At 46.2% G+C, this 72089-nt stretch overlaps 1 protein-coding gene across 1 annotated transcript; it reads right to left on the bottom strand.

The window, feature by feature from the left end:
- Positions 1 to 28065: 28065 nt before the first annotated feature.
- On the bottom strand, positions 28066 to 57529 carry SCNN1G (sodium channel epithelial 1 subunit gamma). Its single transcript, XM_038763734.1, has 13 exons — positions 57410 to 57529; positions 53118 to 53486; positions 49519 to 49831; positions 47219 to 47412; positions 46219 to 46322; positions 44839 to 45002; positions 37617 to 37715; positions 36227 to 36344; positions 34333 to 34411; positions 34189 to 34246; positions 32535 to 32596; positions 31479 to 31554; positions 28066 to 29488 (listed from the first exon to the last, which is right to left on the bottom strand). The coding sequence occupies exons 2-13, from the start codon at positions 53432 to 53434 to the stop codon at positions 29099 to 29101; spliced, it is 1974 nt and encodes a 657-aa protein (XP_038619662.1). The 5' UTR covers positions 53435 to 53486; positions 57410 to 57529; the 3' UTR covers positions 28066 to 29098.
- Positions 57530 to 72089: the final 14560 nt, after the last annotated feature.

Raw genomic sequence — 72089 nt, 5'->3', positions numbered from 1 at the left:
TTCCACTGAGCCATGGTGCTTCTCTATCTCTTTGTTGGACTCTCTGTCCCTTTGCCTCTATGCCTGTCCTTCTTTCTTTCTTTTCCCAGTCTCAGCCCTGTATTTTCTGCCTTGTTTTCCTGCCATTTTTGTCCTACTTCCCGGGGGCCCCATGCCCTGGTCAGCCTGCCCCATTCCCTTGGAGCTTCTGAAAATTAGGTCCCCTTCAGATAGATATGATTGCCATTATGCAACAGGAGCCATCGAAAAGAGTCTGGTTCCTTGAGAACTTTCAGAAGAAAAGCAGAAATGACAGGTTCCCAAGTAAAAGTCCTCATCTCCCCACCCCATTTTTAATCCATCAATCAATCAAGTAATTTTCCCTCCCCACTGAATCACCTAATCACTTAGGTGAGTATTCTAGACTGTAAACTCGTTGTGGGCAGGGAACATGTCTATTTATTGTTATATTGTACTCTCCCAAGCACTTAGTACAGTGCTCTGCATACAGTAAGCACTCTAAAAATACAATTGAATGAATGAATGAATTTAAGACTGTATCCACTAAGCATATAAGCATTCACCCCTACCCCTACAGTACTTATGTGTCTCTCCTTATTCTCAGTTGCTTCCCCTAGTTGTAATCTATTTTAATGTCTGTCTCTGCCCCTGAAGTGTAAGATCCTTGAAGCCAGGAATTGTGTCTATTAATTCTGTTGCACTCTCCCAAGAGTTTAGTACAATGCTTTGCACACAGTAAATGCTCCATAAATGTCATTGATCGATGATTTATGGTTTCTGTGTTGCTCAAGCCATCCAGACTTTTTGAACCTTTAGGCCTTTCCTGAGCTTAAGCATCTCTAATGATAAAATCACGGAAGCCCAAATGTCTCTTCCACTAGAGATGGTATATTTTTCCCACTTTGTGAAACAAGGATGAAATTTTTATCAGATTCTTAACTTAGTTCTAGTTTATGGTGTTAAACCACATTAATTAGCTCAAGAGGGCAGGATTTCTCCCACGGCTCTTTGAGTTAACTGGGCTTGCATGATCGGACATGTTATCAAATTAGCTGGGGAACTGCAGATGCTTTGAATGGTGTGCTATTTGCATAAATCATTATTTGAATAAATGTTGATTTAATGAGGTTTTACTGTACAAGCAGTTTCTGTGACCCAATTGATTCCTGAAAACTGTGATTAGTCAGAACCAGTTCTCTCATCAGAATAATATTAAAAATGGAAGGATTGCTCCTGAGCCAAAATGACCCCAAATTAGGCAGTCAGTCAATTATTGATGAGTACTACAGCTTCATTAATGAGACTATTTATTTTATTGTCAATTTATTTTATTTTGTCTTTTATTTTGTCTATTTTATTTTATTAATATGTTTGGTTTTGTTCTCCGTCTCCCCCTTCTAGACTGTGAGTCCACTGTTGGGTAGGGACCGTCTCTATATCTTGCCAACTTGTACTTCCCAAGCGCTTAGTACAGTGCTCTGTACACAGTAAGCACTCAATAAATACGATTGGTTGATTGATTGATTGATTACATGATAGGATAACTGACTGGCGAAGCAGTGTTGACTAGTGGAAAGGGCACAGTTCTGGGAGTCAGAAGACCTTGGTTTTAATCAATGAATCACTGGTATTTATTGAGCACTTACTTTGCCACTTGCAGCTGTAGACCTGTAGACTGTAAGCTCTTTGTGGGCAGATATGGCAGCATGGCTCAGTGGAAAGAGCACGGGCTTGGGAGTCAGAGGTCAAGGGTTCTAATCCCGGATCCGCCACTTGTCAGCTATGTGACTTTGGGGAAGTCACTTAACTTCTCTGAGTCTCAGTTACCTCATCTGCAAAATGGGGATTAAGACTGTGAGCCCCACATGGGTCAACCTGATCACCTTGTATTATCCCCCCAGCACTTAGAACAGTACTTTGCACATAGTAAGCACTTAACAAATGACATTATTATATCACATATACAAACTCTTTTATATTGTACTTTTCCAAGCTCTTAATACAGTCTTCTACACACAGTGAGTGCTCAATAAATACCATTGATTGATTGATTTGTGTATGACCTTGGGCAAGTCACTCAAATTCCCTGGGTTTATTTTACCCACATTCCTTGAGAGGCCTGGAACTCCCTTGCCTTTCATATCTGACAGTCCACCACTTTCCCCACCTTCAAAATCCTCCTAAGGAATCAATCATTTAGTGGTATTTATTGAGTGCCTTCTATGTGCAGAGCACTGTACTAAGCAATGGGGAGAGTACAATACAACAGAGTTGGTAGATGCATTCCCTGCTATCAACTTCACATCTCCTCCAAGAGGCCTTCCTACTCTAAACCTTTTATTTTCCCAATCCACCCTCCCCTCTGTTGTCTATGCACTTGACTGTGTTCCCCTTAATCACTTTGATACTCTGCTAATTCCCCTACCCCTAATCTCTTTTAATGTCTGTTCCTGTAGACTGTAAGCTCCCTGTGGGTGGGGCTCACCACATAAAAGCTTTTAAAATGGTTTCTCCATTTTCCAGCAGCTTGCTTGCATCCCTCCTGCCACAACAATAATAGTAATTGTGGCATTTGTTAGGTATTTACTATGTGCCAGACACGGTACTAAGCACTGATGTGGAGCAAAGCAAATCAGGTTGGACACTATCCTGGCCTGCAGAGCTCCTGCTATAAAGCATCTAGTGTGGAAAAGGTGAAGCAGGGTGTCAACTAGAGAATGTTGTAAGGGTCATTTATCATAACTCGAAACATCTTGAGAGGAGGACAGCCTGTATCTGTTCCTGTTTGTAGGTGGCCCACAATTCCTCCTGATTTAAAGGTATTCTCAGGGTACTGACTCAGAGTAACTAGAGATACAGAACATGAAACAAAAATGAAATGGGTCTTTATCTCTTTCTCTATCTCTCTCTTTTTCTCTCTGAAACAATAACGTTTCTATGCTGAAGTAATTAAAAGTGTTTTCCTTCGTGGCTTCTCATTTTTTCCTGATGAAGTCCTGACGATACAATTTCCTCATATTTGCCTTTGATTTATTTTCATCTGTAGGTTAAACTCTCCATGAAATGATTTATTTTGCTGGGTTTCTTCATTCCTTCCCAGCCTGGGGATTGAGCTCTGTCCAGTTTGCAGATAATTATTTGATTGGCCTCAAGCCTCTTGGGAGCTATTATTGGTGTGCTGAAGAGGGAAGTTACTAGATCTGAACAGTCAACTGTCCCAGTGCCAGTCAGAGCTAGATCCTGCAGGCCAAAATCAGAGCTACGCCAGTCTGTTTCTCTTTGTGACCAGATTTCTACTGATGAGGAACTGAGGTAACTATTCAGATAAGTGAGGCCAAAGTGGGCGGGTTTTGGCCCAAACTCTCTGGATAATTGCCTCAAATCTTCTCTTTGATGATACAAACTAGTGTTTAGTACCTATGCGACACTAGACAATAAGCTTGTGCCATAGCCTCAACATTAGGGTGGCATTCCAGTATACCAGGCACCACACTCCCCTCCCCCCTACCCCCAACTCATCCTTTACCCCTAGGTCTTGGGCAGCTGAAAGCAGGACTGTCCACTAGAAAATCGGGCTAATGCCTCCCTTATTTATTACTCACTTAGTCCTGTTTACTTTGGCTTATAAGGCCAGATAACAGGCTGGGAATATGTCTGTTTATTGTTATACTCTCCCAAGTGCTCGTGCAATGTTCTGCCCACAGTAAGCACTCAATAAATATGATAATAATGACAATAATATTTATTAAATATTTACTGTATGCCAAGCACTGTACTAAGTGCCGAGGTAGCTACAAGATAATCAGGTCTCACAGGGGACTCACAGCCCAAGTAGGAGGGGGAAAAGGCCGTTTCGCAGTTTGAGGAAACTGAGCCACAGAAAAGTGAAGTGACTTGCTCAAGTTCATCCAGCAGACAAGTGGCAGAGCTGGGATTAGAGCCTAGGTCCTCTGACCCAGTCCTGGGCTCTTTCCACTTTGCCATGCTGCTTCTCATAAAAGGCAGTTTATGAACCTGGCTTTTTCAAGACTGCTGCAATTCATTTGGTTGGGTCTCACTGTTGACAGAGAATGTACATACAATCTGGCTTCTACCTGAAAGAATTATGTGGTGTGGGGGATCCTGTGAAAATGGGGCAGACATCTTTGTTTTCTTGTAGTTGTCCCAGGGCTGCAGTGAATGCTGGAGAAGCAGGACTTTGCCAGCACACTGCTTTAGTCCCCAGTTATTCCCTGGGAGCTGTAGGAATTTCCTAAGAGCCCTTGATAGAAACAGAGCCGAGGCTTCTTACACCTGGCATTTCAAGAGGAGGATCTCTGAAGTTTATACCTTCTTGGTCCACTGCCCGTGACCTCAAGCCTCCTTCGCAAGATCCAAACGGTCTCCCTGGCCCTCCCTCCACACATGCTTCTCCTCAGAGACCCCCATCCAGGGAAATGGCACAGGATGAGAGATGACTTTGCAAAGTATCTGGGGGGTTTGTGGGGGAAGTTTTGAGGAGGTGTATGGGATGTGGCTTAAATTTTATAAACATATCTATATTTTAGTTTCTAGCATTTTGTGGAGAAATTGAGGCTGGGCAGGGCAGCAGGGGCGGCAGATGGGAAAAAAAAATCACCCAGATGTATTAAACAAAGGAAGAAGAGGAACAAGACAGTCAAGTAGAGAGCAAGCAATAACTTTGACCAACTACAGTGTAAAACCAACAAAGCCCCAAGGTAGCATGTCCAACTTTGCATTTCCTACCTAGCTCCACCAAACTTGCCACTGTGGCAGCAGAGTGACATCCCCACTCGTTGCTCCTCCTTTCCTCCATTTTCCTCCCAGTCTTCCTCTTGTCTCCCTCAAACGCAGGACTTTGACCCACTGAAGTTGTATCCCAGTGATGAAATGTGGTATCTAAGTGGATTCTGGAGACTTTCCTCTCTGCATGTCTTTGAGATTGGAGATGCCATTAGCAATTTTGTCAGAAATTCATGGAAGGCTTGCCAATCTGTCCTCCGGGAGGTTGGGCTGGGTAGGATAGGCAAATACTCCACTGAACCTGTCATTTTTATGGCAGGAAATCTGAAAGATGTATTTCTACATAGAATCCAGGGCTGTGGGTGGTGTTTCCCTGGCTCTCTAGACTAAATGACCTGGGCAGGAACAATCTCTAGGAGAAACTTCTTGAACTTTGTAAGCATTAGCCTACTTACATGAGCAGAGTTACATGCTAAGTCCCCCTTAAAACCAGTTAGTAAGAATGATAATAATATTTGTGATATTGCCAAGTGCTTATGATGTGCCAAGCACTGTACTGAACTCTGGGGATAGATTGAAGATGATAAATCAATCAGTGGTATATACTGAGCACTTACTGTTTGCAGAGCACTGTACAAAGAGCTTGGGAGAGTACAAATCAACAGAGTTGGTAGACACGTTCCCTGCCTACCACGAGCTTATAGTCTAAAGTCAACACTCCTTGTGGGTAGGAAACGTGCCTACCAAATCTGTTATACCATACTCTCCCAAGTACTTAGTAATAATAATGATAATAATGACATTTATTAAGTGCTTACTATGTGCAAAGCACTGTTCTAAGCACTGGGGAGGTTACAAGGTGATCAGGTTGTCCCACGGTGGGCTCACACTCTTAATCCCCATTTTACAGATGAGGTAACTGAGGCACAGTGAAGTTAAGTGACTTGCTCAAAGGCACACAGCTGACAAGTGACAGAGTCTGGATTTGAACCCATGACCTCTGACTCCAAAGCCCGTGCTCTTTCCACTGAGCCATGCTGCTTCTAAGCACTCCAGTAAGCACTCAATGACAGCAACCAAGTGCTTAGTACAGTGCTCTGCACACAGTAAGCACTCAATAAATACAATTGAATGAATGAATGAATAAAAATGGGGCTCGCAGTGCAAATGGGGCTTAGAATGAATCCATTAATCAATTTCCAAGTATTTTCAAGTAAGGAATCTTGCACTCAACAGCCATAACATTTATCTTGTGCCTGCCAGTCACTGCTTTCAAGGAGCTCACAGGCCAAAAGGGGAGACTCCGTCTCTTCTGTTGATTGATTGAGTTATCTGGTCCATCCCTACGACTACAGGAAGGACAACGCTGACATCACTCTCGGAGCCTATCCTATTTTTAAGACTCTAAGGAAGGAGTGTCCCATGACCTCTGTCAGTTGTCCTTCCAAGAGTCTCAAAGCCTCCACCCTGATGATCGATAAGGCTGAAATTTGTACTTGTTCCAATCTACATGTTCTCTTCCCTGTTACTGTCTTTGACCTACTCTCATGGGACCTGAGCGTGACGTGATGGTACTGGGCTTGAGGGGTCAGATTTATTGCTCGACTTAAAAATTGAAAACCACAGCAAGGATCCAAATGAAAAAGCCCTCAGTCAGTGGGTGGAGGCAGGCCTAGAGTGGCCAAAATGGACATACACCTTCCAGATCAGACAACATCAAACACGGGTCCTGAGGAAGAACACAGCTAAAAGGAATCACTCGTCAGGAGACACCTTCCTCACCTTCTGTGTGGGTGGAAAACTGGGATTTCTAGGAAGTGGACCAAAGTATCCTTTCTGATTCTCAGTCAGTCAGTCAGTTGGCCAATTGTATTTATTGAGTGCTTGCTGTGTGCAGAGCACTGTACTAAGAACTTGGGAGAGTACAATATAACCATTAACAGACACAGTCCTTGCCCACAACAAACCTACAGTCTAGAGGGGGAGACAGACATTAATATAAATAATAAATAAATTAATAAATTACAGTTATGTATGTAAGTGCTATGGGGCTGGGAGGGGGATGAATAAAGGGAGATGTACAGGGGAGTGGGAGAAGAGGAAAGTCAGGGAAGGCCTCTTGGAGGAGATGTGCCTTCAATAAGTGAAGTGGGGGAGAGTAATTGTCTATCAGATTTGAGGAGGGAGGGGATATGAAGAAGGAGTGATGCCTTTCACTGGACAGAAAAAATTTGCTGTTGGAAGCCGTCTGGCCTAGTGGAAGGAGCACAGGGCTGGGAGTCATAAGGACTTGTTTTCTAATCCAGGCTCTGCCACTTGTCTGCTGTGTGACCTTGGGAAAGTCACTTCATTTCTCTGTTCCTCAGTTACCTCATCTGTAAAATGGGGATTAATACTGTGAGACACATGTGGGACATGGACTGTGTCCAACCTGGTTAGCTTGTATCTACCCCAGGGCTTAGTGAAGTTCCTGGCACATTGCAAGTGTTTAATGAATACTACTAAAAAACCCCCCAAAACAACCTATCTAAGGTTGTCAGGTCGGCCAACTTTGCCTGTTGGAGTCTTGCCCTCCAGTGCTTAGAACAGTGCTTTGCACATAGTAAGTGCTTAATAATGCCATAAAAAAACCTATGCAATTGTTATTTTGGCCCATTTTGACTGTAGCTAGTCTAGCAGTTTGGGGAAGCAGATTAAGTGGAAGTTTCATTATTCTTTTTCTTAATGGTATTTGTTAAGTGCTAATTATGTGTCAAGCACTGTTCTAAGTCACTAGGGTAGATACAAGTTAATCAGGTCAGACAGAATCCCTGCCCCACTGGGCTCACACTCTAAGTAGGAAGAAAGAATGTAAAATCCTCATTTTACAGTTGAGGAAACTGAGGCACAGAGAAATTAAGTGACTGGCCTAAGGTCACACAGAAAACAGGTGGCAGAACCATGATTAGAACCCAGGTGCTCTGACTTGCAGACCGGTGCTTTTTCCATTAAGCCACGTGGCTTCTCATGGGCTTTTTGCTGTAACAGGTCCTGTGTTAGAAGCTCCCAACCCCAATGGAAGGCTGTAGTTTGAGTCAGCCGTGGCTTCCCTGAGCTCAGCATTCCTGGTGTTCCTGCCTGGTGGCCAGATAGAGGTATGATTAGACTTCTGGGACTTGGGGAGTTAAATTAAATTAACCCTAGACTCACGGCTGTTGTTCCACCACCAAATATGCCTAAGATGCTGGCTCAAAAGTAATAGAGGCTTATTTGCAAATCATTTTTGTGACACTTGTTGGTATCACATCGTATTGTTCCTTTAGCACAGACTTACTCAATGTACCTCAGTTTCACCTATCAAGGCACCCATCACTTGACCTTATCCTCCCTATGGAGAAGCAGTGTGGCCCAGTGGAAAGAGCACTGGCTTTGGAGTCAGAGGTCATGGGTTCAAACACTGGCTCTGCCAATTTTCAGCTGTGTGACTTTGGGCAAGTCACTTAATTTCTCTGGGCCTCAGTTACCTCATCTGTAAAATGGGGATTAAGACTGTGAGCCCCCCATGGGACAACCTGATCACCTTGTAACCCCCCCAGCGCTTAGAGCAGTGCTTTGCACATAGTGCTTAATAAATGCTATTATTATTATTATTATTATTATTATTATTATTATTATTATTATTCTGGCCTGGAACTCCTTTCTCCTCTGTATGCTACAGGCCACCATTCTCTCCACCTTCAAAGCCTTATTAAGATCGCATCCCCAAAAAGCCTTTCCAATAATAATAATAATGGTATTTGTTAAGCACTTACTATGTGCAAAGCACTGTTCTAAGCGCTGGGCGGATACAAGGTGATCAGGTTGTCCCACGTGGGGCTCACAATCTTAATCCCCATTTTACAGATGAGGTAACTGAGGCACAGAGAAGTTAAGTGACTTGTCCAAAGTCACACAGCCGGTAAGGGGAGAGCCAGGATTAGAACTCATGACCTCTGTCTCCCAAGCCCATGCTCTGTCCACTGAGCCAGGCTGCTTCTCTAATTGTCATATTTTGCCCTACTCACTCTCCTTTCCACATCACCTGTGAACTAGGATCTATACCCTTTAAGCAGTTGATAGTCACCCCACCTTCATCCCCATGGCACTTATATGCATATCCTTAATTAATTTATTTTAATGTCTGTCTCCCCCTCTAGATCATAAGCTCCTTGTGGACAGGGAATGTGCTCTGCCTCATAACACTATTGTATTATACACTCCCAAGCTTTTAGTAATAATGATAATAATATCATCATGGTATTTGTTAAGTATTTTCTATGTGCCAGGCACTGTTCTAAGTACTGAGGACCTGTACTGAGAGCAGTGTTATGCATACAGTGAGCATTCAGTAAATACTACTGATAGATAGATCACGGTGCATGGAAATCTTCATAGTCCCCTTCCTTTCCCTACAAGGCCCTTTTTCTCCCTGGATCTTGCTTCTTTCCTCTGGACCTCCCTCCAGTCTCTCTCTGCTCCCAGGTATAATGGTTCAGCCTGGAAAACCTCCTCTCTGGGATCCACATTGGTGCCCCCAGCCAGCCCGGAAGCAAGGTGGCTCAATGGAAACATCACAGGTCTGGAAGTCAGAAGATGTAGGATCTAATCCTGGCTCCACCACTTGTCTGTGGTGTGACCTTGGGTAAGTCACTTCACTTCTCTGTTCCTCAGTTACCTCATCTGTAAAATGGGGATTGAAACTGAGTCCCACATGGTACAGGGATTATGTCCAACCCCATTTGCTTGTATCCACCCCAGTGCTTAGTACAGTGGTTGGCATATTCATTCATTTAATTGTATTTATTGAATGCTTATTGTGTGCAGAGCACTGTACTAAGCACTTAATAATAGGCACTTAACAAATACCATAATAGAAGCATGGCTCAGTGGAAGCAGCGTGGATCAGTGGAAAGAGCACGGGCTTTGGAGTCAGAGATCATGGGTTTAAATCCCGGCTCCGCCAACTGTCAGCTGTGTGACTTTGGGCAAGTCACTTAACTTCTCTGTGCCTCAGTTATCTCATCTGTAAAATGGGGATTAAGACTATGAGCCCCCTGTGGGACAACCTGATCACCTTATAACCTCCCCAGGGCTTAGAACAGTGCTTTGCGCATAATAAGTGCTTAACAAATACCATTATTATTATTATTATTATAATTAATTAATCAATTATAATAATTATTATTATGCAGCAGGACTGCTTAGATCTGAAGTTCCAAACATCACGACTTCAACCCCTCTCCCCTCCCTCTCTGTCCCCCAACCTTGAGTTCCAGTGCGAGGACCCAGGAGGGCTAAGTCACCAGCCCAGAATTGTTCCCCAGGAACTCCTGGCTAAGAAGAGAAACCAGATGGTGGAGGGGCAGGAAAGTCAGTCAGTCAGTCAATTGTATTTATGGAGCACTTACTACTACTACTACTAATGATAATAATAATGATAATGGCACTTATTAAGTGCTTACTATGTGCAAAGCACTGTTCTAAGCGCTGGGGATGTTACAAGGTGATCAGGTTGTCCCCCGGGGGCTCACAATTTTAATACCCATTTTACAGATGAGGTAACTGAGGCACAGAGAAGTTAAGTGACTTGCCCAAAGTCAAACAACTGACAATTGGCTGAGCCAGGATTTGAACCCACGAACTCTGACTCCAAAGCCTGGGCTCTTTCCCACTGAGCCACACTGCTCAGTGTAGAGCACTCTACTAAGAGCTTGGGAGGGTACAGTATTAACAATAAACAGATACAATCCCTGCCCACAAAAAAACTTATAGTCTAGAGGAGGAGAAAGACATGAATATAAATAAATAAATTACGGATATGTAGGTAAGTGCTGTGGGGCTTGGAGGGGGGATGAATAAAGGGAATAAGTCAGGGTATCGCAGAAGGGAGTAGGAGAAGAGGAAAGAAGGGCTTAGTAACAGAAGGCCTTTTGGAGGATATTAATTCATTCAATCATATTGAGCACTTACTGTGTGCAGAGCACTGTACTAAGCACTTGGGAAGTACAAGTTGGCAACATATAGAGATGGTCCCTACCCAACAACGGGCTCACAGTCTAGAAGGAGGAGACAGACAACAAAACAAAACATGTAGACAGGTGTCAAAACTGTCAGAATAAATAGAATTATAGCTGTATGCACATCATTAATAAAATAGAGAAGTAAATATAATAATAATAATAATACTTTTGGTGTTAAGCATTTACTATGTGCCAAGTACTGTTCTATGTGCTGGGGGAGATACAAGGTAATCAGGTTGTCCCACATGGGGCTCACAGTCTTAATCCCCGTTTTCCAGATGAGGTAACTGAGGCACAGAAAAGTTAAGTGACTTGCCAAAAGTCACACAGCTGACAAGTGGCGAAGCCAGAATTAGAACCCATGACCTCTGACTCCCAAGCCCGGGCTCCATCTGCTAAGCCACGCTGCTTTTCTATGTACAAGTAAAATAAACAGAATAATAAATATGTACAAATATATACAAGTGCTGTGGGAAGGGGAAGGAGGTAGGGCAGGGGGGCGGTGAGGGGAGGGGAGGAGGAGAGGAAAAAGGGGGCTCAGTCTGGGAAGGCCTCCTGGAGGAGGTGAGCTCTCAGTAGGTCTTTGAAGGGAGGAAGAGAGCTAGTTTGGTGGATGTGTGGAGGGAGGGCATTCCAGGCCAGTGGAAAGATGTGGGCCAGGGGTCGACAGCGGGATAGGCGAGAACGAGGCACAGTGAGGAGGTTAGTGGCAGAGGAGCGGAGGGTGCAGCATGGGCTGGAGAAGGAGAGAAGGGAGGTGAGGTAGAAGGGGGCGAGGTGATGGAGAGCCTTGAAGCTGAGAGTGAGGAGTTTTTGCTTGATTCGTAGGTTGACAGGCAACCACTGGAGATTTTTGAGGAGGGGAGTGACATGCCCAGAGCGTTTCTGTACAAAGATAATCCGGGCAGCAGAGTAAAGTATAGACTGATGCAGGGAGAGAGAGGAGGATGGGAGATCAGAGAGGAGGCTGATGCAGTAATCCAGTCAGAATAGGATGAGAGATTGAACCAACAAGATAGTGGTTTGGAAGGAAAGGAAAGGGCAGATCTTGGCAATGTTGTGGAGGTGAGAGCAGCAGGTTTTTAGTGACGGATTGGATGTGTGGGGTGAACGAGAGAGCGGAGTCGAGGATGACACCAAGGTTTCAGGCTTGTGAGATGGGAAGGATGGTAGTGTCGTCTACAGTGACGGGAAAGTCAAGGAGAGGACAGGGTTTGGGAGGGAAGATATGGAGCTCAGTCTTGGACATGTTGAATTTTAGATAGCGGGGCAGACATCCAGATGGAGATGTCCTGAAGGCAGGAGGAGGTACAAGCTTGGAGGGAGGGAGAGAGAACAGGGGTGGAGATGTAGATTTGGGTGTCATTAGCGTAGAGATGATAGTTGAAGCCATGGAAGCAAATGAGTTCATCAAGGGAGTGAGTATAGATAGTGAACAGAAGGGACCAAGAACTGACCCTTGAGGAGATGTGACTTCAATACGGCTTGAAATGGGGGGAGAGTAATTGCCTGTTGGATATGAGGAGGGAGGGCGTTCCAGGGCAGAGGCAGGATGTGGGTGAGAGGTCGGCAGCAAGATAGGCGAGACTGAGGTGCAGTGAGAAGGCTAGTATTAGAGGGGTGAAGCGTATGGGCTGTGTTGTATTAGGAGAATTATAGAGTGAGACAGCAGGGGGTAAGCAGGGAAGGATTTTGCCTACACTCTTCTTTGGACTCGAATTGGTCTTTCAGGAGAGTAAAACCCATGTCTCTTATCTGATCTGGCAGTGGGGTTTTAGGATTGGGTGTCTTTCCAGTAGCTGATTACCAGGGAATCCTGTCTTCCTCTTCCTCCTCCCCATCAGCTCCCCCACCTACCCTTTCCCTCAGCTAGCCCTCAGTTTATTTTGCCCTTCACCCTGCTGGCACTGTGCTAGGAGGAAGGAGAACCCTTTTTGGTCTCCCCCAGGGTTCACAGACCTCCACAAAAGTAGTGAAATAATGTCTCACCTTTGGTCGTTTGTCAGGGAAGTGACCTCCGGGTCTTCGGCTGCTCCTGCTGACTCTGGGCCCAAGACATAGCCCTCCTTCTGGGGAGAATTTTCTCGGATTTTCTGGGGAATCAGGTTGGGCTCTGGGCTTGGCCTGGGCAGTAGTAGACCAGAGGGCTCCTGCTGCTGCTGCTTCTGGGACACTGGATTACTGAGTTATTTTGCTAAGCCTCCATGTTATCGGATCCAGTTTCAGAGGCAGAGACATTGGAAAAAACAAAACTCACAGCTGCCAATGACTAAGAATTGAAACTGAAAAAACAAAAAGAAAGGAATGTCCTGCTATTTGAAGAGTGAGAGCCTGGTTGGCAGTGTCTCTTTCCAAGGTGGCAATCTGAGTGGGCACTTCCTAGTGTCTCCCTGGGGAAGGTGGCAAGTGGGCATTTGCAGGGGGAAATAACATTAGCCCAAGCTCTTGTTTGGGCACTGGGGACCTTATCTGACTCTTCTCTACCAGGATGCCTCTTCCTTCCAAATCACATCGGAGCTATTTCTGTGACTTTTTTTGGCATTTAGAGAGAGTGCATTGAAACATTGGATTCTGCCCAGGACAGACATGACATTTGGTCTTTGCTCATTATGAACTACAGAGAAGCAGTGTGGTCTAGTGGATAGAGCATGGGCCTGGGAGCCAGAAGGACCTGGGTTCTAATCCCAGCTCTGCCACTTGTCTGCTGTGTGACCTTGGGCAAATCACTTAACTTCTTTGTGCCCCAGTTACTTCATCTGTACAATAGGGATTAAGATTATGAGCCCACTGTGGGACAGGGACTGTGTCCAACCTGATTAGCTTGTATCTACCTCAGCACTTAGTACAGTGTCTGGTACATAGTAAATGCTTAACAAATAGTACAATTATTATTACTACAATTTTAGGAGACCTGACACAGAATCACATAGAAAAGGAAGATCATTGTTTATTCCCTGTCCCAGGGGACAGGGCCCTGTTTTTTAGGTTGATTACTGTTTTGTTTTTGACTCCTATTTTTAAAGTATAGATTATTTGAAGACAGCTCTTTGAGAGAGAGTGTCCTAGGGAGGGATTTGTAGATTACTGTAAAGGAGGCAGGTTGCACAGGCAGAAGGGGTAAAAATAATAATAGTTGTATTATTTGCTTAGTGTGTACTATGTGCCAAGGACTGTACTAAGCACTGGGTGAAACACAAGATAATCAGATCAGACACAGTACCTGTCTGACGTAAGATTCATAGCTGGACTGGGAGTCAGGATTCCTTGTAATAATAACAATAATAATAATAATATTTATGAAGCATTTACTGTGTGCCAAAACCTGGGGTAATAATACTAATAATAATTGTGGTATTTGTTAAGCACTTCCTACACGCCAAGCACTGTACTTTACACTGGGCTAGATACAAGATAATCAGATCATACACAGTCCCTGTCCCATAAAAGGCTTACAGTCTTACAGGGAGAGAACACTTTTTAAAATCCTATTTTACAAATGAGGAAAGTGAGTCACAGAGAGGTTGAGTGACCTGCTCAAAATCACACAGCTGGCAAATCGTAGAATCAGGATCCTAACCCAGGTCTCCTAACTCTCAGTTTGTGCTCTTCCCACTAGAGCACACTGCCTTCCATTAGGCCACACTACCTCTGGGTGTGCTGCTTTCTTGCCTCAATTTCTCTTTAGGTCCTGAGGTCCATAATGGGCAGTGAGTTCTCCTCTCTGGGCTTCATTTTCTCTATCTATAAAATGGGGAAGAGAGAATTTGCTACAAATAACACAGCATGGTTCAGTGGAAAGAACCTGGGCTTGGGAGTCAGAGGTCATGGGTTCAAATTCCGGCTCTGCCAAGTGTTCACTGTGTGACTTTGGGCAAGTCACTTAATCAATCAATCGTATTGAGCGCTTACTGTGTGCAGAGCACTGTACTAAGCGCTTGGGAAGTACAAGTTGGCAACATATATACTTACATAATTATATATACTATATACTTAACTTCTCTGTGCCTCAGTTACCTCATCTGTAAAATGGGGATTAAGACTGTGAGCCCCCCGTGGGACAACCTGATCACCTTGTAACCTCCCCAGCGCTCAGAACAGTGCTTTGCACATAGTAAGCACTTAATAAATGCCATTTTTAGTATTATTATCTGTCCAGTGCTTTGAAATCAGAATCATTCAAGCCCAGTGGGAACGATGGGACATTGGAATCTGCTGGGATAATACACCTAGCACTCAGGCATTCATACCCATTCTCAGCACTTACGTATATGAATATTTGATTTTACATTCAATTATTTATTCTGATTTATTCCACTATTTCATCTAGGCATTTTTCATTTTACCCCCAGTCTGATCGTTGTTCTTTCTACTGCTCCGCTATTGGTAAATATTTGGTAAGCCTAGTTCCCCCATTAGAATGGAAGTTCCCCAAGGGCAGGAGATATTTCTTTTGCATCTCATACTTTCCCAAGGGCTTAGTATAGTGTGTTGCACTTAATAGGTGCCCTTTTGGCTTGGCCTCTTCCTGTCCTAGATAATTTCTAAAGCTTGCTTTGTGACACAAAGAGCCTCCTTTATGTCCATTTATTTGGTAATTAAAGAGGATGGGTACTATTGCTGAAACAAGTTTTATAGGAACCTTATGAACATCCCTGAGAGACATGCTACTTAACACAACACAACACTCCCCGTCCTATTCCCTCGTTCCCTTTCTCACACCACCCCCATGCCTCTCCAGCCTGAAATGGTGCCATCAGTACTCAATTGAGACTGTTTGCTCTTCTGACTCCAGGGCCTGTTCTGTGGGAATGCTCCTGCCAAGGAAAATATGATCCCAGCAAAGCAGGTACCTCCCTGAGGTGAGGCCGAAGGGGCTCCCTGCCTGTTTCCCTCAGGGAAATTAGGAGGGATGTCAACATCGAAAGGATGAAGTCCTTTTAGTCCTTTCCCCCTTTTAGACTGTGAGCCCACTGTTGGGTAGGGACTGTCTCTATATGTTGCCAATTTGTACTTCCCAAGCGCTTAGTACAGTGCTCTGCACATAGTAAGCGCTCAATAAATACGATTGATTGATTGATTGATTGATTGATTGAAGTCCCTGATGCTCAGAGATGAAGGGGGAAACTAGTTGCATGTCTATGAGTTCTGGTATTAGGGCCAAGCACTGGCAGTTCAGGCGAAGGCCCCCTAATCAATCCCAACCCTCAATTTTTCCAGACCAGGCTAATCCACCCTTACATAGGAGGAGCAGCATGGCCTAAGGGAAAGAGCATCAGCTTGTGAGTGAGAGGACCTGGATTTTAATTCTGAGTCTGCCATTTGCCTGATGTGTGGCCTTGGGCAAGTCATTTAACCCCTCTGTGCCTCAGTTTTCCATCCCCCAAACTGGGATTAAATCCTATTCTCTCCTACTTAGACTATGAGTCCCCAAAAGGCTGGAAACTGTGTCAAGCCTGATTATTTTGTCTCTACCCCAGCACTTTGAACCATGCTTGGACCATAGTAAGCATGCAATAAATACCATAATTATCACTATACTTTTGGTAGGGACTGGGAGATGCTAAAAGGAAAGGAACTGGAGAGGGGCGCTGCCTGGACATTTAACTTTAAAGGATGAGAATAAAAATGAAGATTAAGTCAAGTGCTTAGGCATTTTTTCCTGGAAGCAGTGCATGTACCCACAGTCCAATGGCTAGAGGGGTTCCACTGGGTAGAGAGCTGAGGAATGCCGGCACTCAGTGGAATTTTTGATGATCACTTTGCTCTCTTATCCCAGGCACTATTCACCTCTTGAGAGCCAAGAAATGCAATTTTCTTGGACAATTTGGCTCCTGAATGAGAATGGAGCTTGAAGGAGGCAACCCCTCCTCTGGGAGGGGGAGGGGAGAAGCCTAGAACTTTTCTTTTAACCCCACCAGTGCCCGAGGAACAAGCTAGACACCACCCTCTTCAGCATCAGGTGGAATACCAGTCCTTCCTCCCTCCCCAAATATGTGGGCCTGGCGGGAGTCCAGCTCACCTCCTAGACATTTCTGGAATGTCCTCTGGCATGGGCCATGTTGTCACATTCCCTCCCACTCCAGATTCCATCTACACTCCATTGTCAGGATTCCTCCATTTGTTTGTGGGAAGTCCCTTCATAGAGCCGAGACCCAAGCATCTGTGGGGCAGCCTCTCACGGGTTGCTTTAGATTGGAGCAAGGGACTCTGGGATAAGTGTGTGATGCTTAGTCTCTTCCATTCCATCCTCGATATCTTGTTTCATATTCCTCTTCTGCAACGTGGCCATCAAGAAACACTTAAGCTCTCCTCGGTACATGACATGAGCAAATTAAACAGACATGGTCCCTGCCTCCTAGGCTCTTGCAAGCATAGACAAACACAGACAAAAACAGGCGACTGCACAAGCACTGACAAACAGACAACCTAAATAAATAAAGGAGTATTTATATTATGCATAAGCTTTAGTGCAAGTGGTGTCAGGTGGTGGAAAGTTGGAGCATAAATTGTATGTCAGAATAGATAAGAGGTAGGAAGGAGGAGCGAAGAGGGGTTTCTAGGAGCTTGAAGACTCTGCCTGTCTCATTTTCCCCCTCTGTCTGCCACCTCTGACTGTTTTCATCTCTCATTTCATCTATTTCTTTCTCTCTTGGTCTTTTTGTCTGCTCCTCCTGGAGTTTCTGTTTCTTCTCTCTCAGGGTCAGACTCCACCTGGTAGGGTAGAATGCCAGCCCTCTGATGGAGTTTTTAGCAGCTAGACTTTTTTTCTTATGGTATTTGTTAAGGGCTTACTATGTTCCAGGCGTTGTACTAAGTGCTGGGGTAGATACAAGTTAATCAGGTTGGACACAGTCCATGTTCAAAATGGAGGTCACAATTTTTTTAATCCTCATTTTACAGGTGAGGGAACTGAGGCACAGAGAAGTGAAGTGACTTGCCCAAGGCCACACAGCAGATGTGTGGTGAAGCTGGAACTAGAACCCCGGTCCTTCTGACTCCCCAGCCCATGCTCTAGCCATGTATTGCCCCTGAACTCTATCCTGAATAACATCACAAGTGGATGGGGATAGGAAGCCATCAGAGACATTGCAGCTTCCATCCCAGCCCAGCAGTCTGACCCTGCTCCCCTTCCCTTTCTACTTTTAATAATAATTACAGTGGTCATTGTCACCTCCTCTTATTCCAGCGGTGACTTTGAAAATCTCTGCCAAACTGTATTCTTGGACATAGGGATACAGAGAAAATGAAAAATGAAAGGAGCATTGCTGCTCCCGGATAAACAGTCTTCATCTCCACCCTGTTTGCCTTATCCTGATCTCTAGGGTCTTCTCTCCGCTGAGCCGCCATATGGGGCAGTCACATGACCGTGGTCTGAAGAGGGCCACCCGCGAAGTTCCTTCCTCACTCTGAGACCAGTCCACCCCAGCCGATGCCTGGCTTGGCCTGACTTGGCCGCTACTGACTGCTACCACCCACCTGGTTACCATCAGCTTTCAAAAACCGCTCTGTGCGGGGACATGTGGGAGCACATGGCCTGTGTTTGCAAATCATCCTCCCCAACCAGGGCAAGAGAAGGTGTGAAGAACATATGCTTCCCACATCTCTGAAAGCTGCCGGTGAGAAGGTAGGTGTCAGAATTGTTTTTATGGTATTAGTTAAAAGCTTGGGCAGGGAATGCATCTGTTAAATTGTTATATTGTACCCTCTCAAGTGCGTAGTTTCTCCAGCACGGGCCTGGGAGTCAGAAGGTCATGGGTTGTAATCCCAGCTCCGCCACTTATCTGCTGTGTGACCTTGGGCAAGTCATTTCACTTCTCTGTGTCTCAGTCACCTCATCTGTAAAATGGGGATTGAGGCTGTGAGCCCCATGTGGAACAGGGACTGTGTCCAACCCTCTTTTCTTATATTCCCAGCACTCAGTACAGTGCCTGGCGATAGTTAAGCGCTTAACAAACACCCTAATTTTTATTGTTGTTATTATTACTACCATGTCTGTGTGAATCTGTTTCTCTATTTTGCCCTTTTCTCTCATCTCCCACCCCTACCCATTCATGTTTTCAGACTATTGACCTATCTCTGGAAGCCCTATTTATGGGACGAAGTGTACCATTTAGCATATAGAAACTCTGGCCACTTTTTTGAGGGGAGCATCACCTCTGCTACCAGAAGTGCAAATGAGTAGCCTGTCTGAGGTGGATTTTCCCCAGTCAGAATCTTGGGGCAGACTCCCAGTCAGAGGATCGTTTGTGGCAGAGTTGGGGGTAGAAGTCAGGGCAGTTAGACTATGGTTGGATGTTCAATGTTTAAGCTTCCTCCCACCCAGAGTCAGCTGCAGGGAGCAACAGCCAGCTCCTGTAGGGATATTCTCCAGGAATCCCATTTAGGAAATTTATTCCTTCAATTAGTGAACTGCCTGTCAGCTCTCATTGAGATTGCACACTTCCTCTTCCCAGTGGTTTTCTCCTAGTGGGCAAACTTTTCTATTTCTCCTCAAATAGCAATGAGAGATTGTATCAGTGGCTTAACCAATCCTAGTAAATGAACAGAATGGCCAAGACATATATCAGGGTCCCAGAGGCAGGCAATGGCAAATAACTATGGTGTGTGTTATCCGCTTACTTTGTGTCAAGCTCTGTTTAAGCACTGGGGAAGAGCCAAGTTAACCAGGTTGGCCATAGTCTCTGTCCCTTATGGGGCTCACAGTCAGAGTAGGAGGAAGAACAGGTATTGACTCCACATTTTACAGATGAGGAAATTGAAGCCCGAAGAAGTGAAATTGGTTCTCCAAGGTCAAACAGCAGACAAGTGGGAGAGCTAGGATTAGAACTAAGCCCTCTGGCTCCTAGATCCATGCTCTTTCCACTAGGCTGTGCAACTAAAATTAGAGATAGGTAAGCCTTTTGTTCTACTCTTTGATACCAGAGGATTTGTTCCTGGTCATTCATTCATTCATTCATTTGTATTTATTGAGCGCTTACTGTGTGCAGAGCACTGTACTAAGCGCTTGGGAAGTACAAGTCAGCAACATAGACACTTCATAGGTCCCTAGGCACTTCATCTCCCACCCCAACCCAGAACACTTCTGAAAACCCCTCCACTTTCATGCGGCCTAACACCCAAAGGGCTGAAAGCAGCTGTGCAGATAAGGACACCCACATGCTCCAGGCAAGAACTAAAGAGCTCTTGCTTTTTGTCAATCCTCAACCCTTACAGACTCTCCCCACAACAGATACCAAATACTCATGGCCTGCCTGGCAAGTTCATGGCACCAAAAGCTTTTTTGGGCCATCTGAACCTAAAGCTAAGACCGGGGTCTTTCCCTAAGATTCAGAGATCTCTGTCCACCTTAGCAGGCTCAGCCCTCGCATGTCTATGAGAAGCTGATGTCTTCCCATTCCTTTCCAAACTCCTTGAACAAGTCGCTTGAACACCCGCTGCCTCGAATTCCTCAACACCAACTATCTCTTCGACCCCCTCCAATCTGGCTTCTGTCCTCTACATTCCACCGAAACTGCCCTCTCAAAGGTCACCAATGACCTCCTTCTTGCCAAATCCAATGGCTCCTACTCAATCCTAATCCTCCTCGACCTCTCAGCTGCCTTCAGCAATGTGGACCACCCCCTTCTCCTCAACACGCTATTCAACCTTCCTCTCCTGGTTCTCCTCTTATCTCTCTGGCCATTCATTCTCAGTCTCCTTTGTGGGCTCCTCCTCCCCCTCCCATCCTGTTACTGTAGGGATTCCTCAAGGGTCAGTTCTTGGTCCCCTTCTGTTCTCTATCTACACTTACTCCCTTGGTGAACTCATTCGCTCCCATGGTTTCAACTATCATCTCTACTCTGATGACACCCAAATCTGCATCTCTGCCCCTGCTCTCTCTCCCTCCCTTCAGGCTCAGGTCTCCTTCTACCTTCAAGACATCTCCATCTGGATGTCTGCCTGCCATCTAAAACTCAATATGTCCAAGACTGAACTCTTTATCTTCCCTCCCAAACCCTGCCCTCTCCCTGATTTTTCCCATCACTGTAGATGGCACTACCATCCTTCCCCTCTCACAAGCCCGCAACCTTGGTGTTATCCTCGACTCTGCTCTCGTTCACCCCTCACATCCAATCTGTCACCAAAACCTGCCGGTCTCACCTCCACAACATCGCCAAGATCAGCCCTTTCCTCTCCATCCAAACCGCTACCCTGCTCGTTCAATCTCTCATCCTATCCCGACTGGATTACTGCATCAGCCTCCTCTCTGATCTCCCATACTCCTGTCTCTCCCCACTTCAGTCTATACTTCATGCCGCTGCCCGGATCATCTTTGTGCAGAAATGCTTTGAGCATGTTACTCCCCTCCTCAAAAATCTCCAGTGGCTACCAGTCAACCTAAACATCAGGCAAAAACTCCTCATTCTTGGCTTCAAGGTTCTCCATCACCTCCCCTCCTCCTACCTCACCTCCCTTCTTTCCTTCTACAGCCCAGCCCACACCCTCCGCTCCTCTGCCGCTAACCTCCTCACCGTGCTTCGTTCTCTCCTGTCCCGCCGTCGACCCCCGGCCAACGTCCTCCCCCTGGCCTGGAATGCCCTCCCTCCACACATCTGCCAAGCTAGCTCTCTTCCTCCCTTCAAAGCTCTACTGAGAGCTCACCTCCTCCAGGAGGCCTTCCCAGACTGAGCCCCCTCCTTTCTATCCCCTTCCTCATCCCCCCTGCCCTACCTCCTTCCTGTCCCCACAGCACCTGTATATGTGTTTGTACAGATTTATTACTTTATTTATTTTACTTGTACATATTTACTATTCTATTTATTTTATTTTGTTAATATGTTTTGTTTTGTTTTGTCATCTGTCTCCCCCTTCAAGACTGTGAGCCCGTTGTTGGGTAGGGACCATCTCTATATGTTGCCAACTTGTACTTCCCAAGCGCTTAGTACAGTGCTCTGCACACAGTAAGTGCTCAATAAATACAATTGAATGAATGAATGAATGGACCCTGGAGGATGCTCTTAGTTCAGCTTCAGTTCAGGTTCTTAGTTCAGTTCAGGTCCATTCCAAAGGTCCAGCATCGAAAGTCAGTTATTGCAAAGGGGAATGGAGCTGGTCTCCCCAGTTGCCTTAGGCCTTAGGGAAACATTAACTGTCCTAGAGGATGGAGCTGCTGCTCTTCAATTGCTAAAATCCAGCCTTTCCTCTCCATTCAAACTGTTACCATGTTAATGCAAGCACTTATCCTATCCCACCTTGATTACTGTATCGGCCTCCTTGCTGACCTCCCTGCCTACTGTCTCTCCCCACTCCAGTCCACAGTTTACTCTGCTGCCTGGATCATTTTTTTACAAGAAAATTCAGTCCATGTTTCCTCATACCTGAAGAACCTCCAGTGGTTGCCCATTCACCTCCACATCAAACAGAAACTCCTTACCATTGATTTTAAACCACTCAGTCACCTTGTCCCCTCCTTCCTTACCTTGCTGCTCTCCTCCTCCTCCTCCTACTACTAATAATGATGGCATTTATTAAGCACTTACTATGTGCAAAGCACTGTTCTAAGCGCTGGGGAGGTTACAAGGTGATCAGGTTGTCCCGTGGGGTGAGGGGGCTCACAGTCTTCATCCCCATTTTACAGATGAGGTAACAGGCACAGAGAAGTGAGGTGACTTGCCCAAAGTCACACAGCTGACAATTGGTGGAGCCGGGATTTGAACCCATGAACTCTGACTCCAAAGCCTGTGCTCTTTCCACTGAGCCACGCTGCTTCTCTGCAGCTGCTACTACAACCCAACCCACACACTTCACTCCTCTGGTGACAACCTACTCTTTGTACCTCAATTTCATCAATCTCTCTACATCCTGTCTCTTGCCTGGAACCCCCTTCATATCTGACAGGCAATCACTCTTTCCACCTTCAAAACCTTATTAAAGGCACATCTCCTCCAAGAGGCCCTCCCTGACTAAGTTCTCATTTGCTCTTCTCTCACTCCCTTCTATGACACTCTGATTTGCTCCATTTATTCACCCCCACCTCTGCGCCTCAGCACTTAGGTACATAGCTGTAACAAAGCTGTGATTAATTTGTTTATATTAATATCTGTCTCCCCCTCCAGACTGTAAGCTTGTTGTAGGCTGGAAATGTGCCCACCAACTTTAATAGATTATACTCTCCCAAGCCCTAGTACAGTGCTCTGCACACAGTAAATGCGATTGATTGATGGATTGGTTGAATCAATTAGTCCATGGATCAATCAATAGTAGGTATTGAACCCTCACTGCTGAGTTGAACAGCCTGACTTCCCCGTCCTTTCCTCTGTCCCGCTCCACATTGGAGAAATGGTTGTCGAATGGACCTGGAGAAGAGGTTCTCTGAATTCCCTGAAGAAACGAAAAAGCAGAAATGACCCTCTGCTTTGGACTGGCTAGACCCTTGTGAGTTGCCCCCTATTGGTGCTCTTCAATCAATCAATCATATTTATTGAGTGCTTACTGTACACAGAGCACAGTACTTGGGAGAGTAAGACACAACAGTTTAACAGACACCTTCCCTGCCCACAACGAGCTTACAGTCTAGAGGGTGATGTGGCTTCTCAGTCTCTGAGATGCTGAACATGCCATCTTTCCCCAAGGAAACATTAAAGTTTTGTTCATTTGGGGGAAATCTCCAAGCTACTTTAAAAACCGTAATACATTTAAAACTTATAATAAGTCTTTTTCCAAGAATATCACTTGCAAGGATATTGCCCATCATGAGGCAGTGGATGCCATTCCCCTGTGACATTTTCCTCCTGATTGGGGTCAGGCCAATGTAGTCTTGAAACTAGGCCTTTGGCTGTGTGCTTCAGGGATTCCAGGTCCTCTTCAGCCTTGCCCCTGTGGGCATCGAGGTACTCAGGACGTTTTTCCTGAGAGCAAGCTGGGGTTTTAGCCGTTGCTCATAGCTCTCTCCCTCTCTGCCGGGGAAACACAGGGCAGTTCTCTTCAGATGAAAGGCTCCTTAGAAGAAACAGTAATTACTGTTATGTGCTCCAGTCCATCTTTCTCATCAGAGGACAGGTCGGAGAAAACAAAAAGGAATGAAGCTTTGGCCGGGAGGCCAGCTGAGGGGACAAACACACTATTGTGGCCCATGAGTAAGTGGGAAAACTTTTGACTCATTGAAATGACTGTGCCTGGTGTGAAGGGAAGCCACGTTTTGTTACATGCTCCTTGGCTGGGGCCTGGTTGCCTCGATGAAGGTTCTGAAGAGGAGTGGTCACCAAGTCTGCAGAATAATAATAATAATGATAATTATGATGATGGCAATTGTTAAACGCTTACTATGTGCAAAGCACTGTTCTAAGCACTGGGGAGGATACAAGGTGATCAGGTTGCCCCACATGGGGCTCACAGTCTTAACCCCCATTTTCCAGCTGAGGTAACTGAGGCACAGAGAAGTTAAGTGACTTGCCCAAAGTCATACAGCTGACAATTGGCGGAGCCGGGATTTGAACCCATGACTTCTGACTCCCAAGCCCGGGCTCTATCCACTGAGCCAGGCTACTTCTCAGAACCTGGAGCTACTACTGAGCAAGGTAGTTCAGGCTCTTGCTTCAGAAGCAGCATGGTCTAGTGGAAAGAGCAAAGACCTGGGAGTCAGGGGACCTGGGTTCGAATCTCTGCTCCTCACTTACCTGCTCCGTGAGCTGGGCAAGTCACTTGACTTCTCTGGGCCTCAGTACTCTCCTCTGCAAAATGGGGATTCAATACCTGTTCTCCCCCCTACTTATAGTGGGTGCCTCATGTGGGACCTGATGATCTTGTTTCTACCCCAGCACTTAGTACAGTGCTTGGCACATACTAAGCACTTAACAAATATCAATCAATCAATCGTATTTATTGAGCACTTACTGTGTGCAGAACACTGTACTAAGTGCTTGGGAAGTACAAGTTGGCAACATATAGAAACGGTCCCTACCCAACAGTGGGCTCACAGTCTAAAAGGGGGAGACAGAGAACAAAACCAAACATACCAACAAAATAAAATAAATAGAATAGATATGTACAGGTAAAATAAATAGAGTAATAAATATGTACAAACATATATACATATCACAATTGTTATTATTAATATTATTATAATCATCATCATCACTGTTCCCCATTAAGATTCCTTGTGCCCTCTGATTGAGGTATACTGGCTGGGAAGTGATGCCCAGGTTTTTAGACTCTCCTCTGTCAGTGGGAACTGGTCAGGATTATGGAAGGGTATTTTCCTGTTTAGTTAGCAAACAATAATCATCCCTGCTTGAGAGCTCACAGGGGACAGAGCACTCGATTAGCCATGAACTGCCCAGGTCTGGATCTAATGACTGAGGCCCTAGCTAAGGGAGGTCAGCCATCCAGTCTTGTACCAGCCAGTCTGGTTTTCAGCTACTCTGTCCCCTGTCTGGCACAGATATGGCACAGGACATCTATATGCCCAATATTATTATTTTAAAAGTCCAGCTTCCCCCAATTTCTGCTCTTGCAGACTGTACGCAATGCCTTTGTACAGAGGGATGTGGAAGGACTGGAAAAATCGGGGGATATGAATGTCCCCCTACAAGGAACACTCTAGGGTTGGGTGAACTTGGCAAACCTTCAAACATTCTCAAAACAGTGGGTATCAATCAATCAATCAATCAATCATATTTATTGAGCACTTACTATGTGCAGAGCACTGTACTAAGCGCTTGGGAAGTACAAGCTGGCAAAATATAGAGACAGTCCCTACTCAACAGTGGGCTCACAGTCTAGAAGGGGGAGACAGAGAACAAAGCCAAACATACTAACAAAATAAAATAAATAGAATAGATAGGTACAAGTAAAATAAATAGAGTAATAAATATGTACAAACATATATACACATATACAGGTGCTGTGGGGAAGGGAAGGAGGTAAGATGGGGGGGATGGAGAGGGAAGAAGGGGGAGAGGAAGGAGGGGGCTCAGTCTGGGAAGGCCTCCTGGAGGAGATGAACTCTCAGTAGGGCCTTGAAGGGAGGAAGATAGCTAGCTTGGCAGATGGGCAGAGGGAGGGCTTTCTAGGCCCCGGGGGAGGACGTGGGCCGGGGGTCGATGGTGGGACAGGCGAGAACGAGGCACGGTGAGGAGATTAGCGGCAGAGGAGTGGAGGGTGCGGGCTGGGCTGTAGAAGGAGAGAAGGGAGGTGAGGTAGGAGGGGGCGAGGTGATGGACAGCCTTGAAGCTGAGGGTGAGGAGTTTCTGCCTGATGCGCAGATTGATTGGTAGCCACTGGAGATTTTTGAGGAGGGGAGTAACATGCCCAGAGTGTTTCTGGACAAAGACAATCCGGGCAGCGGCATGAAGTATGGATTGAAGTGGGGAGAGACACAAGGATGGGAGATCAGAGAGAAGGCTGATGCAGTAGTCCAGATGGGATAGGATGAGAGCTTGAACAAGCAGGGTAGTGGTTTGGATGGAGAGGAAAGGGCGGAGCTTGGCAGTGTTGCGGAGCTGAGACCGGCAGGTTTTGGTGACAGCTTGGATGTGATTGGTGAATGAGAGAGCAGGGTCGAGGATGACACCAAGGTTGCGGGCTTGTGAGATGGGAAGGATGGTAGTGCCGTCAACAAAGATGGGAAAGTCAGGGAGAGGGCAGGGTTGGGGAGGGAAGACAAGGAGTTCAGTCTTGGACATGTTGAGTTTTAGGTGGTGGGCAGACAGCCAGATGGAGATGTCCTGAAGTCAGGAGGAGATGTGAGCCTGGAGGGAGGGGGAGAGAGCAGGGGCAGAGATGTAGATCTGGGTGTCATCAGCATAGAGATGATAGTTGAAGCCGTGGGAGTGAATAAGTTCACCAAGGGAGTGAGTGTAGATCGAGAACAGAAAGGGACCAAGCACTGAACCTTGGGGACCCCCCACAGTAAGGGGATGGGAGGGGGAGGAGGAGCCTGCAAAAGAGTCTAAGAATGAACGACCGGAGAGATAAGAGGAGAACCAGGAGAGTATGGAGTCTGTGAAGCCAAGGTCGGATAGCATATTGAGGAGAAGGGGGTGGTCCACAGTGTCGAAGGTATGGCACCATCCCCTTACATCATGTGTCCAGTGTAGCACACATGTCATCACATGCCCCTCTTTGCTATCACGAGGTTTATGGATAGCTCCCCTACCAAAGCGCGACAGGATTTGGCTCTACTTTTTTTTTAATGCATTTTTTAAGTGCTTACTCTGTGCCAGACACCTGTACTAAGCACTGAGATAAATACAAGCTAATCAGGTTGGATACATTCTTTGTCCCACATGGGGCTCATGGTCTTAATTCACATTTTACAGATGAGGTAACTGAGGCACAGAGAAGTGAAGTGTCTTGCCCAATACCACACAGGAGACAAGTATTTTATTTTGTTAGTATGTTTGGTTTTGTTCTCTGTCTCCCCCTTTTAGACTGTGAGCCCACTGTTGTGTAGGGACTGTCTCTATATGTTGCCAATTTGTACTTCCCAAGCGCTTAGTACAGTGCTCTGCACATAGTAAGCGCTCAATAAATACGATTGATGATGATGATGATGATGAAGTAGCGGAGCAGGGATTAGAACCCATGTCCTCCTGACCCCCACGCCCGTGCTCTATCCACTAGGCCAGTACTGTTTTTTGTGTTTTTGAGACAAAACGTCCCTCAGTCCAGTCCTGTGTGTTGAGCAGGGGCTCTTTGTGATCACTCATTCATTCATTCATTCAATTGTATTTATTAAGTGCTTACTGTGTGCAGAGCACTGATAACCCAACCTTAACCCACGATCCTAGGTCAGACAACCTGACCATACATTTCCTGGCCTACAGTTGTTGCCCCAGTCAGACACCTGCAGGGGAAACAGCGTGGCTTAGTGGAAAGAGCACGGGCTTTGGAGTCAGAGGTGTGTTCAAATCCTGCTCCTCCAACTGTTAGCTGTGTGACTTTGGGCAAGTCACTTAACTTCTCTGGGTCTCAGTTACCTCATCTGTAAAATGGGGATTAAAGCTGTGAGCCCCCTGTGGGACAACCTGATCGCCTTGTAACCTCACCAGCGTTTAGAACAGTGCTTTGCACATAGTAAGTGCTTAACAAATACCATTATTATTATTATTATTATTATTATTAAACAAAATCAGAAAGCTTCTTTCTTGCCTTGCCCAAGTCTCGAGTTTTCCACCATGGGGCACAGGGTAAAAACTGCTCAACACAAATAACTCAACCCACTGCCTTCCCAACCTAAGCTGTGCTCTTCAGGATCGACTTCACCCCCATTAGTAGGAAAGAAATTCTCAAGGTTCCATTAGCTAAAAAAAAAAGTTTATTCAAAAATAGATCACCTTTGGCTGTGTGGTTTATTTTCCAGGCCGTACAGTTTTAAATAATCATTGAAAACAAAACAAAACAACTTCATTGTATTCCACTTCAGGTAAGTATTTCCGTTCTTCTCCGGGAGCTGTGCAAATGTTTTTTTGGGACCCAGGAATTCCCACGAGCCCCACCAGGGACCGTGGGAACCCAGAATGCCAGAGGTTTGATTATCCAAGTTCCCTTTCAACTCGACTCTAGTACCATGAACAGATGCTCTGTTAAGAGTTGACTAGGGTAGAGCTAAAGGACCAGAGTCAGAGGCGAAAACCCATCCTTCTGTACTGCTCTTTGAGAGAGAACTTTCCCACTGATGAGTTCTTGGCCAGAGCAGTGTGAGGATCATGGCAAAGTCCCCACCTGATACTGGCAGGTTCCAGGCAGAATCTCAAGGCTGCTGAGCATCTCGGGGACATTTTCTCTCCCCTCCATCTGTCCTCTCTTCTCTCTGGCTTCTCCGGTGGCCTCCGGCTCTCTCTGCAGTCTCGGTCTCAGTGGTCTGAGCTGGGCTCACAACTCAGCAGGGGCCCCCCCAGACTTTCAGGGTCTGCCTGGAGCATGGGGTCCCACCACCCCGGAGCAGCTCGGGCAGTAGATGGGCATCAAACAGGGGGCATCAAGCAGGGGGCCTCCTAGTCCCTTGACCTTTCCCCCTGAAGTGCCTCCGCCTGATGATCCCAGTGCCCCTGTGAGTTCACTGTTCTTATACTTCATTTAAGAAAATAATACGTCTTTTCACTGAAGTTCCAGAAAAAAACGGTCCCCAGGCTGCATCCAGGGCTGGCCTCGCCCCTGACCCGCCTGATGGGCAGGTTTTCACAGTTCAGTTAACAGCTCTGGGGAGGCCTGCACAGTTCTGCCCCACCAAAAGAGTCCAAGGCACCGGCCCACAACGATCACGCCACCCAGAAAATGGTCCTGGGTCCTCTTTCCTCTGGGCACCAGCCAGGTCAACAGGACCCCCAGCCCAGGCCTCAGAGCTTCCCAACATCCTCGGTGTCCTCCAGTTGGGTGGCAAAGGCCCTCTGGAGCCGCAGGGTGTTGTACCTGGGGGGCGGGGTGCCCGGCACGTGAGTCCCTTGGAGCTGGGGCAACCGTAGGGCAGTGTTGAAGGTGGGCAGGTCGTCATCGGGGATGCAGGTGGGGTTGTCATGGCCTCCGTGCTCTGGGGGTCTCGAGAGAGAGGAGGGCCTCTGGTGGGCCTTGCGCCCGCCCCACCACTCCTTGGCCTTCTGCCAGCGCCGCCGGGCGATGATGGAGAAGGAGTCAATGAAGAAGACCTCAATGATCTCGATGACGCAGACCACGGAGCAGCTCAACCACAGGCCCAATTGGCCCCCAAAATTGGACAGCAGGATCTCAATCTGCAAGGAGACATCAGCTCATCATCAACTTAGGGTTCCAAGGTAAGAAGTCGTTCCCAGATCATTTCTATTCTCTACAGGGCTCCTCCTGCTCCCCTCCAAATGGGCTGTTTCCTCATGGTTGACAGTCGAAGGAACTGAGCGCTCAGCACCAAGGGAACTAAACCAAGGTAGCCTTGATGTCGTTGCAGCCAGATTTGGAGTTTGGTACCAATGGCCTATATCCCTGGAACCATAAGCACTGGCAAAGACCTCCTGCATGCCACTGTCATGTGACTCAGCCCTCCTCCGACCCTCCCAGCTCATCAGCCTCGACCTTTGATTGATGCAGGCACATTGTCTGGCCCTGAATTGGGATCTGTGGTGATTCCGATACTGTGTCCCAGAGCAGAAGTGAGGGACTAGTGAGGGGGTGACAGATCTCAGTTCTTAACTCCCTAATAGCCTCTCTGTTACTACTATTACTGATAATAATTATGGTCTTTGTTAACTGCTTGTTTGTTTTATGGCACTTGTTAAGCCCTTACAAACACTGTTCTAAGCTTTGGGGTAGGTACAAGTTAATTAGGTCGGATGCAGCCCCTGTCCTGCGAGGGGCTCCCAGCCTCAAGTAGGAATAATAGTAATAATAATAATAATAATAATAATAATAGCAATAATAATAATGGTACTGAATCCCCATTTTACAGTGGAGGCAACAGAGGCATAGAGAAGTTGTGACTTGCCCAAGGTCACAAGCAAGCAACTGGCAGAGCATTTGGCAGAGCCGATACTAGAACCTAGGTCCTCTGACTGCCAGGCCTATGCTCTTTCCACTAGGCCACACTGTTTCTCACTTACTATGCCGAGCACTTTGCTAAGTGCTGGGATAGGTACAGTCCAGTCGGATCAGATGCAGTTCCTGTCTCCCACGGGGCTCAGAGTCTGCTGAGCAGGTCTATCAGCTGCCAAACACTTGACCCCTGGAGAAATGCTAACAAACGATCCTACCAGTTCCTGGATCACCCTGAACACCTCCTGACTTGCCCTGTGGAACGTTGGAGCCTCTATCAGACTATTTTCAGGGTGGTGCCCAGAAAAGCCTCCACGGGTCTCCTTTAACAATCAACTACCTTGTCTCCTGTGCAATCCCCCACTGAGTTAGGAGTTGAACAGCCAGAGGGCAAGAACCAGGGACCCAGCCAGTGTGCCCCATACGTGAACAACACAATGCAGAGACAGGTGACAGGCCCTAAATGTCTTCGACATCAGGAAGGCCTCAGAGTGAAATAGCAGACAGAGGTGAGTGGCATCATACTTACTTCTGCCACCCAATTATTAAGCTGTCAGAGCTTATTAGTATAATTAATGTTAATAACAATAATAATGATATTTTTAAAGTGTTTATTCTTTCTGTACCAAGCATTGGGGAAGACAATATAAGATAACAAACTAATCAGATAGGGCAGAGTCCCTGTCCCATTTGGGGCTCACAGTTTACGTGGGAAAGAGAACAAGTATCTTCTCCCCATTTCACAGTTGAAGAAACTGAGGCAGAGAGGAGTTCAAGGACTTGCCCAAGGTGACATAGCAGGCAAATGGCTGAGGCCAGGTCCCCTGAATCCCAGGCCTGTGCTTTTTCTACTAGGCTACCCTGCTGGCTATAGGGTTTCCCTCCCTTTCCTCTCCTTGCTGTTTTTGACTTTTCCCAGTGATGGACTGAGGGGACAGTGAAGTACAGAGAAAATCCTCCAGTCATGAAGGAAGGGGAAGGGCCACAGCCTCTGCAGGCCCTTATTTGCATGACTGTTCCATCACCATGCCAAATCTCCCCTCACCACTCCCTGTAGCCTTCTTCTCTGAGCCCACAGGGCTGCAGGCTCCCACTTCTCTGTGGCTCAGATGCACCCAGGCTTCCCATTTCTCCCCCTCCCCTTCCCCAACAGCCTGAATATTCAACCCGGGAGCAAGAGTCATTTTTAAGGGAAAACTGGTGGAAACCATTGCTTACGCTGTTGGCTGGGCTCTCCATGATTGATCTCTGGTTCAGATCTTTGTAGTAAATCATGAGATTGGCTAAGTCTGTCCTGAAAGAGAATCAAACAGGTAGGCTCTGGAGTCAGGCAGGTTTGTGACACACATTGAATTCATTCAGGTAACCAGTTGGATCAGTGAGGGTGAATTTAGACCAGGTAGACCAATTTGCCTAGCTTCAGCTCCCTCGGTAATGGCAGCTGAGTGGCCATCTGCTACTTAATAATGATGCTGCAATTTGTTAAGAGCTTACTATTTATCAAACACTGTTGTAAGCATTGGGGTAGATACAAATTAATCAGAGGGGACCCAATCCCTGTCCCACATGGGGCTCGCAGTCTAAAGGGGAGGGAGAACAGATACTGAATTCCCATTTTAAGATGAGGAAATTGAGGCTCAGAGAAGTGAAGTGACATGCCCAAGGTCACATAGCAGGCAAGTGGCAGAGCTGGGATTAGAACCCAGGTTCTCCAACTCCAGGCCCGTGTTCTTTCTACTAGGCTACACTGCTTCCTTATAGTTGCTTTTCCCCCTGCCAGGGTCATTATTAGCCCCAAAAGACTGTAGGAAGTCCTAGCAGTGAATTCTGTGCTTTAAGACACAACCCACACAGTGCCAACCTTGGGGAGCTCACAACACGGGTTTTATGAACAAAATGGCTACCCATGCTGAGAAAGTTTGAACGTTAGGAATGCAGGCTCTAGGCTCTACTGGGGTCTTGCTTTCCTCCTCTTTGTTTCTTTCTTTTTCCATCAAACCTTGGGATCATTGGCCATTCTATGAAGGGAACTCTTGTGAGGGGGTGACCAGCTCAACAATTCCCTAACTCTAGCTGAAAGATGCCAAGGAAGCAAAGGATTCCCAGGAGTGACTAAAGAGCAGAGGAAGTGGTGGCGAAAACAGTGAAGGGACAAGAGAGTTCCCGGCCAGTGTGGGAGGTGGCAGGGCACGAAGAAGAAAAAAAAGGCTCAAAGAGGGGCAAGCAGAAGGAGCAGGGCTGAGGAGAAAGACATAAGAGCCCAGTGGAACTTACTTGTTTAGTTTTCTGCCTGGTTTCTGGCCCCTGTCCCACGTTAGAACTGGTAGCATCCATTTCTGGGAGATGGAACAATATAGCCATGAGTGTCCATGGTAAGAGAGAGAATCCTTGATCATGATTCGACTTCACTATGGCCCTATTTCTACTATCGAGGGTGGGTATTCTTTTTTTTTAATGGTACTTGTTAAGTGCTTCCTATATACCAGGCACTGTACTAAGCTCTGGGGAAGATACAAGCTAATCAGGTAGGACACAGGCCATGTCCCATGTGTGGCTCACAGTCTTAATCCCCATTTTACCGATGAGGTAATTGAGGCATAGAGAAGTTAAGTGACTTGCCCAAGGTCAAACAGCAGACAAGTCAAGAAGCAGCATGGCTCAGTGGAAAGAGCATGGGCTTTGGAGTCAGAGGTAATGGGTTTGAATCCCGGCTATGCCACTTGTCTGCTGTGTGACCTTGGGCAAGTCACTTAACTTCTCTGAGCCTGTTACCTCATCTGTAAAATGGGGATTGACTGTGAGCCCCAAGTGGGACAACCTGATCACCTTGTATCCCCCCAGCACTTAGAACAGTGTTTTGCACTTAGTAAGCACTTAACAAATGCCATTATTATTATTATTATTATTAAGTCGCAGAGCCAGAATTAAAAATTCACAAGGGCTCTGGGGGGCTTGAGAGATAGAGGCATTTTGGATACTTAAAGGGGTGAACCCTCCCCTGGAAGTCCATTCCAGGCAGTGTGTAATTTGCGCTGGGCTCACCAGAGTTCAGCCCCGGGGCCAGTGGCCAGAGTCCCAGCATCTATTAGCCCAGGTGGACGGTTGGGGGTGCTGACCACCTGGGCAGTGAGTTGGGTCTTAGATGAGCCAAGAACCTGTCAAGAGTCCAGGAGAACGTTTGGTAATGGGAGCAGCTGAAAGTAACAGCATTTCTGCTCCTCAGTCAATCAGTGGCATTTATTGTGTGCTTACTATGTGCAGAGCACTGTAGTAAGTGTTTGAGAGAATATGACACAGCAGAATTAGCAGACACATTCCCTGTCCACAAAGAGCTTACAGTCTAGTCTCCTTATTACTCTCCCCTGCCCTTGGGTTTCTGGGAGGGCTGTATCCATCTCTAGGAGGGAGTTGGTGTACTCATCTCTGCTGGGGGCCGGCTTGATGGTTTCAAGTGCCCTGGCCCCTCTCCCAGGGCACATGAAGCCCACTTCCCGGGTTAGCCAGACAGGGACTGCTGGCCTAGTGGCCCAGTGGCAAAACCCAAGCTTATTTTAGGCAGGAAATGTGTGTTATATTATTATATTGTATGTTCCCACGTGCTTAGTACAATGCTCTGCACACAACATGTCCTCAGTAAGTATGATTGACTGACCAGTAGTCAGGGGATTTGTTCCTTGTCTTCCAAAGAAACAGTGAGCAGCCTGCAGTGGGTTGGGGAGAGCATGGAATGGCCCTCAGCATTCTGAGTGACCAGAGATGGGGAATGAGACCTTGGAAGAGGAAAATGTCACCTTGGAGGGGAGTCCGAGCTCCAGGGGCCAGGAAAGAGAGAGCCCCCAGGACTAAGGGAGCTCACGAGTGTTTCCCGCCACAGCCAGGTAAATAGATCATTCCAGGAAAATGGACCCAAGCCAGCTGAAGAACTCACCTCAGAAACGGCAGACGGCCACTGAGCCAGGCTGGTTGTTAAAGCCCATTCTTTAAAACTAGGGATAGAAGGAAGGCAGAGTTAGCTGACCAACTCAGAGCTCCGACCAGATTTGTGTCTTCGTCACAGCCCGGCTCCACTCACCTGCACGCTTCTCTGCAGATCATCTGACAGCCCAACTCTTCCCGGACAAAAGCCTGGTGAAGTTTGTAGTAGCAATACACTGTGGAGGGAAAAGGGGTGAGTCTGGGATGCTTTCAATCAATGGTATTTATTGAGTGCTTACTGTGTGCAGATCACTGCACTGAGCACTTGGGAGAGTACATTAGAGCAGAGTGTATTGTTTTCTTTTTTTCAGTATTTGTTAAGCACTTACTATGTGTCAGGCACTGTACTAAGCACTGGGGTAGATACAAGATTGTCACAATGGACACAGTGCTGTCCCACATGGTGTTCACAGTCTTAATCCCCATTTAACAGATGAGGTAACTGAGGCACAGAGAATAGTAATGACTTGCTCAAGGTCACTCAGCAGACAAATGGCACAGTTGGGATTAGAACCCGGATCCTTCTGTCTTCCAGGCCTGTACTCTGTTAGGCCATGCTGCTTCTAGAGTTGGTAGACACATTCCCTGGCCACAGTGAGCTTACAGTCTACAGTGGGGGACTGGGGAGTACCTCAGACCTGCTCACTGAACACACCCAATAACTTTCACATTCATTTACTCATCTTACCCTTCTCCTCCTCATCTGCCCTCCATTTCCCCTTTCACTTTCCCTTTGACCTTTCTCTTTTCTTCTATTCAGTACTTTGCTTGACACCACTCCCTATTTCTGGAACCAAATTCCATTTCTTGAGCACCTTTTCTCCAGTCTTTTAAGTCACTCCTTGAAATTCACCTTTTCTGCCTGGCCTTCAGTTACAAAACTTCTCCTCCTTAGTCATATTTGCTTGACAAAATGTTACGCCTTTATCAGTTTTTTTTTTCTGTGACTAATTGAAGTGGTAAGGTTTTCAGAGCCTAACTTTCTCTTCGCTCTACCTGCCTTCTGAGTCAACAGGCATTGTACAGCTCAGGGTGAAGCTGGGGACAAGAATTAGATGATAAGACTTTCCTATTCTGAGCTTCTGAAAAACCAGTGTGGGCCTTAACTGGGGTTGTTGTGCCTGTAATATCACTGATGGTTGTTAAAAGGAAGGATGCCATTTATTGAAAGGGGCCTTGGCCTGAATATGAGGTGGCTGGATTCTATTCCCATCTACATCAGTCAATCAATCAGTCAATCAATCAATCAATTGCATTTATTGAATGCTTACTGTGTGCAGTGCAATATATTAATGAGCCTTGTCACTCGGCCAGTACTTTAGTTTCTCTGTTACTCAGTTAATCCATCTGTAAAATGGTGTAAATATGGCTTCCTCTCAGTTTCCCTCTCTAAAGTTTTAAAATCCTCAAATGCAAATGAATCCATCAGTTGGTGTTACTTATTGAATGCTTGTTGTGTGTGGAGCACTGTATTAAGCATTTGAGAGAGTAAAATAGAGTTGGTAGACATGATTCCTACCCTCAAGAAGCTTACTATTTAATTCCTACAGCAATACTAAATAGAGAAGCCACCCAGAGTGTTCTGCCCACAGTGACACAAAACCCCAGTCAAACTGACCTTCTGAAAGGAAAGTTCTACCCAGACTCTCCCATAATTCTACCCTCATTGGAAAGGATCTTCTTTCAGCCAGCAAGTAAAAGCTGATGGAGAAAGGCCCAGAACATGTCCTGACACCCACCCCTCAGCAGCCGGGAGTTGGTGCGTTTACCACCTCGAGACCATCCTGTCCCCTAGGCCCTCAGGGATAAGGAGGGGCTCTGCCTCCAGAGCATCCAGTGGAACTGAATGACAAGGGTGCTTGTCTCCACCCCAGCGCTTAGTACAGTGCCTGGTACATAGTAAGCACTTAACAAATACCATAATAATAATTATTATTATTTTTAAAAGGGAGGCTAAAGAGATGCTCTGTTCCTGCCAAGGCAAAACTTACTCCAGTTGGGGTGTTTCTTGTAGTTGCAATACTCGGCCCCGGGAGGCAGAGGCTGAGTATACTGTGCACACTGACATTTCTCCACCATCTTCATCTGGAAGCACGAGTGAAGGCAGATCTGCAGGAAGAGACCCAGGAGGTCAGTCCCTTTCTCTCTTTTCAATACACACCCAGCCCCCCAGTTCCAGCAGCAGCATAGCCTAATGGAAAGAGCTCGGGCTTGGGAGTCAGAGGACGTGGCTTCTAATGCCAGCTCTGCCACAAGTTTGCTGTGTGACCTTGGGCAAGTCACTTAACATGGAGATCAGGACTGTGAGCCCCATATGGGAAAGGGACAGTGCCCAACCTGATTACCTTGAATCTACCCTAGTGTTTAGAACAGTGCTTGGCACATAGTAAGCACTTAACAAATACTATTACTATTATTATTATTATTATTATTATTCCAGGCCAGCCTGCCCTGCCCTCCAGAATCCAGGGTGGGACCCGGGCTAGTATGCAGACCCCATTCCAGGATACGGTCGCAGAAAATGTTGCTATTGTGGCCTCTCACCCTTCTGTCTGTTCTCATCCTATACATCAGCCTGTGGTTGAGGGCAGAGAGGAGATTTTTGCATTGACAAATTCTACAAGAGAGGCAGAATCCCCCAGAAAAAGAGACCACTATTTCTGAAAGTTGCAGTCCGGGATAAATTTGTCAATTATGATCCAGTTATGGGACAGAGGGAACCGGTATTTGCCGGTGGAAATGTACTCTGAGTCCTGCTGGGCAATTAGATAACATCAGGCAGGGATTAGTTATTCATGTGGCCCATTCGGAGACAGAGTCGTAATTGCTGGGCCCACTGCTGGCTGTGGAGAGTGCTCTTTCCCCTAGTCAAGGAGTTTCTTTATTGTTACATTGTACTCTCCCAAACACTTAGTACAGTGCTCTGCGACAGTAAATGCTCAATAAATACAATTGAATAAATGGCATAGTGGCCAGAGCATGGGCCTGTGAGTCAGAAGGTCATGGATTCTAATCCCAGCCCCGCCAACTGTCAGCTGTGTGACTTTGGGCAAGTCACTTCACTTCTCTGTGCCTCAGTTCCCTCATCTGTAAAATGGGGATTGAGACTGTGAGCCCCACATGGAACAGGGACTGTGCCCAACCCGATTTGCTTGTATCCACCCCAGCACTTAGGACAGGGCCAGGCACAAAGTAACTGCTTAACTAATACCATCATCAATATTATTATTATGAGTCTCTTTGCTGTCGTGGCTGTGATCAAGTCCCTTTGGCCAGCACCAGGTTCTGACCTTGTGGTAAATGAAGGTATAGATGAACACCCCCTTCCCCCCAGACACACACCACCAGTACTGTACCACCCACCCATCCGTCACCAGGTACCTGGAGTGAATAGGTTGCGTTGTAGATGTTTTTCACAGGCACGTCACTCCCGTCCTCAGTGCATTGGCTGTACGGCTGGCTGAGCTTGAAGGACTCCGTCTGCAATTCCCCAAAGAACACAAAGATACACGCACCCTAAAACACTGCTGCTTTTCAGGTGAGAGAGGGTCTGGGAGCAATAGATTGCTTCTGAACTGACCCACCTAGCCTTATTTGGACACTTATTTGGGAGACTTGAATGTTTCAAACAAAAGGGCCTGGATCCTCTTTGATGGATTACTGCTAAGGGATCGATTTCTGGCCTCTCCTCCTCACTCCTCAGGGAGCAGTGTCTGTTTATTGTGATATTGTACTCTCCCAAGCTCTTAGTACAGTGTTCTGATCATAATAAGTGTTCAGTGAATACAATTGACTGACTGACTGACTGGTTGGGAAATTTGCTCTCTTCCAGTCCATGGTGGTTATAATAATTATTATATTAATAATATATTACAATTACAATTATACCATTTGTTAAGCTCTATGTGCCAAGTACTGTACTAAATCCTGGGGTAGAGATCAGATAATCAAGTTGGACATAGTCCCTGTCCACATGGGGCTCACAGCCTAAGTAGAAAAGAGAAGGATCTAATCCCCATTTTACAGATGAGGAAACTGAGGCCCAGAGAAATTAAGTGGCTTGTCCAAGGTCACACAGCAAAGCCAAGATTTGAGCCCAGATCCTCCAACTCCCAGCCCCATGCTCTTTCCACTAGGATACATTGCTTTCTTGTATTGTGGAGAAAATACAACTTTTCTAGAAAGTAGTAGTAGTAGTAGCAGCAATAGCAGGAGAAGCAGTGTGGCTCAGCGGAAAGAGCACAGGCTTGGGAGTCAGAGGTCATGGGTTCATATCCCGACTCCACCAATTGTCAGCTGTGGGCCTTTGGGAAAGTCACTTAACTTCTCTGTGCTTCAGTTACCTCATCTGTAAAATGGGGATGAAGACTGTGAGCCTCATGTGGGACAACCTGATCACCTTGTATCCTCCCCAGCGCTTACAACACTGCTTTGCACATAGTTAGCACTTAACAAATGCCATTATTATTATTAGTGGTGGTGGCAGTAGTAGTAATAGTAATAATTGTAAAAGTAGTATTAAATAAGCACTTTCTCTTGGCAGAGCACTGCACTAAGCACTGGAAAAGAACACAGAGGTGGGAATTGGACTCTGTCCCTCAAGGGGCTTACAATCTATGAATATAAATGGGGGATTCATGTAAATAGCTATAAAACAGAGCACTCAGACAACATAAAGGCAGAAGACAAATATCTATACGGTGCCGTGGCTAGAGGAGCAGACCTTTAGGCTCCTCACAGAGATCCTTCTTCAATCCTTGAGAGCAGGGATTGTGTCTACAAACTCTGAGGGTTGGAAGGGGGAAACAGTAGTCACCCAGATGGATGCTAATTCTGAGCAGCTGCTCAAGAGACTCATGTTCAGGCTACAACACTAGAACCTCCCTCTTGGAAGCAATTTGGTTCCATCATCGACTCCTCCTGGCTCCCTCAAAATACATCAGAGGTGAGGACTTGGGAGACCTATGCAATTGAAAGTCTGCTAGTCCCTGAACCAGCTGAACTAAAAGGAAGAGCTGAGGTCTCCGTGGATAAGAATCATCCAGAAAACCTCACCAGGCCCTAAACAGGAGCCTGTTGCATCTTCTTGCTTCCTTATCCCAGGATTAGAGGTTTTTAACTGTCACGTCAGTTCGGGTTTCTTGGCCCTGGATCAGTGGGATGATTATTTTTGGCTTTCGATGGGTTCTTTTGTGCCTCTGGGGGAGTCTGGGCTTTAGTTGTTAATGTGCCCAGGTATCTAGGAGGAACCTGAGACACTTATGCCCCTCTGAACACACCTGTTTGCCACGTCACCCCTGCGAAAGCTTGCCCTCCGCCAGAGCTCAGGAGTTCAGGAGGGCTCCTGGCTGTGCTCCTGTTCTCTTCTTGTGGGGCTCAGGGTGGCCAGGACCTTCAGTTCTCGGCTCCAAGCACAATCATCTCTGAATACATCCTGCCAATCGCCACAATGCCCCAGGCAGCAATTCATCATCCTGTCTAGCTGGCAGTGGCACCCTAACCTGTTCTTGGCTACACGATGGCTCCTGTAGAACCCATCTCGGGTTCACCTCTCCTTCAGGTGATGGCGTGGAGCACACCGAAGTCCTCAAACTTGCTGTCTTCACAGTCGGGGGTCGTGTCTACTAACTTGGTTGTACTCAATTCCCCCAAGTGCTTAGTACAGTGATCTGCACATAGTAAGTGTTCAATAAATAATAATAACGATAATAATAATAACTATGGTATTTGTTAAATGCCTACTATGTGCCAGTCACTGTTCTAAGTGCTGGGGTGGATACAAGCCAATTGGGTTGGACACAGTCCCTGTCCCACATGGGGCTCACAGTCTTAATCTTCATTTTACATATGAGGTAACTGAGGCCCAGAGATGTGAATTGACTTGCCCAAAGTCACACAGAAGACAAGTGTGGGAGCTGGAGTTAGAACCCGAGTCCTTCTGACTCCCAGGCCAGTTCTATCCACTAGGCCATTCTGCCTTTCTACCAATGATTGATTGACTGATTGTTCTCTGAGCACTCTGTCAATCTTAGAGCATGATGGGCGAAGGTTACTTGGAAATTTTGGGGTTTCCAAGGAATTACTCATGGCTGAAGATTGGAGCAGGGGTGTAGCTTGGCTTTGGGAAATGTATTTTATCTCTGAGAATGGAGACCACGGATTGGTAAACAGCTCTTCCCTGGGCAGTGATGGCTAGCAGGTTTCCTCAGAGTACCGTGGCTGGAACAGGGGGCAGGGAGCGTGTTCTATTGACTAGATTGTATTATACTCTCCCAAGCATTTAGCACAGTGTTCTGCACACAGTAGACACTCAATACACTGATTGAATGATTGATTGTAAGAGCATGAACGTGGGAATCAACGGTTCTAATCCTAGCTCCACCATTTGCTGGCTGTGTTATCTTGGGCCAGTTCCCTCATTTGTAAAACCCCCTCCTCCCTAGACTGTAAACTCCATGTGGGAGAGGAACAGTGTCTGACCTTATTATCTGGTACCTATCCCAGAGCTTAGTACAGCACTTGGCACAAAGTAAAGCCCTTAACAAATGCCATAATTACCATTTATCAACTAGCACCTCATAGTCTTGAAACTGCCATTTCCTGGGTAGTTCTGAAGGATAAAGGCCCAGGTAGTAAACAGCACTAGTGGGTAAGCCCAGAAGCCAAGGCAGTAGCCGGAGAATTTCCTATTGATTCCCATTGAGTCTGGCCAGCTGTGTGGGCTGCAGTAAATGGATCCCAGAGGGGCCATGGCTATAGAGGAGACCAGGGTTGCTGGCTTCTGAGACTTGCTTTTACATTTAATAAAACACTTACTATCAAACTTTTCTACCGACAGGTCTAAAGAGATGGCAGGCAAACCCTGTGAGGTGGGAGTGGTCAGGTGGTGGGAGGGGAATTGTGGCTGTTAACATGGGAGCCGCCATCCCAGCGTGGCTCAGTGGAATGAGCCTGGGCTTGGGAGTCAGAGGTCATGGGTTGTAATCCTGGCTCCCGACATGTCTGCTGTGTGACCTTGGGCAAGTCACTTAACTTCTCTGAGCCTCAGTTACCTCGTCTGTAAAAATGGGCATAAAGACTGTGACCCCCACGTGGGACAACGTGATCACCTTGTATCCCCCCCAGCGCTTAGAACAGTGCTCTGCACATAGTAAGCGCTTAACAAATGCCATCATTATCATTATTATTATTATTATCTCGACATACGACAGTCTCTAGAAATCATTCTCGGAAAGTGGCAAGCCTGACCGGACCCCCACCCACCTCACTCCATCCCATCCCTGTCACTGCACTCATTCCTGGCTCGGGCTCCCCTAGTCTGGCTATGACCTCGGCATTGTGGATGGCAGCCAATGAAACTCCTGGGGGGGCAGCAGGGAAGGGGAGGTTGAATTGGACTGGGCAGAGTCTTGTGGGCCCCCTGGGATGGGGCTGAAGCTAGCCACTCTGACAGAAATGGTAGGCAAGTGACCCTAATTAGGGAAGGAAGAGGGAGAAGGTTGGACTGGGATGGGCAGACCCGATGGTACCTTCCGGCTGCAAGTCAGTCAGCAGTCAATCATATTTACTGAGTGCTTACTGTGTGCAGAGCTAGTAAGCTTATTGTGTAAGCTCTTGGAAGAGTACACTACAACAATATAACAGGGAGGGAGCTGGAGGTTGGTCCTTCAGCTCCACATTGGTAGGGATCCTCTCCCCTTGGGAGAAACTGAGGCCCAGAAAGGGCATGGGCCGGCCCAGGAACACCAAGTGAACCAGAGGCAGAGCAGGATGACGGGAGGGAGAGCTGGCTCCCTGCACAGCTGCATTAAATGAGGAGGTGACAGTGGATGTGACAGCTGCTTTGACATGCCTGGGATTCCTTCTGCTGTTCCCTTGGGGTGGTTTTATAGACACAGCCAATTTTCACTACAGACCTTTCATGAATTTGCAAACAGTTGGCAACTTTGGAAGGTGATCCCTGATCGGGAGCAGCCTCCTCGTCACAAAACCCCTGGTCACCCCAGAGACTTTGCTCCACCTGCCACGGGAAGGTCTCGGCAGTTGAGTTGGAAGAACTTCCTGTGTACCACCAGATGTGGACCATTTCCCAGTGGCTGCTCCCTGAATATTTCCCTGAATTTTGCAGTCTCCTTGTTCCCAAAGCTGCTACTGGGTGAGGCCTTCGCTCAGTGGCTATTACCAGCTCATCCAAACCGCTTCTGGGCAACGATTCCAGTGGATTGCTTGCTTTCATCTCCAAATGGAGGGGAGAGGGAAGGGAAAGGAAGGATACGATCAAATTGTTTTTGCGTTTCTGCGGTTCCTATTGTCTTAGGCAGCAATTACCATTTTCTTCCCTGGGTTTCCAGGGATGACACAGCTCATGGCCTGGAAGAGGCTGTGGTTGCCAGGGCCTCCCTCTGCTGACTGAGTGAGGCAGAGCTCCAACTGAGGAGTGGGAGGGAGGCAGCCAGGAAAACTTCGGCTAACTCACCTGATGGGATTGAGCTTTAGAGTCAGCTGCTTTGGAAAAGAAGCTACCCAGCTACTTTTCTCCAAGATCCATCAGTCAATCAGTGGTATTTATTCACTGTCTACTGTGTGCAGAGCATTTGGAAGAGTACAGTAGAGTTGGTAGACAGGATCCTTGCCCTCAAGAAGCTTAGAGTTTAGAGGCGGAGACAGATGTCAGCCTGGGGAATTTGGTAACTGGAATGCTCAGGGGAGGGGCCTGCTTTTTTCACTGATGACAATTGGAATTGGGGTCTTCCTGGTGCCTGCCCAGGGTCAGAGTATCTCCCTGATCCTGTCTGGGATCTGGGCATGGGTTCTGTTGGCTGAATTTCCTCAGGGTCTTTGCCTCTGCCTGCTTCCCCCACAGAAGGCATTTATATGCTCTGGGGGCTGTCTGAAGATGTCAAGCCCTTCTGCTGCCCCCAAACTGGCAGGCTGTGGTCACTAATAACAATAATAATTATGGTATTTGTTAAGTGCTTACTATATGCCAGGCACTATACTAAGTACGGGGGTGGATACAGGCAAATTGGGTTGGACGCAGTCACTATACCACGGGGGACTCACATTCTTAATCCTCATTTTACAGATGAGGTAACTGAGGCACAGAGAAGTGAAGTGACTTGCTCAAGGTCGCACATCAGAAAAGTGGGAGGCAGGATTAGAACCCACGACCTTCTTACTCCCAGGCCCGTGCTCTATCCATTACCATGGTGCTTTTCATTCTGCTTTATTTCAGAATATGAAGCTTTCAAGCCAGTTCGGCAGATCATCATTTTTCACTTGCCCTTGTTCGTTTATCTGTCTCCTCCTCTAGACTATAAACTCACTATGGGCAGGGAGCGTGTCAACCAACTGTGCTGTGTCAACTGTATCAACTGTGTCAAGCACGTAATTCAGTGCTCTGCATACAGTAAACACTTAATAAATCCAATCGATGATGGTGATTGCCCTTGGCAAAGTAACAATTTATGCCAGGACTGTGGGAAAATAGATAAGAAAAAATAATTCTGAAGGTTTAGGTGTCTGCTTTTAGTGGTTCTACCACTGTCTTACCCTGGTGAAATGTAGTCAATGGGTTCAGCCCTTCACCTGCACATTTTGTTCCTGATCCTTCTGGTCTCCCTAGGATGAAATCCCAAAGAGGGCTTCCTCACTGCCAAACCAGGTCTCTCAGCTTTTGATCAAGGGCTAATAATAACAATAATGATGATGGCATTTATTAAGCACTTACTATGTGCCAAGCACTGTTCTAAGCTCTGGGGGAGATGCAAGGTAATCAGGTTGTCCCACGTTGGGGCTCACAGTCTTAATCCCCATTTTACAGATGAGGTAACTGAGGCACAGAGAAGTTAAGTGACTTGCCCAAAGTCACACAGCTGATAAGTGGCAGAGCTGGGATTAGCACCCACGACCTCTGACTCCCAATCCTGGGCTCTTTCCACTAAGCCACGCTGCTTCTAATGCCTTGGGCAGTAGCCCGCGCTTCACATCCAGCAATGAGTTGGTGAGCCCAGCTAGTCATGCCAAAGGAATTAAACCACGAGTCCAGCAAGGAAAGGAAAATTAGAAACCACAAAGGGAGCCAAGGTGATAAAGACAGTGGGAGTTGTGGGGGTAGTGGGGGAAGGAATGGACAGGAAAAGGGGGCAAGTAGCATGGCCTAGTGGAAAGAGCAAGGGCCTGGGACTCAGAGGACCTGGGTTCTAATACCAGTCCTCCATTTGCCTGTTGTGTGACCTTGGGCAGGTTCACTTCACTTCTCTGTGCCTCAGTTTCCTCATCTGTAAAATGGGGATTCAATTCATGTTCTCCCTCCTATTTAGAATGTGAGCTTCATGTGGGACAAGGACTGTGTCTGGCCTGATTAACTTGTATCTACCTCAGTACTTAAAACAGTGCTTGACTGTTTTGACGAGTGCCCTCGTTGTGGGCAGGAAACACCTCTACCAACTCTGTTGAATTATACTCTCCCAAATGCTTAGTTCAGTGCTCTGCCCACAGTAAATGCTCAATAAATACCGGTGATTGATAGTAAGCACTTAACAAATACCATAAAACAAACAAAAAAACTCCAATCCTCAGAAGCAAAATGGCAGGTCCTTACCAAGTGCATTCCTATCGAAGTGGCAATTGCCGTCTCAACCTCTGTTCCTATATCTTCAATAAAGGGATATTCATCTTGGCGATGGACGATCACTTTGGCCCCAGTCGATGACACCAGGAAGGGGTTGTAGTCCTCTTCGTCAATATAAAGGATAACCTGCAACCCTGGGGGAGAAGCCATAACCCTGGGTGAGTGGCGGAGAGCATGAAGATGAACACCTTATCTATTTTTCTGGAGCCTCCAAACTTTGTGTGAAGCACAACATATCCTCACAAGAGATGCATATCTGCCCTCAGAGGCCTGTGGGACCTGACTGTAGGCTCAGCTGAACACAAGGACTACCCAGTGGGGAAGATGTCATGGCCTAGTGGATAGAGCATGGGCCTGGGTGTCAGAAGGGCCTGTGTTCCAATCCCAGCTCTGTCACTTGTCTAATGGGTGATCTTAGGCAAGTCACTTCACTTTATGCCTCAGTTACCCCATCTGTAAAATGGGATTAAGACAGTGAACCCCATGTGGGATAGGGACTGTGTCCAACCTGATTTGCTTGTATTCACCCCAGTGCTTAGTACGGTGCTTGGCCCATAGTAAACACTTAACAAATACCATTATTATTATTATTTTAGGTAAACATTTCTGAGACCTGGCTCTGGATGGCCCCTGCTGGCCCTTCCCAATCTTCACAGGTATCCTACATGGACAAGTCCCAACAAGACCTGTGGGAAATCTATCAAGTATGGACCAGGTGTGGAGAGAAAAAGAGAGAGAGAGAGAGAGAGAGAGAGAGAGAGACTGACTCACAAATGCCCAGGCCTTCATCTACAACTTTTCTTCCTATTGGTAGATGGCTCTCTAGACACTACCAATTTCCCAGGCTTCTCCTTTAACTAACGAGAGGCTCTCTAGATAATCCAGAAGGTTGGAAGTATAAGGGTGAAGGCTAAGACCAGGAAAGATGTATTGTTCATAGAAGTGTCTCTCTTTTCCCTTCTATTCCGATTGCACAAGGGAGGCTTTAGCTGTAACTCTAAGTTAGAATCAAACACCTGCAAGAACGGTCCCTCGGGTGAGTCTGAAATTAGATAAGCTTCTATAGCTTACCAACGGAATTCTTCTGGTACCCTCTATGTGGATCTGTCACTTCTACTACCTCAGGGGAGAAGAAGGGAAGTCTGGTAGTAAAATACATTAGGCAACTAGACATAGAAGTGAGGGAGAAATGGCTCTTGATGGAAAAATTATGGAAAAGCATCAGTGCTGTCTCTCTGATCTTGGAACGCAGAGGGGAAAGAATCTGCAACTGTCTAAAGTTCCCCAGTTAATGCTCCTGTCGATGAGCCAGTTTCTGTCAGAATACTGATCAAAACTTAATGTTCTTACCGTATTCACTACCTCCCATAGAAGTGCTGAGTACTGTCTTGTTGGCTCCACTGTTGAAAGTGTAGCAATTGCCATGCATCGGGTGATGAAAAAGAGTGAAGTTCCTAAAGGGATGAAGCAGGTTTGAATGAGACTCAAACTGGGAGAGGCAGGGCAAGGATGAAGGGACATTTTAAATGTTGGCAAGGCAGTGTTCTCATTTCCCATTTTTCCATCTCTTGGAAGCTTGGAAGCTCCTCTTGTTCCCCTCTTCCCTGCTTTTCTTCCAGAACATTTTCCCTGTTTCTAATTACTCTTCCTTCTCTAGATCGCATTTTCTAGTCCCTTGCCCAACACCTCTGACTCACCCCACCCAATCAATCAGTGGCACTTATTGTGTGCCTACTATATGCAGAACACTGTACTAAGCACTTGGTAGAGTACAGTATAATAGACTTGGTCGACACAATCCCTGCCCTCAAGAATTTATAATCTAGTAGGGGTGACAGACATTAAATTAAAGATGGGGAAAGGACAGAGTATCACAATATGTACATAAGTGCTGTGGGGTGGGAATCAAAGCGCTTCAGACCTAAGAGTAAAAACGATCACTAGGAAGGGCAAATAGGGTGGGGGAATGAAGGGTTAGACAGAAAAGGCTCCCTGGAGGAGAAATCATTTAAATAAGGCTTTGAAGAACAGGAGAGTGATGGTCTTTCAGATATGAATGGGGAGGAAGTTCCAGACCGGAGAGAGGACCTGAGCAAGGTGTGGATGACAAAAGAGCCGAGAACAAAGCATGGTAAGAAGGCTGGCTTTAGAGGAACAATAGTAAATGAAGGAAATAGTGTTCTAAAATGATTGAGGGGTTTATGATGTCTACTTTGGACTCAGAGCTTTCCATCTAAAACCCAACAGGATGTGAGTAATAGGTTTTTGGCACCAAACAACCCTGCCCTCTGGGGAAGGGAACACCTAAAGACCAAAGACAGGGCCAGGAGGCTGCATTTGACCAACTAACCTTGAGTCACATGAGATGCCATCGAAGAAGCAGGTGACCAGCAGCTCCTCGATAGAGTAGCTCATGTTAGTTTTCTTCTCCAGGGGCACCTGGGCCATGATGTTCATGTAGTGTAACTTGTACCATTCCTGAATGGCATTCACCCCTGAGCTGAAGGTGTAGAGGGCACAGTCGCTGGTGTCATTAGTAGCACACTGTTAATGAAAGAGGGAACACCATGAGGCTCTGCTAATTTGGGGGTGTGGTTCTATGCTAGGATCCCTTCCTAGTCCTTTTGTCCTGCGAGGGAATGGGGAAGTCCTGCCTCTGCCTTTGACAGATCTGTTGGGCCACCAAGTCCCAAGGATGAAGGACTCGCCCAGACCCAGGGCCATCTACAAGGGGGTTTGGTCAGCCCGGGGAGACCTGGAGGGATCTGCTTCATGGGGCAGGAGGCCAGTCAACGCAAGTAGCTGGCAAAGTCCGGTCATCAAAGTGAAATGGAGGATTAAATAATTGTGTGGTCAATCAGGCAGTTGATCTGGATAATCCAGACAATAAATTCTTCTCCGGGCCACAGGGATCGCAGTCATCATTGCTAGTCTGTTACTAAGCCATCCGCATCACCTGGACTGTGGCCTGGGGATTAGAGCCCTGGACAGGAGCCAGAAAACCAGGGACCTTAGTCTTAGCCTTGCCCCTAAATTGCTGAGGGCAAATCTCTTAATTCCTCAGGCCCTCTGTTTTTCCAACTGGAAAATAGGGATCATTCCACCTGCTTCTCCTTGCCTCATGGGCAAATTAAAATGGTAGATGTGGAAAATACTTGCGTAAGTTCTTTGGAGAAAAGGTGCAGTATAAAACAAGGTATTACTATAATGATCGAATGGCCAGGGTGCTTCCCTTTGAGGACTCTAGGAAATGAGTTGTCAAAGAGATGTGGATTAAGGGAGGGTGAAGACAACTTGAATAAGGTTATTGACACTTTGGGAAAATGGGAAATTGGGAAAAGGGTTCTACAAAAGTAGGACAAAATTCATTTGCGAGAAGTGGAGGGATTTCACTTATCGGCTACACTGCAAACACGGATTGGGGAAAGATTGAATAGGCACGAGTCCTGCCAGAAAAAGATTTGAAGGTCAAAGTTGGTGATCAGCTAAATATGATTCAACAAAGTACAACTGTTATTTAAAAAGCCTTGGCATATAAACAAAGCCGTGGTTCAGCTACGCCCCAGTTAGCACTCTTAACTGAGTCTGTGAAAATAGAGTGTGAGGTGAGAGACCAGTTAGTTTCCCATAAGAAAATAATGTGAAGTGCATAAATGCATTCCCAGAATCTCCCCCAAATTGAACAAAACAATATCAATATAAAACTGTGATTAAAAAACACAAATCAAATCAGCCATAATTAAAGATGGTGAATTTGATTTTTAAGACGTTTGCAAGCAAATGTTTTATTTGCCAAGGGTTGTCTTTCATGTGCTATAGAAAGGCATCTTGAGCTATCACACTAGGAGAGCTGCCATTACCTAATTCTAAATTGAAATGGACTTTAATCACTCCATTTAAATCTGTCAAAATATCTCTAAGATTGACAGCCAGGAGGAGGGAGGTGTTTAAGTGAAGGCAAATTTAGCAACATCATCAGGAAGTGAGAGAGTGCTGTAAGAAATGCCAGTATTAAAATTCCAAATTAAATTAATTCTAAATGAAAATTTAGCTTGAAAAAAGGGACTAGAACAGGGTGACAAAAAGATCAATGAGGTGGAAAAGTAGTTTTATGAGGCTAAAAGAATTGGGGATATTTAGCTTAAGAGAAGGCTAAAGGGTGGCTTAACAGTCTTGAAGTGTATGAGACATTTATGGGAAGATGCTGACCAAACTAGAGGAAATGAGTTTAAATTAAAGCCAGAGATATGTTTGTTGGACAAAGGAAGAACTTTTTGGATTGTTAGGGTGCTGAAACATTGGAATGGGTTACTAAAGGAAGGTTGGTTTTCTTCTGTCCCCGGAGATCTTTAAGGAAAGAATAAGCACCCTCTCACCCTCTGTCCTTGATGGTTTAGTTATTCACCTGCCTGCCAGTTGATAGATAACTCAATGACCCTTCCAACTGTAGGATCCTGAAATAGGGATTCAAGAACTGGAAATTCAATTCACAAATTCTTAGAGGAGACTGGTGTGGGTCTGGGTCTCCAAGGACAGGATAGAAATGGTGACATACAAGACTGCTTCCTTAGGACCACTTCATGCAGTGGAGAATGCTCCATGCAGCCAGGACACAGCAGGCCCCAGAGCCATAGGTAGTTTGGGTCTTACCAGTTGGAAGCCAACAATGTCCTTAGTCTCTTGCACATGCATGACTCCAGAATTCCTGTGGACGATGTTGGCGCTGATTTTCCGCTTTCTTCCTGTGATTAATTCAGTAGCCTTCTTGCCAGTCTCATTTGGCTTGAAGGACAAAAGAGGTAGGATGTTCAGGAATTTAGGTCTCGTGTCTTCCCGGGAAGAGTTCGGGGCATCAGCCTGCCGGCGTTTTCGATTCTTGATTTCATTTAGCCCATATAAACTCCTCAGGGCATTTTTGGTCTCCTGGTCCAGGTCGGCTAGGACCTCTTTCACTGCACTGTACCTGCCGTTCCAGAAGGAAAGGATCAGAAATTCAATCATGGGGGATGCTGAGGTTTTCTCTAGAAAGCCTTGACCCAGGTACCGCTCTGGTTTTAGTTTGCCTAATTTTCCTAGCTCTGCCCTCCTGCTTATTAACTCAGCTTTAATAACTTTCTATAACCCTAAACGGCTTTTCAGTAAATGCTACAAAAGGTGGAACTGGCTCATTTCTAAGACTTGTATTCTTATATTTGCCCCCTCATATCTGACAGACCACCACTCTCCCCAACATCAGAGCCCTATTAAAGAACATCTCTTCCTGGAAGCCTTCCCTGATTAAGCTTTCATCTCCCATCCCATTTTCCCTCCCTACAGTACCACCTATACACTTAGACCCATATTCCCCAAGCACTTAGCCACTCAACCCACCCCACAGCACTCATGTATATATCTTTATACTTGTAATTGATTTGAACATTCATTCATTCATTCACTCATTCATTCATATCTATTGAACAGTTACTATGTGCAGAGTACTATATTAAGTGCTTGGGAGAGTACAGTACAACAATAAACAGACACATTCCCTGCCCACAGTGAGCTCACAATTTATCTGTGCCTCAGTTACCTCATCTGTAAAATGGGGATTAAGATTGTGAGCCCCACGTGGGACAACCTGATCACCTTGTAACCTCCCCAGCATTTAGAACAGTGCTTTGCACATAGTAAGTGCTTAATAAATGCCATTATTATTATTATCTCCCTTGATTGATTGTAAGCTCTTTGAGAGCAGGTATCATGTCTCCTTACTCTGTCATACCCTCCCAGGGGCTTCTTTTTTAAAAAATGGTATTTTTAGGTGTTTTACTGAGTGTCAAGCACTGTTCTAAGCACTGGGGTAGATACAAGTTTATCAGGTTGGACATAATCTCTGCCCCACATGGGGCTTACGGTCGAAGTTGGAGGGAGGTGGATTTAATCTTCATTTTACAGATGAGATAACTGAGGCTCAGACAAGTTAAATGACATGCCTAAGGTCACACAGCAAGCAATCGACAGACCCGGAATTAGAACACGTGTCCTCTTACTCCTAGGCCCGGCTCTTTTCACTAGGCCATGTTGCTACTCTACAGTACTTAAATACAGTGTTCTGCACATCATAAATTTTCAAAAAAATGCCACTGATTGATTGATTCTGGCAGTCAGGCACTATGGTTTCCCTGCTGTTGCCCGAGGATCATCCAACAATCAAAAGCAGCTGCTGGGTGATGCCCGCTGACCCCAAGTCCCCAAACAGCTTTGACTGTGCTAGCCTGTCCATGCGCCCAACGTGTTTACGGAACCTGATCTGGACTGCAGTCACAGCGTGGGGAGAGGACAGTGGACTGATAGATGGACTGATGGATGGTGGAGAGTCCTCCCAGAATCTCTCAATCCCACTGAGCACTCTGCAAATTGGGGGTTGCTCAGGTTTAGAGTAGGCTCTGTCCCATCCTAAGCAGCTGCTGGTTCCCCAAATTTGCTCCACAACCAATCTGAACTCCAGAGCTATCCAGCAGCCTGGGTGAATTCTGAAGTGCTGTCAAAGTGGTTTGAATGCTTGGGTGAAATCTGGCTTAGTTCTCCTGCCATTCTGCCTTTCAGAGTTCCAAGTCTCCTGGGCTAGTGGAATGAGGAGTCCTGAAATTTGTTCCTAGCTTTGCCCCCGACTCACTGCGAGACCATGGACAGAACACTTCCTCGAGAGCATCCCACAGGTTGAGTGGGAATGGCCATACTTTCTATCTCCCAAGACAGCTTTACGGATTCGAAGAAAGAATTCCTGAGGGCAACCCATTTCCAACCACCTCTGGAGCAGATGATAGAACTATTTTAATTGGTGCAAATGAATGATCCCAATTAGCAGGCTGATGCATCTGGAGAGAGAGGAGGCAGGAAGTCACGAGAGGGACTTAGTCAAGATGGGGCTTCCCGCTCTGAATCAGGAGCAAGGCCACATCTTGCTGAGAGGGAAAGGGGCCTTGAACTGCTCAAGTGGGCTGCCGAGGTTTCCTCAGACTTGGAAGCATGGCCTAATAGAAAGAACACTGGCAAGGGAGTCAGAAGGATCTGGGTTTTAATTCTGGCTCCACAACTTGTCTGCTGTGTGACCTTAGGCAAGTCAGTTCACTTCTCTATGCCTCAGTTCCCTCATCTGTAAAATGGAGTTAAGACTGTGAGCCCTATGTGGGACAGGGGCTGTGTCCAGCCCGACTATCTGTATCTACCCCAGCGCTTAGAACTCTGGGCCAGGTAAGCACTTAACAAATGCAACGGTAATAATAATAATAATTGTTATTATTCAAGAGGACTCTCTTCACCCTACCAGAGAGAAGATACTCAGACTGCAGAAGCCTCTTCACGGCATTTATTTTCTAATGGCCTCACATTACCACTCATGGCGACTCGGTCACCCCCCACTTCCTGTTCCATGGCAGCCCTCAGCACGGAGGCAGGGAGGCCAGTGACTAGCCTGCCGATGCCAGGTTTTACATCAGGAAAAACTTCCTGATTCTATGGCTCCATTCCCAAGAAGGGTGTGTAATGCTCTGCAGAGTTTTTAGGAATATGCTAGTCAGCTATCTGCCTGGGACAGATTAGGGATGAACCCATCTGGAGTGGTGGAATGGACAAATTGGCCTCCCTAAGATAGACCTCCCACCTGTCCTTGTTTCCCATGAGCTTACAGTCTCCAGACAGATTCCCTGTGGGCGGGGAATGTGTCTGTTTATTGTTGGATTGTATTCTCCCAAGTGCTTAGTACAGTGCTCTGCACACAGTAAGCATTCAATAAATATGATTGAATGAATGAATGGTCCAGGGGCAAGCTGACCCCTGACCCACAGGTCACCCCTGAACGTCCCTCCCAGGACTGGGCTAATTTGAGCAGGTTGCGTTCAACACTGAGTTTATTTAAGGCCTTTGGAGTCAGAACCTGTTGAACTTATGGGCCATTTATACCCTTCCATGAATTAATGTATACCAAATGACGTCAGTAAAGTAGGGGCCTCCTGGATTTACTGGGGAGAAGCTTCAGTCTGGGATTCCGTAGAAAGAACCGAACTGGCTGGGGCAAAAAGGGCTCCAGGAGCCCGAGGAGCCCTTGCCATATCCAGGAGATTGGGTGTCACTTCAGAGGCCTTCTGGTCCTCCCCAAGCCTGCCACAATTTGCCCAGGGCTTCTCCTCCCATTCTCTAGGCAAGAACTACCCACCTTGTCCCCGCCTGCCAGCCGCCCCTTCCCCCAGCCCAGATCCCCAGACACTTGCTTGTAGGGGTTGATATTGCAGATGGTGACGGCAGGGAAATCCAGCTTCTGGAAATGCACCGTGATGGTGACGGAGACTGTGTAGAAGGAGAGGATGAGCAGGGCGCACTGCCAGACGATCAGCCCCACGGCCGTCAGGGTCAATATGATCCAGATCAGCCGGCGCAGGCGGCCCCGGGACACCACGATGCGACGGCAGCCGTGAGTGTTGGTGTTGAGGCAGTACCATTTCATCAGCTCCTTGATGGTCGGGGCCTGGGGCCCCGTGACAGGCAGATTCTTCTTGATCTTGGCGGTGATCTTCTCCCCCGGTGCCATGGTGGAAGCGTAATCTAGTAGGGGTCAGGGCGGTGGGGTTGGCAGTAGGGTTCTGGATCGGACAAATTAGGAGAACAAAGTCACTTAATGTCTCTGGGCCTCAGTTTCCACATCTGTAAAATGGGGAACCTACACCTGTTCTCCCTCTTCCTTAGATTGAGAGCCCAGTGAGGGATGGGGACGATGTCCAACCTGATTATCATGTATCTACCCCAGTGCTTAGTACAGTGCTTGGTGCACACTAAATGTTTAACAAATACTATTGGCATTATTAACATTAATATTTGTAATAACAATTATAAAATTAGAGCCATCCAAGGAACAGAAAACCCCCACATTAATTCCACATATTCCCTGAAGGTTTTAGTCTCTCTCTTTCTCTCTCTCTCTCTCTCTCTCTCTCTCTCTCTCTCTCTCTCTCTCTCTCTCTCTCTCTCATGTGTGAGTGGGATCCCTGGGATCTCTGGCTCTTTCTCTTTTCCCTTTGGTTGGGGAGAGTGCCAAGCAGACCAGAGGAAAATCCCACTCCCTTTATCTTCTGGACAGTTTGCACATATGTTTTTGGCCCATTCTCCAGGATATTTGTTTTTGAATGGTGTTTGCTGCCAAAAAAATCTGTCTGCTCCTCTTACAGCTCCTGACCTGCCTCTGTGGGACTGGGTGGGGATTAACTAGTACATGACAGGAATGCAAATGTGAGAAGTTTAGAACTTTAAATTTTATCATTAAAGTGTTATCATTATTTTGAGTGCTGTGTGATCTTGGGCAAGTCACTTAACCTCTCTGTGCCTCCATTTATTTAATCTGTAAAATGGGGGTTAAAAACAGCTGCTCTCACTACCTTTTAGGCTGTGAGTCTCTCTGGGACAGGGACTGTACCTGAACTGATTATCTTGTAAGTATCCCAACACAGTTTATGGTAGGCACTCGATCAATGCTATTATCATTATTGATGTGGTGCCTGCTTTCTAAGGAACACAAAGCATTCCTACAAAGAGCTCAGAGAATGGTTTCATGTCTTTAAGGTCATGGGCTCTAATCCCAGCTCCGCCGTTTGTCTGATGTGTGACCCTGGGCAAGTCATTTCACTTCTCTGTACCTCAATTCCCTCTTCTGCCAAATGGGGATTAAGATTGTGAGTCCTGTGTGGGACAAGGACTGTGTCCAATCCAATTATTTTGTACCTACCCCAGCGCTTAGAACAGTCCCTGGCACATAAAAAGCACTTAACCAATATTACCCAAATACCAATATTATTATTATTATTATTTTAACAAGCACCCCTGCTCAAGCAAAAGGACAAAGGAACATCATTCCCATTATAAAATGGGAAAAGTAGGGAGTACTCAGTACTAGAATCCAGTCCTCCTAAACCAGTTCTATTTCCCCCAGATCACACAAAAATAAGCAAAATGTACAGATCATCAAAATTCCTAATAATTTCCTCTCTTTTCCCCACTGCTTTGGGCTAAAGTCATATCCAAGTGTCAAAATTGTCTGATTTCACTTTCTCTTCTTTCCATTGCCCACCCTCTGTTGACAGTTCTATTGAGCAGAACAATGATCAAACACCAGTCTGCGGAAAGAGAAAAGAGGAGGAGCAAAATCCACCAACTGGATATATTAGTAAACTTCAGTTAACTTCATGGAGGGTTGTCGAAATGCAAAAAGAAACTTCTCCTCGGCCTCTTTGGTAACGATGCTTGATTTGACCTCAGAATCCAAGGGTCCCGGGCTGTGGTCCACCTCCACCCCCTTGCCATCCGCAAAGGTTAGTCCTGGGGAGAGGCCGGTGGAGATGTCGGGAGAGAAAATCCTCCCAACAGAAGCAGCCTCAGAGGGAGTAGAAGCTCAAAGTGGTTAAAGAAACAAATCGGATGCAGTTTGGAAGTAACGAACCACAACTGCTTTAACTGCAGCATGAACCGCTTCAGCCCGCTTCCTGTCTGTGTGGCTTTGCCAGTCAATGACCACTTTCTATCATCGAGAAAATAGTCCCGTACTCTTGCTTTTGAAGCAGCAACCCAAGGTTTTGGAGACAAAAATGGGGTCATGGCTTCTTTAAAAGAAAATGGAAATCCGTCCTTTCCCATTTCAAATATTTGGCACGTTGCAATAATAGAAAATTTACCAAAAAATGGATCAGACATAAGCAGCTGTCAGAACTGTACAATGAGCCACAGACATTCCTAAGACTAACACCTGAGGTAACCTGTAGCATCTGTATGTGCGAGGAAGATTCGTTCTGAAAGCTTTTTTCCCCTGCTGTTTTTCATTATTTATGAGACTTTGAGGTTCCTTCAGATTTGCCCAATTAGGAATAACTGTAATGGTTAAGACTTAGCATTTTTGTAGACCAAATTAATAATAATAATAATAATAATAATGGCATTTACTAAGCGCTTACTATGTGCAAAGCAATATTCTAAGCACTGGGGAGGTTACAAGGTGATCAGGTTGTCCCACCAGGGGCTCACAGTCTTAATCCACATTTTACAGATGAGGTACGTTATCTACACTCACTTGAACCATTTTCCTTTGCTCTTTTAGCCCCGTTCGCTATTCTTTCTTAAATCATCCAACTGGAAGGAGAATTTACATGGGTAAAAAACACTTAAGGGCTTCCTAACAGAACAAGAATCTGCAATCTTTGAATGCTGCTTGAATTTCTACTAGAAAATCAGGTGAGTTTCGCTCCAACCATCCATGCGGCAGTACCGGCTAATGGAAATATTTATAATCTGAAAAGGAATTTCATTCGGTGCAATTGTTTGGCTGTGAATAAGTCAGGCCAAACAGGCTTTTAAAATACTTTTCTTTTCCTGGAATGTGAGCTATTCCCCCAAAAATGTACTTCAGTGGCAATAAAGTGATACCTTTAAATAATTTAAATGTCACCCAAGGCATGGACCTTAAGAAAGACCTTATTAATGATGTGCATAGATCTATAATTCTACTTATCTATTTTGATGGTATTGACAGCTGTCTACTTGTTTGGTTGTCTGTCACCCCCCTGTAGACTGCGAGTCCATTGTTGGGTAAGGATTGTCTCTATTGCCAAATTGTACTTTCCAAGCACTTAGTCCGGTACTCTGCACAGAGTAAGCACTCAATAAATACAATTGAATGAATGAAGAAAGGAATAAAGAGATAATCCACCGCTGAGGTTTTCCTGCGCTCCCTTGGGCAACCCCAGAATCTACCTGTTTGGCAGTTACAGGCAGAGTGTGGTGCTCAAACTGCTCGGGGCGGACTACCACACCTGGAAGGTGGCACGGATGGGCAGTCTTTGGCTCTAGTTGCAGACCGTGGGTGGGGATGTAGGCCGCGACCTGCCCCTGCCCCCCGGTCCTGCCCCTGGTCATTCAATCGTCTTTGTTGAGCTCTTATTATGTGAAGAGCACTGAACTAAGCGCTTGGAAAGTACAATTCAGCACTAATGACAGACAGGGACTGTGTCCAACCTCCTTTAACTCGTGAGCACGGGCTTGGGAGTCAGAGGTCGTGGGTTCAAATCCCGACTCCACCAATTGTCAGCTGTGCGACCTTGGGCAAGTCACTTAACTTCTCTTTGCCTCAGTTCTCTCATCTGTCAAATGGGGATTAGGACTGTGAGCCCCACGTGGGACAACCTGATCACCTTGTATCCCCCCAGCGCTTAGAAGAGTGCTTTGCATATAGTAAGCGCTTAACAAACGTCATTATTATTATTATTATCGGTCCAGCGCTTAGAACAGTGCTTGGCACATAGTAAGCGCTTAACAAACACCATTATGATTATTAGTATTAATCCCTGCCCACGGCGGGTTTAGAGTCTAGAGGGTCTCGCCCCCGGGTCCTGCCCCCTGGTCCCGGCCCGGGCCGGGAGCCCCAAGAGCCGGAGCGGAGCGGGTGTCCGGCGGGCTGGCCGGCAGTCCGGAGGTGAGGGGTCAGTCCCCCCCACCACGGGCGTCCCTGGGGGCTCCCCCGGCTCACCTGGTTGGTGCCGCCCTCCCTCCCTGCGGCCGAGAGGGTCCCGGGCGGGGATGCGGGGCCGGGATGCGGTGCGGGCTCCTCTGCGCTGCTCTGCCGTCCGGGAAGCAGCTGGAGCATCCCCGCCTGCTGCCGCCGGGGCCTCTTGTGGGCCGGGCTCCGTCCCCTCCTCCTCCTGCTCTCCGGCCCCTCCTTCTCCTCCACGATCCCTCCTCCTCTTCCCCGGCCCCTCCTCCTCTTCCTCCTCCTCCTCCTCCTCCTCCTCTTCCTTCTCCTCCTCCTCCTCCTCCTCCTCTTCCCCCTCTTCCCCCTCTTCCCCCTCTTCTCCTCCTGCTCCTCCTCCTCCTCTTCCCCCTCTTCTCCTCCTGCTCCTCCTCCTCCTCCTCTTCCCCCTCTTCTTCTGCTCCTCCTCCTCCTCCTCCTCTTCCCCCTCTTCTCCTGCTCCTCCTCCTCCTCCTCCTCCTCCTCTTCCTCCTCCTTCTCCTCCTCCTCCTCCTCCTCCTCCTCCTCCTCCTCTTCCCCCTCTTCTCCTGCTCCTCCTCCTCCTTCTTCTCCCCCTCCTCTTCCTCCTCCTCCTTCCCCTCCTCCTCCTGCTCCTCCTCCTCCTCCTCTTCTGCCTCCTGGACCAGTCCGGGGTGGCGGGGGGATGGGGGGCCTCCGCTCTGCAGCGCCCCCTGCCGCCCCATACACACCCTGCCCTCCCCCAGTCAGGCATTCATTCATTCTCTCCTATTTATAATAATAATAATAATAATAATAATAATAATAATAATAATAATAATGATGGTATTTGTTAAGTCTCTATGTGCTGCCGACTTGTACTTCCCAAGCGCTTAGTACAGTGCTCTGCACACAGTAAGCGCTCAATAAATACAATTGATTGATTGATTAAGCGCTTACTATGTGCAAAGCACTGTTCTAAGCGCTGGGGAGTTGCAAGGTGATCAGGTTGTCCCACGGGGGGCTCACAGTTTTAATCCCCTTTACAGATGAAGGAACTGAGGCCCAGAGAGGTTAAGTGACTTGCCCAAAGTCACCCAGCTGACAGTTGGTGGAGTCAAATTTGAACCCGTGACCGCTGACTCCAAAGCCCAGGCTCTTTCCACTGAGCCATGCTGCTTCTAATATTATATTAGTAATGATAAGTGTGGTGCTTGGGTTTTTTATGGCTTTTGTAAGTGCTCACTATGTGCCAAGCACTGTAGTAAATGCTGGGGTAGAGACAGGACAAGTCCATGTTCCACTTGTGGCTCACAGTCTTATATATCGATATTTATCATTCATTCATTAATAATAATAATCATTCATTCATTCAATTGTATTTATTGAGCGCTTACTGTGTGCAGAGCACTGTACTAAGCGCTTGGGAAGTACAAGTTGGCAATCAATCAATCAATCAATCAATCAGTCATATTTATTAAGCGCTTACTGTGTGCAGAGCACTGTACTAAGTGCTTGGGAAGTACAAGTTGGCAACATATAGAGACGCTCCCTACCCAACAGTGGGCTCACAGTTTAGATAATAATAATAACGATGGCATTTGTGAAGCGCTTACTATGTACAAGGCACTGTTCTAAGTGCTGGGGAGGGTACAAGATGATCAGGTTGTCCCACTTGGGGCTCACAGTCTTCATCCCCATCTTACAGATGAGGGAACTGAGGCACAGAGAAGTTAAGTGACTTGCCCAAAGTCACACAGCTGACAATTGGCGGGATTGGGATTAGAACACATGACCTCTGACTCCCAAGTCCGTGCTCGTTCCACTGAGCCACACTGATTCCCTGAATGAATGAATTCATTCAATCTTCTTTGTTGAGCACTTACTGTGTGCAGAGCACTGGACTGAGCACTTGGGAAGTCCAAGTCGGCATCATAGAGAGACGGTCCCTAACCAACAACGGGCTCACAGTCTAGAAGGGGGAGACAGACAAAAAAACAAAACATGGAGACAGGCGCCAAAACCGTCAGAATAAATAGAATTAGAGCTACAGACACATCATTAACAAAATAAATTGAGTAGTAAACATGTACAAGTAAAATAAATGGAGTAATAAATCTGTAATAATAATAATAATAATGGCATTTATTAAGTGCTTAGTGCAAAGCACTGTTCTAAGTGCTGGGGAAGTTACAAGGTGATCAGGTTGTCCCATGGGGGGCTCAAAGTCTTAATCCCCATTTTACAGATGAGGTAACCGAGGCACAGAGAAGTTAAGTAACTTTCCCAAAGTCCCACAGCTGACAATTGGTGGAGTCGGAATTTGAACCCATGACCTCTGATTCCAAACCCCGTAGTCTTTCCACCGAGCCACGCTGCTTCTCATATACAAGTGCTGTGGGGAGGGGAAGGGGGTAGGGTGGGGGTGGGGGGTGAGGAGGAGAGGAAAAAGGGGGCTCAGTCTGGGAAGGCCTCCTGGAGGAGGTGAGCTCTATAGGGCTTTGAAGGGAGGAAGAGAGCTTGTTTGGCAGATGTGTGGAGGGAGGGCATTCCAGGCCAGGGGAAGGACGTGGGCCAGGGGTCATTCATTCATTCATTCATTCATTGCCTCTCAGTGATGCTTGGCAGGGGGTGGCAAGGAGCCTCCTGACCCTCTCTGGATGGCCATTCTCTTGGGGCCTGATGCCCAGAGCAAACCTCAAGATAATAATAATAATAATGTTGGTATTTGTTAAGCGCTTACTATGTGCAAAGCACTGTTTTAAGCGCTGGGGTAGATACAAGGCAATCAGGTTGTCCCATGAGGGGCTCACAGTCTTCATCCCCATTTTACAGATGAGGGAACTGAGGCCCAGAGAAGTGAAGTGACTTGCCCAAAGTCACCCAGCTGACAAGCGGCGGAGCCAGGATGGCTGTCCCACATGCACACCATCAGATGGGGCAGGGCAGTGCTGCAGCTGACATGCAGTCCCCACTGAGCTCCACCCTCTGATTCTCCCCTCCTCATTCATTCATTCATTCAATCATATTTATTGAGCACTTACCGTGTGCGGAGCACTGGACTAAGTCCTTGGGAAGTCCAAGTCGGCAACATATAGAGATGGTCCCTACCCAACAACGGGCTCACTGTCTAGAAGGGGGAGACAGACAACAGAACAGAACAAGTAGACAGGTGTCAATACCATCAGAATAAATAAAATTATAGCTATATGCACATCATTAATAAAATAAATAGAGTAATACATATGTACAGCTACACACAAGTGCTGTGGGGAGGGGAAGGAGGTAGGGCAGAGGGTGGGCAATGGGGAGGGGAGAAGGAGAAGAGGATTAGAGGGGGCTCAGTCTGGGAAGGCCTCCTGGAGGAGGTGAGCTCTCAGTAGGACTTTGAAGCGGGGAAGAGAGCTAGTTTGGTGGTTGTGAGGAAGGAGGGCATTCCAGGCCAGGGATAGGACATGGGCCAGGGGTCGACGGCGGGACAGGCGAGAACGAGGCCCAGTGAGGAGGTGAGCTGCAGAGGAGTGCAGTGTGTGTGCTGAGCTGGAGAAGGAGAGAAGGAAGTTCAACAAATATGATTCATTACATCGTATTTATTGAGCTCTTACCATATGCAGAGCACTGCACTAAGCACTTGGAAAGTTCAATTCGGCAACAGATAGAGACAATCCCTACCCAACAATGGGCTCACAGTCTAGAAGAGGGGAGACAGACAAGAAAGCAAAACAAGTAGACAGGCATCAATAGCATCAAAATAAATAAATAGAATGATAGATCTATACATATCATTAATAACTAGAATAATAAATATGTACATGTGTACACAAGTGCTGTGTGGCGGGGAGGGGGGTAGAGCAGCATGAGGGAGTCGGTCCGATGGGGAGGGGAGGAAGAGCAGAGGAAAAGGGGGGCTCAGTCTGGGAAGGCCTCTGCTCCGGGAGGTCGTGTAACTAGTCATTCATTCGTATTTGTACTTCATTCATTCATTCAATCGTATTTATTGAGCGTTTACTGTGCAGAGCAGTGTCCTAAGCACTTGGGAAAGCACAATACAATAGTAGACAGTGATAATCCCTGCCCACAACGAGGTCACAGTCTAGAGGGGGCAGGGAAACGGACATTAATATAAATAAATAAATGACAGATATGTACATAAGTGCTGTGGGGCTGACAGGGTGGGGGTGAATAAAGGGAGAAAGTCAGGATGAAGCAGAAGGATGTGGGAGAAGAAGAAAGGAGGGTGTACTTAGTCTGGGCACAGCCACCCCCCGTCCCCTACCTCTCGCCCCACATCCCAGCCCTGGACACCTTAGTCCTTAATCGTCTTGCCCGTCTGCATCCCCATAGCATTTAATAATAATTGTGGCATAATTAATGAATTAATGATGGTACTTGGTACTTGCTATGCGCTTCCTATGTGCCAAGCACTCCGCCGGGGTAGATACAAGGTAATCAGGTTGTCCCACATGGGGCTCACAGTCTTAATCATCATTTTACAGATGAGGTAACTGAGGCCTAGAAAAGTGAAGTGACTTGCCCAGTTACACAGCTGACAAGTGACGTAGCTGGGATCAGAACCCATGACCTCTGACTCCCAAACCCGTGCATTTGTTAAGCGCTTACTATGAGCCAAGTACAATTCTAAACGCTGGGGAAGATACAAGATAATTGGTTTGGGCGTAGTCTCTGTCTCACATGGGGCTCAGAGTCTTCATCCCCATTTTACAGATGAGGTAACTGGGGCAGAGAGAAATGAAGTGACTTGTCCAAGGTCCCACAGCAGACGTGCGTGGCAGAGCCGGGATTAGAACCCACGTCCTCCGACTCCCAAGCCCATGCTCTTTCCACTCGACCATGTTATCTGTAATTTATTTCTGTTCATGTCTGTCTCCCCCTCTAGAACCTGAGTTCGTTCAGGGCAGGGAATGTATCTGTTATAACACGTTTGCCTGTTATATTGCACTTGTCTGCCGTGTGACCTTGGGCAAGTCACTTAGCTCCTTTGTGCCTCAACTCCCTCATCTGTAAAATGGGGATGAAGACTGTGAGTCCCACATGGGACAACCCGATTACCTTGCATACACCCCAGCACTTAGAACAGTGCTTAGCTCATAGTAAGTGCTTAACAAATACCATAATAGTTATTATTGGGCTAATGTTCACTCCCAAGCGTTTAGTAAAGTGCTCTGCATGCATTGAGAAGCAGTGTGACTTCAGTGGCAAGAGCTCGGGCTTGGGAGTCGGAGGTCGTGGGTTCTAATTCCGGTTCTGCCACTTGTCAGCTGTGTGACTTTGGGCAAGTCACTTCACTTCTCTGGGCCTCAGTTACCTCATCTGTAAAGTGGGGATTAAGACTGTGAGCCCAGCATGGGACAACCTGATTAGCTTTTATCTACCCCAGCACTTAGAACAGTGCTTGGCACATAGTAAGCGCTTAACAAATACCATAATAATAATCCCGGCTCCGCCACTGGTCAGCTGTGTGACTTTGGGCAAGTCACTTCGCTTCTCTGTGCCTCAGTGACCTCATCTGTAAAGTGGGGATTAAGACTGTGAGCCTCTCATGGGACAACCTGATTACCTTGTATCTACCCCAGAGCTTAGAACAGTGCTTGGCACATAGTAAGCACTTAACAAATACTATAATAATAATAATAATCTCAATAAATACGAGTGAATGAATCTCCGGGGTTTGGCGCGGTGCGTGGTTCTGCTGTCCCAGCGGCTAGGGAGGGGAGGGATGGGGGGCAAACCCAGGACTCCCTCCCCGCCCATCCCATTGTAGCTCAGTGGAAAGAGCCCGGGCTTGGGAGTCAGAGGTCATGGGTTCTAATCCCGGATCCGCCACTTGTCAGCTGTGTGACTTTGGGCAAATCATTTAACTTCTCTGGGCCTCAGTGACCTCGTCTGTAAAGTGGGGATTAAGACTGTGAGCCCCATGTGGGACAACCTGATTATCTTGTATCTACCCCAGCGCTTAGAACAATCCTTGGCACATAGTAAGCGCTTAACAAATGCTATTATTATTATTATTATTATTATTATTATTATTAATCTCCCCCCAGCCCCGCCGGCTCCCAGGAAAGAGAACCGGCTCCCCCAAGCGGCCCGACCCGGCACTGCAGCGCCCCCGTCTCCCAGCTCCGTCTCGCTTATCCGTCCAACTGGCCTCAATCGGTAAAATAGCTAATCCTAATAATAATTGTGACATTTGTTAAGCGCTTCCTCTGTGCCAGGCACTGTACTAAGCGCTGGGGTGGATACAAGCAAATCGGGTTGGACACAGTCTCTGTTCCACGTGGGGCTCACAGTCTCAATCCTCATTTTCCAGATTCATTCATTCATTCCATTGTATTTATTGAACGCTTACCTTGTGCGGACCACTGTACTAAGCGCTTGGGAAGTACAAGTTGGCAACATATAGAGACGGTCCCTACCCAACAGCGGGCTCACAGTCTAGAAGACTAGATGAGGTAACTGAGGCCCAGGGAAGTGAAGTGATTTGCCCAAGGTCACACAGCAAATGTGGACGTGGGAGAGACTCTGGAATTAGCCAGTTGAGGTTTAGCCAGGATCGAGAGGCTAGAGCACCATAGTTATTATTTAACAGCAATTAGAACAGTGCTCAGCGCTTAGAACAGATTGTAAGCCCATTGTTGGGTAAGGATTGTCTCTATCTGTTGCCGAGTTGTACTTTCCAAGCACTTAGCACAGTGTTCTGCACACAGTAAACGTTCAGTAAATATGGCTGAATGAATGGTAAATGCTTAACAAATTCCATTATTATTATTATTTGGAAGGAAGAAGGCATGGCATCATGCATAGAGCACATGCCTGGGAGTCAGAAGGTCAAGTGTTCTAATTCCTGCTCTGTGGCCTTGAGCAAGTCATTTCACTTCCCTGTGTCTCAGTTACCTCATCTGTAAAATGGGGATTAAGGCTGTGAGGCCTATGTGGGACAGGGACTGCATCCAATGTGATTTGCTTGTATCCACCCCATTGCTTAGTACAGTGCCTGTCAGTAAGCGCTTAACAAATACCACAGTTATTATTTTGCCGTTCCACTCTCTTCCTCAATTTCCTCATGTGTAAAATGGGGATTCCCTGTCCTCCCTCCTATTTAGACTGTGAGCACCATGTGGGGCAAGGACTGTGTCTGACTTGATTAATCAAGCAATCATATGTATTGAGTGCTTACGTTATGCAAAGCGCTATATTAAGTATCAAGAGAGAACAGCTTAACAATGTGACAGACACATTTCCTGCCCATAACAAACTTTGAGTCTAGAAGATTAAGTTGTATCTACCATAGCACTTAGAACAGTGCTTGACACAAAGTAAGCACTTAACAAATACCAAAATAACAGCTATTATTATAACTCCTGAACACTACAGGCCTACCATCCTGAGGATCTTTAATTGTGAGCCCTAGGGTTTCTCTAGTGCTTAATTTATTTTTCCCTGGCACTTTATAGCTATTTAAAATATATAGTTATTAGATTTTATTTTTTGTTGATAATTATGCTCTAGGGATTTGGTTTGGATAACTTTTCTGAGAAGAAGGGCCTTGTGTTCATTCAGTATTGCCTATTCAGTGACTAGAATAATGTGGGAGCCAAACTGAACTGATGGTGGTAATGATAATTTCTGTTGCCCGACTCTACTGTGTGGAGTTTGGGATCTGGGCAATGCAACCCCCTCTAAGAAAGGAGTAAGTACAGTTCTCAAACAATTGGATATCTTCATAAATTCCCAGCTAACAATCTTGCTTGGTTTCAGGTACCTTCATGGGCAGTTCCCAGTGTAGTCAGAGCAGTATCAATCTAGAATTTCTTCATTTTTTCCATGAAGTGCTTACTGCTTCCAGAGTGAAATCAGAAATCACAATACAGCAGTTTTACTAACAGCTCTGTAACCATTCTTGCAGAGCGAGCCATGATTGATGCCAGACAAATAGTAAGGAATAATTTCTTCTGTCTCATTTCCAATAGAAAGGATGGCAGGATAGTGTTACATTTTTTAGTAGTCAGCCCATTTATTCAGTGGCAGGGAACATGTCTACCAACTCTTTTATATTTTAGTCTCCCAAGTGCTTAATACAGTGCTGTGCACATAGTAAGCACTCAATAAATACAATTGATTGATTGTGGTGGTATTTACTAATACCTTACTGAAGCTGTACAATCCCATATCATTAAAGCTCACTAAATACGTGTTGTTAAATGATGATAGTTTTGGCTTTTAGATGGCATGGCTTCAGCCTGGGGTTTCCGGAAAAGTCCACTCCTGTCAATCAAGGTCCATGTACCCCGGGGCAGCCTTGTCAGTTCCTGGGATGTCTTGTTGGATTGTGGCTCCTTTTGGTTTCAGAATGAATTGGATCCCTGATAATATTATTATTATTAATAATAATAATAGTATTTGTTTAGCATTGACTATGCCAAACGTTAAGATCATCAGGTCCCACATGGGGCTCACAGATGAAGCAGGTGTAAGAACAGGTATTGATTCTCCATTTTGCAGATGAGGGAACTGATGCACAGAGAAGTGAAGTGACTTCACCAGGGTCCCACAGCAGACAAATGGTGGAGCTGCGATGAGGACCCAGGCCCTCTGATTCCCAGGCCCATGCTCTTTCTACTAGGTCATGCTGCTTCTCTGATCCCACCAGAGAAGCCCAAGCCACCCCCCTGAATGGACCCAATCTGCCCTACTTCCCTGGGACTAAGGCTGATCCTGGGCGGAGCTGACCTCTCTCTCTGTCTCTCTGTCTCTGTCTCTGTCTCTGTCTCTCTGTCTCTCTCTCTCTCTCTCTATTTCTAATGGAAATGGACCTCGGGGAAAGCCCCGAGTTGGACTAGTTCTGATCCAATCCAGAGGATTCAGATGGAACTAGTCTAGCCTTGAAAATTCAGGCCCAGCTTGGTTAACAGCTGTGCAGTCCTGAAAAGGGGTGTAGTCCAGGGTGGATCACAGATGTGTCTATAAAGAGTCACTAAGACTGTAGAGGTGACAAATCTCAGGCCCAGCCTCTTTGCATGTCTCTGCAAAGAGAGAAAGCTACACTCCACCCTTCCTCCAGGAGGGACATATAGTCAAATCAATATTTATACTACATAATATAGGCAAATTGACAGATGGCTATTTATAAAGTAAGTTTGCATCACTGTCATTGTCATCATCATTATCAGCAGGATTTGGGGAACACCTAACTTTGTTCAGAGCACACTTCATCATCAACATCATCAACAATGTTATTGTCATCATTGGATCCTGGATTATATGGTGCTTTTCTTCTGAGAGCTTTTGAATTCTCCTATTTTTTTATAATCTCTTGAGTTTTCTTTTCTCTTTCATTCATTCAATCATATTTATTGAGTGCTTACTGTGTGCAGACATTGTACTTAGCACTTGGGAGAATACGGTTCAACAATAAACAGTCACTTGCCCTCCCACAACAAGTTTACAGTCTAGAGGGGGAGATAGACATTAATATAAATAAATACACTGCAGACATGTACATAAATAAAAAAATAAATTTTGGTATTAAGCACTTACTATGTGCAAGGCACTGTTCTAAGCGCTGGGGTGGATACAAGGTGGTCAGGTTGGCCCACGTGGGGCTCACAATCTTAATCCCCATTTTACAGATGAGGTAACTTAGGTCCAGAGAACTGAAGTGACTTGCCCAAAGTCACACAGCTGACAATTGGTGGAGTGGGGATTTGAACCCATGACCTCTGACTCCTAAGCCTGTGCTCTTTCCACTGAACCACACTGCTTCTCTAACAAGTGTGGTTGGGCTGCCGGGGGGATGAATAAAGGGAGCAAGTCAGGGCGACGCAGAAGGGAGAGGGAGAAGATCCCACTCTTAATGAGATCTTTTTATTATAATGTCAGATTATCTCCAATTTTTTTTTCCTTTTTCCTATTTTTTCTGGTTCTATCTGTGTTTTTACTCCAGTCTTCCTTATTAGAGTGAAAACTCCTTGTGTGCTTTTATTGTACTTTCCCATTCACCTAGTACTGTGCCCTGCATTCAGTGGGCGCTCGACAAATACCATTAGTACTTCTACTTCTGTTTGCCACATCTGGTTCTAGACAACAGCACCAGCGCTTAGAACAGTGCTTTGCACATAGTAAGTGCTTAATAAATGTCATTATTATTATTACTCTGGGGTGGGCGGTGGAGGGTGGGGTGTAATCAGAGTAATCATCAAAGACAAGAAGGAATGGTCAAGTGTTTCAGCTCTAGTGAGCCCCATATTGTCCCCCAGTGAACTCCATACTGTCCCATCTGCGGCTACTGGGGTAAAGCCTTCTTGGCCTAGTGGTTAGAGAATGGGCCTGAGAGTCAGAAGGATGTGGGTTCTAATCCCAGCTCTGCCACTTGTCTGCTGGATGACCTGGATTATTCAGTCGTATTTATTGAGCATTTACCGTGTGCAGAGCAGTGTACTAAGTGCTTGGGAGAGTACAAAGCAACAATAAGCAGACACAGCCTCTGCCCACAAGGAGCTTAAAGTCTAGACACTTCACTTCTCTATGCCTCAGTTACCTCATCTGTCAAATGGGGATTAAGACTGTGAGCCCCAGTGTGGTAGGGGGACTGTGTCCAACCTGATTTGCTTGTATCCACCCCAGCGCTTAGTACAGTGACCGGTGCATAGTTAGCACTTAACAAATATAACCATTATTATTATTATTATTATTATTATCTGCTGGGGAAGTTGAAATGAGAGACACACTTTGTTTCTCTCTTTCTTGACAGCCTCCCTGGGAGGATACCCAACAGAGCAGAGAAACTGATACCCACAATGCTTAGGAAAATATCCTTTAATCAGCTATTTGCTGAGACTGTAGTGGTCAGTATCCCTCCTGGTGCCAGAATCTAGATGTTGAGAAGCAGGCAGACCTTTTGGACAGAACACTTTTCTTATTCATTCATTCATTCAAAAGTATTTATTGAGCACTTACTGTGGGTGGAGCACTGTACTAAGCACTTGGGAGGGTACAATTCAACAATAAACAGACACAATTCCTGCCCACAACAAGCTTACAGTCTAAAGGGGGAGAAAGGCATTAATATAAATACATAAATTACAGATATACACAGAAGTGCTGTGGGACTGGGAGCGGGGAGCAAGTCAGAGTGATGCAGAGGGGAGTGTGAGAAGAGAGGGGAAGAAAATCCTATTGTTACAAGACGTCAGAAATCAGATTATCTCCATTTTTTTTCCTTTTTCCTTTTTTTTCTTCTTCTATCGGTATTTTTACTCCAGTCTCCCCCATTAGAGTGTAAACTCCCTAGAAGTCCTGAGTCTGAATTCTGGCTCTGCCATTTGCCTGCTTTATGGATTTAGACAGGTCACTTACTGGGCCTCAATTTCCTTATTTGTAACATGGGGATTCAATGCTGGTTCCCCCTCCTATATAGGCTGTGAGCCCTATGTGGGACAGGGGCTGTGTCTAACCTGATTATCTTGTATCTATCCCAGAGTTTAGTCAATGCTTGTCACAAGGGCTTAACCAATACCATTATTATTATTATTATTATTATTATTATTATTGTTTTACTTACCAGGAACCCAGAAGAGGGTGGCATTCCTGCTCGAACTCTGCATTTCTTTCTCTTTCCCAGGTGGATTACAGCACAGCTTCCTTTTGTCTTGGATGGGGAGTTGAACTCTGTCAGACATAAAAGCGGTCTGTCCCTTCGTTTTCTTGACCCCTGTCACCCTCAGTCTTCTCCAGATGAGCCTCAGCACTTTGTACCCTCCGTCAGTGATCTGCAGAGAGGACCCTCATCTTCAAATTTTTCTCATGATGGAGACTACATTCAGGTTGTACCACCCATTCAAGATCTTCTTTTAGCCAAGCATGTGCCTAAAATTAAGACATTTTGGTTATTTTTGTTAAAAAGTTCAAATCAACCAAGATGAGAGGAGGTACATGAAGTGTTTGTTAAATAGTAATAATAATTGTGTTATTTGTTAAGTACTTATTATGTGCCAGGCACTATATTAAGCACTGGGGTAAATATGAGGTAATTGGATTGAACACATAGGGCTCATAGTCTTAATCCTCATTTTCCAAATGAGGTAACTGTGGCACAGAGAAGTGAAGTGACTTGCCCAGGGTCACACAACAGACATGTGGCAGAACCAGGATTAGAACCCAGATCCTTCTGACTCTCAGGCATGTTCTCTATCCACTAAGCCACTCTGCGGCTCTAAATGACCTGACAAGGTGGTGCTTCAGAGAAAGGTATATTTGGTGTACAAGGGATCGTAGGGAAAGACATAGGAGAAAGCCGGAGGTTATTAGAAAAGGTAGAAGAGAGAGCCCCTCTCAGAGTCACACCTGGAGAGTTTCCAGTACTCTAGCAGTCATGACTACAGGAGGGAGAGTCAAGAAGAAGCATACCCATTTCATTCCTAGCTTGGGTAGTGGAAGGCAAATACAAGTCAAAACTCACCTGTGCTGGGCAGCAGCGGCGTGGGAGAAAGTCGAGGGCAGAGACTCATTGACTGCGTGGAAGGAGGCAATGGTAAACTGCTTCTGTATTTTTACCAAGAAAACTCTATGGATAGACTACCAGAATGATTGCAGATGGAGGTGGGGCGTTCTGGGAGAGATGTGTCTATGGCGTCACCAAGAGCCGGACACGACTCGACAGCATAAGACAACAACAGAAGAGGGAGGATGAGGAGGTGGAGGAGAATAGTTTGCATGGGGAACATGAGCACATGTTCAATATATTTATTTATTATGGTATTTGTTTAGTGCTTCCTAATCAGGCTGGACACAGTTCCTGTCCCATGTGGGGCTCACAGTTTAAGTAGGAGGGAGAACAGGAATTAAATCCCCATTGAACAGTTGGGGAAACTGAGGCACAGATAAGTTAGGTGACTTCCCCTAGGTTACAGTACAGACAGTTGGCAGGACCGGAATTGAACCCAGGGTCTCTTGTCCCTCTGTGGACATTTAGGTTAAGTTTCAAGTGACAAAGCTATGGTTTTCATTGGGGTGATTGTCCCTGTCCAAGGAAGAACTGAGTAGACCACAGCTAACCCCATTGAGCAGCTCTGGGCAGGGGTCATAATAATAATAATAACAATAATAATAATAATGCCATTTATTAAGTGCTTCCTATGTGCAAAGCACTGTTCTAGACGCTGGGGAGGTGACAAGGTGATTAGGTTGTCCCATGGGGGGCTCACAGTCTTAATCCCCATTTTACAGATGAGGTAACTGAGGCACAGAGAAGTTAAGTGACTTGCACAAAGTCACACAGCTGACAATTGGCAGAGCTGGGATTTGAACCCATGACTTCTGACTCCAAAACCCGTGCTCTTTCCACTGAGCCATGCTGCTTCATGCAGGGGTTACCGGGGGAGCCCTAAGAGTATACCCCTGAAAGGGAGCTTGGAGGTTGTTTTGGAAACGGCACTGCAGTCAAGAGATCAGTGCTGATTTTTTACTCAGTGGCCGAAACTGTGCTCTCCAGCAGGGAGAACTGTACTGTACTAGCTGTAAACAGGAACAGGGAGCTTCCTCTGCTTGATAATGTGTACATCTAATATAATATAATTCATGAATATAACTATAAACAATATATAATAATAGAAGCAGCGTGGCAGTGGAAAGAACATGGGCTTTGGAGTCAGAGGTCATGGGTTCAAATCCCAGCTCTTCCAATTGTCAGCTGTGTGAGTTTGGGCAAGGCACTTAACTTCTCTGTGCCTCGGTTACCTCATCTGTAAAATGGGGATTAAGACTGTGAGCCACCCGTGGGACAACCTGATCACCTTGTAACCTCCCCAGTGCTTAGAACAGTGCTTTGCACATAGTAAGCACTTAATAAATGCCATTATTATTATTATAATTGCTATAATGCATATATTTGTACATACTTATTACTCTACTTTATTAATGATGCATATAAAGCTATAATTCTATTTATTCTGAGAGTATTGACACCTCTCTACTTGTTTTGTTTTGTTGTCTGTCTCCCCCTTCTAGACTGAGAGCCCGTCATTGGGTAGGGACCGTCTCTACATGTTGCTGATTTGTACTTCCCAAGCACTTAGTACAGTGCTCTGCACACAGTAAGTGCTTAATAAATGCGATTGAATGAATGATAATAATAAAATAATAATAATAATAATAATAATAATAATAATAATAATAATAATAATAATAATAATAATAACACAGTGGTACTTAGCAAACTAAGTGTCAAATACTGTTCTAATCACTGGGGTAGACACAATACAATCAGATCAGACACAGTCTCTGTCCCACCCAGGTACTCACAGTCTAAGCGGGAGGGAGAATAGTCATTCATCATCATCATCATCATCATCAATCATATTTAGTGAGCGCTTACTACTTGCAGAGCACTGTACTAAGCGCTTGGGAAGTACAAATTGGCAACATATAGAGACAGTCCCTACCCAACAGTGGGCTCACAGTCTAAAAGGGGGAGACAGAGAACAAAACCAAACATACTAACAAAATAAAATGAATAGAATAGATATGTACAAGTAAAATAAATAAATAGAGTAATAAATATGTACAAACATATATACATATATACAGGTGCTGTGGGGAAGGGAAGGAGGTAAGATGGGGGGGATGGAGAGGGGGAATCGTATTTATTGAGCGCTTACTGTGTGCAGAGCACTGTACTAAGTGCTTGGGAAGTACAAGTTGGCAACATATAGAGACGGTCCCTACCCAA

The sequence above is a fragment of the Tachyglossus aculeatus genome, chromosome 21, assembly GCF_015852505.1.
Source record: "Tachyglossus aculeatus isolate mTacAcu1 chromosome 21, mTacAcu1.pri, whole genome shotgun sequence".
Classification (NCBI taxonomy): Eukaryota; Metazoa; Chordata; class Mammalia; order Monotremata; family Tachyglossidae; genus Tachyglossus; species Tachyglossus aculeatus.
This window is presented reverse-complemented; position numbering and strand designations above follow the sequence as displayed.

What these genes read in the sequence shown, in the direction of transcription:
- SCNN1G (XM_038763734.1), bottom strand. Translation starts at nt 53,434, where the DNA reads ATGGCACCGGGGGAGAAGATCACCGCCAAGATCAAGAAGAATCTGCCT. An exon ending in CTTCGATAGGAATGCACTTG is followed by an intron (nt 37,716 to 44,838) that starts GTAAGGACCTGC and finishes GGGGAATTGCAG; the next exon opens with ACGGAGTCCTTCAAGCTCAG. An exon ending in CCAGGCAGAAAACTAAACAA is followed by an intron (nt 31,555 to 32,534) that starts GTAAGTTCCACT and finishes ATTCTCTTTCAG; the next exon opens with GACAGACTTAGCCAATCTCA.